The sequence below is a fragment of the Rattus rattus genome, chromosome 10 (genome assembly GCF_011064425.1).
Source record: "Rattus rattus isolate New Zealand chromosome 10, Rrattus_CSIRO_v1, whole genome shotgun sequence".
NCBI lineage: Eukaryota > Metazoa > Chordata > Mammalia > Rodentia > Muridae > Rattus > Rattus rattus.
Window position 1 is genome coordinate 3,378,865 of NC_046163.1, and position 72,089 is coordinate 3,450,953.

General features: G+C 44.5%; 1 protein-coding gene and 1 pseudogene across 2 annotated transcripts; both read right to left on the minus strand.

The window, feature by feature from the left end:
* Positions 1–224: 224 nt before the first annotated feature.
* On the minus strand, positions 225–47,923 carry Dstyk (dual serine/threonine and tyrosine protein kinase). 2 transcript variants are annotated; one of them, XM_032914758.1, is made up of 13 exons: positions 47,589–47,923; positions 32,092–32,480; positions 17,282–17,945; positions 13,696–13,928; positions 12,956–13,039; positions 11,929–12,105; positions 11,215–11,344; positions 10,725–10,881; positions 10,201–10,333; positions 8,702–8,815; positions 7,442–7,556; positions 4,016–4,150; positions 225–3,679 (listed from the first exon to the last, which is right to left on the minus strand). In XM_032914758.1, exons 1-13 carry the CDS (start codon positions 47,851–47,853, stop codon positions 3,492–3,494), a joined length of 2,784 nt encoding a protein of 927 aa, XP_032770649.1. In that variant the 5' UTR covers positions 47,854–47,923; the 3' UTR covers positions 225–3,491. The 2 variants fall into 2 exon arrangements, with proteins under 2 accessions (XP_032770649.1, XP_032770651.1); XM_032914760.1 differs by lacking the exon at positions 47,589–47,923 and adding an exon at positions 47,449–47,538 and having other exon boundaries at positions 3,339–3,679.
* A 16,365-nt stretch (positions 47,924–64,288) lies between these two features.
* On the minus strand, positions 64,289–64,793 carry LOC116911246 (annotated as a pseudogene).
* Between the last annotated feature and the right edge of the window lie 7,296 nt (positions 64,794–72,089).

The window sequence follows — 72,089 nt, forward strand, 5'->3', positions numbered from 1 at the left end:
GTGAAGGAAAGCGGGGAGTGGGGGAGGGGGAGGTTACACTGAAACATGAATGTGGTCTTTATTATGCAGCACACTTGGTATCTATCATATCCTAACACCTTACAGAAGACTCCACAAAACCTAGTGCAGCCATTCCCTTAAAACAAACAAACTGGTCCTAGTGAAACAATGCCGTGGGAAGAGCCACGCTGCACGAGAAAGGAGGGTACAGAGGCTGTGTGTATCGAGTAAATTTTTGTTATTGCACTTTATTCTATACACTTAATATGTTATACTTTTATATAACACTGTAATAAACATTAGTTCTTTAAAACAAATAAAAACATTACATAAAGACAAAAAAAAAAAATAAACCCAACCAAAAAAACACCCACAAAACCCAAAAACCAGCAGGTCATCCAGACTAATTTCCTCGTGAGCTCTCAGGGCTACTTGGTGTCTCTGATGATGTCAGGTATGTGTACATTCTCCACCACTATGACAATCACACTAGAGGCTAGTAAAGCAGATGGAGTTAAAAATAAAACTCTTAAGAACAACAGTACTATCTGAAACTTGTAGGGGAGTTTGCGGTCCAGGCGTCTTTTAAGGCCAGCCCTTCCCGATGCTCTCGAATATTACACCAGCGCTATTTCACATACCCCAACATTTAGAAAACTAAATCCTCATTTTCTTTTAAGGAATATGTGGGCTGTTTGACCCAACAAATACAAAATGCAAGTTCCAAACATTTAAAGCAGCTCCTTCTTTGGGATGCACTTTTCCAAGGCGATTACTTACTCCCTCCTGACAGAACATGGTCTTGGGAGGTCTCCCCGTAAGTTTGATCAAACAAACAGGGCACCCCTAGAACAAGAACAAAGGGTGCCTCAGTTTCCCTAAGTGTGACTGTCCTCACCCAGGCCCTGGGTGTCTCAGTGCTAAATAAGACAACAGTAACAATAAAGTGTCATTTAGTGCAGTTGTCACTGTGCAGCCCTACTACCCCAGGCCACTGCTGTCAGGAAAAACATTCTAACCTCCCTTTGACCTTTGTGTTTTTTTTTTTTTTTTTTTTGGTACTAGACACTGAACCCACGGCCATGTGCAGGCTAAGCACATTCTACCACTGAACTACACATACCCTGAGTGCTCTAACCTGTTTGACAGCTTAAGTAAATACAGAAGTGCATTTGGGGAGCTGACCGGTGTTCAGTTTACCATTCTCCTGCTCTGGCTGTAACAGCAGTGCAGCCTTTCCTCGGTTTTCTTGAGCATTAGTGTTACACTTAGAACCAGGCTGCCTAGCCCTGCCCCTTAAACTTGATCGAGTCAGAAGTGACTCTCTTTGGTCTGGCGACAACCAGGACAGTCCTCTTCCTGAGAACAGTGAAAGATTGCTCAGTCAAGAAGCCAGTCGTCTGTGCTGCACATGCAGCTCTGGGGCGCAGGTGAGCGCCCTGACTTGGCCGGCATTTCTTCTGATTGCTCTGCTGAAAAGTCTGTCACTCCATTCCCAGGCAAAATGAGTCGCCAGACGTTCAGCTCCCAAGAAGTAGGTGGGTGTCCCTGTTGGGCTGGAGTAAACTGCCCTTATGGAAACGTTCTGAAGGATGACACACAATACAGGTAACTCTAAATGTCACCTTTCTTCCTCCCTCAGCCCAGAGGTTGGCCCTTCAAAACGTTGGCCCTGTGGAGCTCTGGACTACCCAAGTGCCGCCACACTTCTCTGACCAGGCAGCGTCCTCCCAAGTGATAAACAGTACAGTACATTTCATGGCATTTTATCTCTGAAATAATGATGCCGAAAAACATAGAATCCAAAATTAGCTTACAATGTTATAAAGTAATATACACACAAATTAGACATGCGTGTTCACATACTCAGCCCGCTGAGCATTGAAATACCAACACCAAAGACCCCCAACATGGGCTTTGGCTTGCCCAGACACCTTCAGGAAAACCGAGGGGCTTCCTTGGATGCCCTTTAATGAGAGGCAATAAGCCTCTCTGCTCCCCCCACTGGGCAGAAATTGATGGGAAATTACTTAAAACTAAAAGAAGGAACCTGTAACCTGACAGGAGACTGAAAAGAGATTCTGGATGAAGGGAAAAAAAAATCTAACCTCCCACTTAGAGTCTGAGAATGGGCTAAGTGGTCCAAGGAACGTTAGGAATAGAATTTCATACTGCAGCTACTGCCTCCGTACTACGGCGAGCCTCAGGAACAAGGGTCAGCAGTCTCCTAACTCCCCAAGACCTCACGTTTCCCACACCACGGGTCTAACTAGCAGAGATGACTCATTTCTTCTTTCTTGACTCCTTGTCTTCCTTACATCCTACTGTCTCCAGAGGACAACGTGTTGACCCTCAGGTAGAGTAAGTACAGTTGAGTAGGTATTAAAATTTTAAAAGCTAGACTAAGCATTCTGCCAAAATGAGCCAGAGCCAAGGAACCCAAAGACACTGGCCCATCACTTGTCCATTACAGTCTGCATGTAGAAAGTATTACATGGCATTTCTGAAGAGCTGTGAGTGTTTAGACCACCATGTGCCATTGCACAGTTACCAGGGCTCATGGTGCCGCGTGTTCAAAGTGAACTTTAAAAGCTATATGAAGCTGGAGCATAGCTCATGGGGGAGTGCTTACCAGCAAATCTGAGCAGTGGGACTGATTCCTAGACAGAAGAAAGGAGTGAGTTATATAGTTAGAAGCTATTCATGGTAGCACATGCCTATAATCCCAGCACTATGGAGGCCAAGGAATAAGGATGGACTTAAGGCTAGCCTGGGCTACATCCCATTAAAAACAACAAAATTAAAGTCTATTTCTGATTAGATGCTTAAGTCTAAGTACCATGTTATCTGGCTTATTCCCTCCTTTCTGAGGAAAAAGAAGGGTAGAGGGTGGGGAAAGACACAAGAATCAAACAGATTCTGTTCTGGGTTAGCTCTGCCCCACAGAAACCAGGGCTTCCTGGCCCTGGCAATGTAAACACACTGGGTTGTGGGGACAGACAGCTTCATGTCCAGCTGCCTCCTGGGCTCTGACTGTAACAACAACCTGAGATCCTGGCTATAAGGAACAAGAACCAGACAACCACAAGGTATATTTGGCTAGGCTGGTTTTGCCTTTGTGACCTTACAATCCTGAACTACGGTCATGTTTCTAAGTGGTCTCTACCGTTGGACGGATGCCCTGCACTGCAGGCTCGCTTGTTTCAGAGACACACAGTGAACAGACAGTGGTAACAGTTGCCTCCTTGTCAGTTCTCAGCCAGAACATCACATTCTCGAGCGACAATCTTTTGCTCAGTGTAAGGCAGCACGAATACTAAACAGCCACTGAATTCTTCGCTGCCCAGGAGCCGTCTCTACCCAAGAAGGCCTCAAGCTGCCAACAAGCACCAGTTCCCTTGGGAGCTCCCTTAGTGAACAAATGACAAATTCTCCCCAAGGCCAAAAGGTGAGGGAAGGAAGGAACAGAGTGGAAGAGACGGGTGTTGTCTTCATGTAGAGTCATCTAGTCCTCTGCTAGGCCGCTCAGAATCGCACTTGCAGAGCCGGTCCATAATGCTTCGGAGGATAGGCTGGACAATGCCCAAGAGAGGCCTCTTGGAGGGGTCACCATCCCAACAGGCCTCCATCAACTGCCAGCACTCCTCATCAAACACAGGAAGACGCTCCGGACGGGTCCCTAGAGAGAAGAGCAAGGAAGTGAAGCCAGTCAGGGGGAGCAAAGGGTTTGGGTTTCCATCGCAGACACCTCAGCTATAATGTAGCATGAATGGTGGAAACTGGAACACATTGGTTAGAAAACTGAACACTAAAAATTGTAGCAAACAGTATTTTGAGATAGTTCAGTATAGTGCTTTCCAGTAGCAAAGGTCTGGTTTAGAGTGCCCTTTCAGCATTATATTAAGGTCTGTGTGATGTGGCCGTGCTGTGGAATGGCCAGAAGATGAGGGCCTGCTGCAGGGCCTGGGCTGTCTGTCCTCAGAGAGTTAAAGCAAAATGGCTTGGCAAGTCTTACCTCTGCGCACATTATTCCAGAGATGGTCTTTGCTAGCACACCTCTCAAATGCCTCGGGGAGCTTGATAGAGCCGGAGCAGATATACCAGAAAAGGATCCCAAAAGCATAGACGTCCACAGAATTATCATACTTTCCTACAGTAAGGACAGACGAGCATCAGTGAGCCACCACCTTGCTTCTATGGGTCCTTCACAATTTTGAAAAGCTTTAGTATCTACTGTTCTTCACAACTTTCCTGGACGGCAGGGCACACCTGTGGTGCTCTTTTTATACTATGCAAAGCTAGATGCTAAGTCATCCAAGACGGAAATTTATCAAAACAGAAGGAAAAGCAGGCCTTTCCTTGACTGGGACAGTCTGCAAGGTCAATTCTATAAGGGGCCATTCATATTAGAGAAGTATGGGTGGGAACCAGACAATAAAGATCATAAAGAGTAGCAGGTGTGGTGGTCACACCTGTAACCCAGCACCCAAGAGCCGAGTGCACACCTGTAACCCCGCACCCAAGGGCCGAGTGCACACCTATAACCCAGCACTCAAGGGCCGAGTGCACACCTGTAACCCAGCACTCAAGGGCCAGTGCACTCAAGGGCCGAGTGCACACCTGTAACCCCACACTCAAGGGCCGAGTGCACACCTGTAACCCAGCACTCAAGGGCCGAGTGCACACCTGTAACCCCACACTCAAGGGCCGAGTGCACACCTGTAACCCTGCACCCAAGGGCCAAGTGCACACCTGTAACCCCGCACCCGAGGGCTGTGTGCACACCTGTAACCCAGCACTCAAGGGCCGAGTGCACACCTGTAACCCAGCACTCAAGGGCCGAGTGCACACCTGTAACCCAGGACTCAAGGGCTGAGGCAGAGGATCATCTAAGGCCAGTTTAAGACACACAGGAAGATCCCATCTCATACAAAGATCTTAAAGGCAGAGAAGAGTCTAGAGTTGTTGGGCAGCAGGTCTTAGCAGGGGTACAGAAAGGAGAACAACATATTGTAGAAATATTATTCTGACAGCAGTAGGGTAGATTCAGTAAGAGGAATTTAAAGGGGTTGGGGATTTAGCTCAGTGGTAGAGCGCTTGCCTAGGAAGCGCAAGGCCCTGGGTTCGGTCCCCAGCTCCGAAAAAAAAAAAGAAAAAAAAAAAAAAAGAGGAATTTAAATAAGCAACCAGAACAAAGTAAACCTAGAAAAAGAAAACAGCTCTCCTAATCTACTCTAATGAGGGTTGGACAGCAGCTGTGTACTCATCCCTACTCTTTCTGCTTATCGAACGATGAAGAGCCAGGTGACAGCTTCTATGAAATGAATGAAGTTCACGGGCTGGAGAGATGATGGCTCAGTGGATTAGAGCACCTGGAGCTCTTCCAGAGGACCAGGGTTTGATTCCCGGTATCCACATGGTTCACAAACACTGGCAACAGGGGATTCAATACCCTCTTCTGACCTTGGGCACTATGCACACTTGTGGTACACACACATACATGCAGATAAAATATTAATACACATAAATAAAATAAACCTAAAAAACCCACAGCAATTGAAATGCATTGCAAGTTTTTCCTCATGTGAACGCTAGTGACCGTGGGTTCCTCCCGTGCTCCTTGGCACGAGGCCATCTCTCCCCTCCATTGTAGCTCAGTTTCACTCTTCATGCAGCCATGCTTCTCTGTTCAACACCCACATCAAGACAGTGCAAAAAGCTTTCCTATTGTCTCCCAATACATCTCAAATCTGGAGCCCTGTCTGTGTCAGCTGTGTACGAACCCTTGCTTCATCAGCCACTTCACTGATTCTTCTCCTCGTGCCCCTCTACCAATGGCTTCAAAGCTGGTCCAGGCACATGACCCTGCCACTCTCCCATGTTTAAAAGCTCGGCACCTCCTTACTTGCACAGGAACCCTAACCCTCCACAAGGTTTTCAATGTCTGGATCTCTCTGGCCTTATCGTTCACTATTTGCTGTTTTGCAGTTTTCCTTAGTATTTCCCCTTCTTCAGGGTTCAGATATTTCTGTTCTCATGAGATATGGTTGGACAGTAGAGAAAGGAAGGTCTATGTCCAAATTACAGGTCCATTTCCTTCTACTTCAGTGTTTTGGGGGTCAATTGCTTCATCAATCTGGCCTCAATTTTATCTACTAATCTGACTTAAAAATATAGCAACACAATCAGGATTGCTATAAAAATCAAGTATACTGAGAATTCTGGAATTTTGATATTTGATTTTTTTTAAGACTTATTTATTTTATGTATGAATGCTCTCTCTGCATGTATGCCTGCTTTACAGATGTTTATGAGCCCATGTGGTTGCTGGGATTTGAACTCAGGACTTCTGGAAGAGCAGCCAGTGCTCTTAACCACTGAGCCATCTTTCCAGTCCAAGAATTTTTTTTTAAAAAAAAAAAAACAAACACAAATATTTTAAGTTTGTGCTTTCATTTTGATCCCAGGTTATGGATATGGAGCTGCTTTGTACTGTTGGAAGCGGCTAACTGTGATTTGCCTCATGCTCTAACAGAGGCATGATTTTGCCAGCTGCAGATCGTTTCAGCAACTGTGTGGTGTTTGGAATCTTGGGAACTTTACAGAGGGTCTATAAATGCCATGGTCCCTGAGAGGCAGGGTCGGTGGCTGTTGGCTGTTTATGAGGGTTGGTTGAGTTTATTAGTAATAGAGCTCAAATAAACAAAAGGAAAGAACTTAGACTCAAGGATCTCTCTCTCTCTCCTCTCTCCTCCTTTCACTCTTACCTAGAGATAGGAGTGAAACCAGGGGGATAAGGGGATGGGATAACAGAGAACCCACAAAGTAGCAAAGACCAGCTACAGTTAAGACAGGATCACCAGAAATGAACCATCCTGCCTACTGCAGAGTGCATATTTAAACCTGAGTTCCCTTTCCACTACCAATCTTTCCAGATAGGCCTCAAGTGTTACCCCAAATCTCACTTCATCTGTCCAGCATTTCGACCTTAATTTTTCTTTCACTCTGTATCAACAGTACGTAACACCTGTAATTTATCATTTAGTGCTGCCTTACAGCACTTCCAAATTATCTTACCTCTTGATATACCTCCATGTTGATAGGTTCTTTAATGACAGGTTCCATCATTTAGAAGTTATTCAACCAATACTTTGGGATTAAGTAAGTCTAAGTATGGCAGATGGAGTGTTAATGACCCAGAAACATCCAAAGACTACTCGCTAACTCCCATCACGTTCACACCTTTTTCTTTCTTCCCTCCTTCCCTCCCTTTTCCTTCCTTCCTTCCTTTCTTCTTTCCCTCTTTACTCTCCCTCTGTTCTGGTTTCTTTGTTGTCAGACTTGCCAGCAGTACTTGAACTCATTTTTTACCCTGAGGGAAAGCATTCCACGTCAGACTTCTGGAATCTGCCTAAATCCACTCTTTGCCCTCTAACTTTACCTGTGAAAAGTTCAGGGGCCATATGAATCGGTGTCCCCACAATGCTGCCTGACATCATAGCTTCTGGTTTGCAGAATCCTAAGTCAGTGATCTTGGCACGGTTTTGTTTGTCCAGCTGCCAAAAAAGCAGATCAGAGTCACCTTTTGTCTGCATACCCAGCCTCAAAGCAATACTTAGAAAGTCCTGCCTCCAACCTCACCAGCCAAGAATCTCTCCTCTTACTGTCCTCTTCCCCATATTTTCTCTTTATATCCCTGACATATACTGGGATCACTATAATCTTGGAAGAATGAGTAATGAAGGTAAAATGAGGAAAACATGATGGCACCTGATTTCCCTCTTCATCAGCCAAAGCAATTCTTTAATACTTAGAGTGATAATAAAGGGTTATGGTGTGGGAGACCTGGACCAGCATATAAGACCTTGGCTCTACCCTAATACAGTAGAAAGAACAAGAGTGATACAAAAACAAACATGCAAAAGTGGATCCTAGAGAATAAATATGTCCCTTCTGGTTCCTGATGGTCTATTATCTTTCTATCTACAATTTCCAGGCTATCTTTCTCTTCCCCAAACTGTAATTTCATGGAGTGTTACCATGTGATATTGGAAGGTTTTTTTTCCCTAAATTATTCATTTTATTTATTTCCTTTGTGTGTGTTTATAGGTCAGAGAGCAACTTGTAGAAGTCTGTTCTCTCCTTCCACTGTGTAATAACAGGTACCATAGCCTGTTACGTTATCATAGTTGAGCCATGTCACTGACCCTAATAGATGTTTTCAAGACGTCTCTGTCAAACAATGATTTATGATTGGTGTGATGTGACTTTGTAAGGTGCATTTATGCATGTCAGCTCTCAACAGAATATATGTTGATAACACTACTGTATCAGTGTCAGCCTTCTTGAGTGTGGTAGTGGCATTCTCATTATATAGGAGACTTCTTTTCTTAGGAGACACTCACTGACATATTTAACTTCATATGATGCATGAAAATAAATAGAAAATATGACTGAGTGGGCACCCTTGCAGGAACATAGGATACAATGTGCCACCCTTAACCTTTCCGTGAAGTTAGAATTTCTCAACAGTGGAGGGAAAAGTATCTGACACTAGTCTATTGAAATTGGTCCTTAAGTCCAGAGCTCCATGCACTCACCATGGTGTTAACTCTCCTACTTTCCATGTAGACATTTCATAGAATCAAAGTGCTTTTCCACAAACCCTCCAGGGAGCCTCCTCTCTACAGCTCTATCTTACCAGCACATTTTTCAGTTTGATATCCCGATGAACAAGCCCCTGGCTGTGCAGAAAGCGGATTCCCTCCACCACGTCCAGAGCTATTTGCAAACGTGTCTCCAGGGAAAGCCCAGCCTGAAAAGACAAGAGCGCCTAGGTGTCATAAGAGCCCAGCTCCGGATCCCAACAGAGATGTCCAATTGTGACCAACTACATGACTTATGGTGGCACCAGAGGGGAGAACAGTGAGTGGGAGGTGCAGGGAAGAACACGCTACACAGGACACAAAGCAGAAGGAAGCCTTTGGCAGGCTGCAGTGGTCAGCAGGACCACACCCAGACCCAAGCAGAAGAGGTCTGGGGACTAACAGCACCTCACTCCCAGCATCAGAGCGACTCTGGCCCAGCCTTGTGAGGGATTTGCAGTCACTGCTTTTATAGGCTTGGTTAGCCAGGTTCAAGTTTATGGGTTCCAATTCCAAAGTCATTCTGATTACTCAAGGGTCTTTGGGGTTCTGAAAAATACCCTATCAATTTCTCCCCAAAACTCAAATGGTATTTTCTCGTCCACTTACAGAAAACCTCTGGTGTGCTCCTGAGGTAAAGAGGGAACTACTTGGAATCTCTTTTTCATGTCACTAGTTCTTGTGACTCCTGAAACGTTTCTAAGTTTTCTCTACCTCACTTCTGAAAGTCTCCACGTATGCTCATACACGGGAGGCCAGCACTCTGAGGTCAGCCTCACTCTCTTCCTACTCAGATCCAATGCAGGGGACAGACAAGAGAAACCTAACTCCCTATTGGTGATTTTTTTAGATGACAGCTTAAACTCAGTAGTCAATTGAGAGTTTCACCTTTCCTCAAACAAAATTCTTCAGTGGCACACCCCAATTTATTTTTAAAAGTCAAGACCACATAACAAGATCTAATAACTGACTTTTGTGCCTGCCCCTACTGCACACCTCTCCCTCTCCTCCTCCCCCGCCCCTCCCTTTCTCCCTGTGTCTATGGGGGCTATGGGGTCTTAACTCAAGACCACACATGCCAAGCAAGTTCTTTTTTTTCAGGGCTGGGGACCGTACCCAGGACCTTGCGCTTCCTAGGCAAGTGCTCTACCACTGAGCCAAATCCCCAACCCCTAAGCAAGTTCTTTTTACCACTAAGCTACATCTCCAGTCCCATATAAATGATTTCACTTTAAGTCTTACGGGGACTTGTGTTAGATTGTTAGGATGCAGAGCCTCTGAGTATTTACAACTAATTCCATCTGAATTCCTTTAAAATCTTTAAATGTTGTGCATGTTGTGTTATGGATGATGTAAGTACATTTATGTGGGTATAGGATCTCTCCAGATTTATTATATATATGTATACTATATATAATATATATAATGCAGTAAAGCCCGGTTACTCCAATTTCTAAGAAAGTGAGAAGTTCTGAATAAACAGGAAAGGACGAAGTCCAGGAAGGGAGGGTTGAGCCTGGCTCCAGCTTGCCCTCAACCCCGTCGCCTCAGTCACCTTCAGCCCTGTGTAGAGGTCCCGGTGCAGCCGTTCCATAATCAGCAGCACAGCAACGCTGGAGCCGCCACCGTAGTTGTAGTCAATGACTGAGCCATGGAGATCTACCAGCCGCTCATGCTTTGGCAAAGACCTATGAGAAAAAGAGGTTTTGGAAACTACGCTTGGACTCTGATTCTGTGTGAGATACCAGGATGCAGAAAGAAAGAATCTCAGGGCCACACTTAGTCCAACTCCAGACAGAAGGAGAGGAGAACTGCTTCTCCACTAAAGCCAAAAAGCCCACGGACTATCAATACTGACAGTCCTTAGTGACTAAGAAAGATAACAGCACCAAAAATTGAGAATTATGATGGGAAAAGACTAAGGAAAGATAGCATGTCTGGGCCAAATCACTAGTCAGTTAGAACATTTTGGAATCTGCGTCTAGAGGGACAGGACGCTGCAGCTTGTGTAGGAAACTTGTCCCAGGCTTTCAGCTTCTCTGGGTCTTCCCCAGAGAGATTAATGAAACCAAGGCCTACCTCATGTAGTGAAACTCCAATGCCAGATCGTTCCAGTGCTTCTCGTCTGGAGGAACAACTGACTTGAGGGCACAAGGGAAGTGTCCCCCCCAGTTGTCACACAGGTACACCACACCATATTGGCCCCGGCCTAGTTCCTGTCCTAATTTAGGTTTACCTATAAGATAGAAAGACAGGTGGAATAAGGACTTAAAGCATTCTCTTTAAATTCTTAGATGCAGCCCTGTCAAGAGGCCAGAGTTGTAACCCTGCAGTCATGCAATGGGAAGAATTCAAGTGTATTTTGAGTTGGATGACTTGGGATAAACTGTGATCGTGCTGTTCACGTTACAGAAGCAGCAGCACCAAGCAGGACTCACAGACATCACTAAGTGCTGAGGGAGCTGTGCGAGGAAGTAGTAGCCTGAGACACTGCGATTCTTGGAGGCCAGGCAAAAAAATGCCAGAGGATCCTGAACTTCCAATCTACTTTAAAGAAGCAAGAACTCACGGTGAAGCAAGACGTCCTGTAAAGACCGGCTCTCTAGTGAAAGGCGTGCCAGACGGGGGGCGTGGTCTTTTCGAACCTTAAGCCACAGATCTTCAGTTTTCTCCAGACGGCCAGAATGGCCAGCTTCCAGCTAGGAGGGAAGCAGAAAAAGACAACACTAAGACTTCTCCCATCCCTCACCTCAGCCCCTCATCTGTTACACAGAAATAATAGGATCTCTCGTGCTGACAACTGTGAGAGCTGAGCACATGGACATGACATGCTTAGGACAATGACAGTGAGTCATCGATAGTCATGTTCCTCTTAGATGCCTAATATTTATATTTATCTCTCTCTCTCTCTCTCTCTCTCTCTCTCTCTCTCTCTCTCTCCCCCCTCCCCCTCCCTCTCCCCACACAAATATGGGGCCCATAACTGTGAACTAGAGTAGAGTTAGCAAGTCATTCTTCTCATTCACTCTTAAACTACTGTATAAACCTATATAAAGTTGCACTCCTCCATACTCCTTTCTCACTCAGTTATATGGACAAAAATTAACTGCCCTCCCTCTAACTTTCCTAGAGTTAGAAAAAGATCCACATGAAAAATATGTTGATGAAACTTACTGTAACAAATTATTCTTTAACAGAGTAAAGAAGTAATTTTTAAAACTACAAGGATGGCAGAGAGCACACCATTTTTCTCTAGAGGATTGCTCCTTTCCTGCATACGCACCTGCCTCAAGGAGGCCGCAAAAGCCTCGTGCGAACTATTGAGCCGAGTACGGAACTGGCTGCAAATGCTCTTGGCCAGTTTGGAGGCGCTGAGGCTGTCGATGGCTTCCTGGGCCACCTTCCTCTTCCACTCTAGAGTGATGGTGGGTGGATTCACCCATGTGATACGCTGGATGATCTGCCAAGATGAGGACAGTGTGATCATTGAAGGAAGGAGAAGAAGCTCCCAGGCAGCTCCGACAGTGCCCTTCCTTCTCTGAGTTCTCTCTCACCAGAGCAGCTCTAAACCCAGGAGTCTATGAAATCCAATCTCAACTCTAATGCTGCCTACCTCAGACCCAGGGTTCAGGCAGAGGTAGGCACCAAAGGGCAGTAAGCCTGGTCTAAGTGCTCACAGCCCTCAATGTATTATCCTCAGGGACAGGGCAGGGCAGGACCCACACTCTTGGCCCCTAACAGCAATGTTTAGTTCTCTGTGTGTTTGTTTTGTTTCAAACAGGGTCTCTCTCTGCATCGCCCTGGCTGTCCTGGAGCTCTCTATGTAGACCAGTCTGGCCTTGAATTCACAGAGATCTGCCTGCCTCTGCCTCCCCAATGCTGGGATTAAGGGCTGCATGTGCCACTATCATCGACTCAGTGTCTGTTTGTTCACTTTTGTGGTACTGGGGAATCAAACCTATGGCCTTGCATACGTGAGGTAAACCATCTACACCCAAGCTACATCCCCAGCCCCAACAATACCTAGTTTTGAGGAAACATTTAGGCTGAATATAAGACAGATGAAGAAATCTAATAATGTAGAATTTTATGGCTTCACCAAGTGTTATATAAATGTATGGCTTTTTAAAGAGTTAAAGGAACGTTAGTAGTAATTAAGACGAGGCATATGACAGCATTCTCTCAGAGAGACACACCAGAAAGAGGACCACCCTGCTTTAACCGCCCGTTCTAAGAGTCTGTTCTGTTGGCGAGTCTGCACTGTAAGGGAGCCACGCATGAACTGGAGTGATTCCTCTGGGGACACTCACCTGCTTGATTTGTTCCCAAAGCATCCGTGTAACTGAGGACCCCGAGTGAAAAGTGACTTCAACATGGTAAGCGGCATTTAAGATCTGGAAGAGAACACATGAAGGAGCGTATGCAGACAGCCATCTCTGAACAACTCCAAGAGCGAGTCCAAGCTGGGTGTGGCTGTGCACACCTTTACTCCTGCACGCTGAGGCCAGCCTGATCTCTATAGCAAGTTTCTAGCCAGCCAGGTCTACAGAGTGAAACCCTGTCTCAAAAAACAAAGAACCACGATCTAACCAGACACAGCGCATGTCAGTAATTACATCACTTCAGAGGTGGAAGCAGGAGAATTAGTTCAAGTCCAGCCTTGAATAAAACAAGCAAGTTCAAGGGCAGCCTAGTCTTGGCTACCATGTGCCCCATTCCTTCCTTCTGCCTGCCCAAAGAACTGCAATACAGTCCAAATGTTTCCACATTTATTATATATTTAATATATGTGTGTGTTACATATATGTATGTAAATGAACAATACACACACCACACACGCATATGTATATATACTCAAGTTCATCACCCCCATTTTGTACTAAATAGGTTCTTTTACTTTCTATTCATTTTTATCTCCTATAAGTTTACAACTCATTATAACTAGACTGTCTCAAAGGGAAATCCTTGGCTAATTTGAAGTTGGGGTTGTCTATGAATTGTCCCAGATGTTACCTGTGTTACAGCATCATAACAACTACTCTTCTCATACCTGTTTGAGATAATTGCTGGTAATGTGCACTGAGACATCCTGTGACTTTTCAAGGCTCTGTAGACACCGCTCCAGGGTCCCCACGAAGCTTTCCCGTAGGTAATCCACAGAGCTGATGAGCTTGTTGGCCACCGCCTGGTTAAGTCTGGAGATGATGAGCTCCTGGATCTGCCGGATGCAGGATTTGATCTCTCTGGTCCCGACTGTCTCTCCATTCTCAGGGACAATGACATCTACAGAGGTAGAGACTATGCTAGTTAGCTAGGAAAGAAAGGGGCAGACATACTAAGTAAGGGCACCTCCCAAGTCATCGCCAGTGACCAGTGACCCACCATGATGGTGGCTATCAAAAGACATGGTTGGTTGCCAAATTCTGAATCTTAGGATGGTCAAGGGCCAGGCAGTGCCCAGCTACTTAAGTTAAATAAGGTCTTGAAAAAGGGCAGTTACATCTAAAACAAGTCTGTTGATCTTAGCTTTCAGGTCACAGTTACGGGAGGGGAAGAACACCATCCCTTGAGTGGAAACTACTTGAAAGGCATACTAGTAAGCATTACATAGTAATGTAACTTCATCTTTATGATACCTTTATAGTGGCTGTTAATGGATCTAGTCTGTACATCAGGAACAGCCTTGGGGATAAGACAAAGTGGACACTGGGAGAGAAGGTGTGCAGTCAGGAAGCAATACAGCTAGAATTCAAGCACAAGCCTTACTGGTTTCAGATCTAGGATCTTTGTTAAATTTCACACTGCTGGCATATTAAACCAACCAACAATGACAACTATGTACACCCTCTGAATAGCTATGCCTCTGGAAATTCTTTTTCTAGAACTCTGACCTCAAAAATATCAGACTGTGTGCACAATGGTACCAATTCAGTCATTTGTAACAATAAAAAGAAAATCACAAAAGATTTACATATGTATCAACAGGCTGAAAGTGATTCAAGGTTTGTCCATTAGGAGACAGATTTAATGCACATTTGCAAAAGGCTCTCTGAGCAAAACATTAGAAAAGCGGAAAGGGGAAATGCAAAGGAACCTCCAGAGAAGAACTAGATATTTAAGAAACAGCACTTTGGGGTTGGGGATTTAGCTCAGTGGTAGAGCACTTGCCTAGCAAGCGCAAGGCCCTGGGTTCGGTCCCCAGCTCCGAAAAAAAGAAAAGAAAAAAAGAAAGAAAAAAAGAAACAGCACTTTCATATGTTTGAATTAAGGAGCATATATATGCTTTTACCTTATTTGGGGGGAGGGAGCTTAATGGTAGGAGGCTTGCCTAGCATGCATAAGTCCTAAGCTCAATTCCCACTACTATAAAACGAGAAAAGAAGTTTTTTGATATGTAACTCCCTACATAGCCCAGGCTGACCTCACACTTACGATTCTTCTGTCTCTGTCCCCTGAGAGCTGGGAATGCGGGCATATGCCACCACACCTAGATTAAAACATAGATATTTCTAAAGTATGTTACCCAGCATACATGCACGGCCTTTATTTACAAAGACAAATAATAATAGAAATCTGGTTCTACCAGATTATGTGCAAGTTCTCTTTTAAATCAATTATTGCTTCAAAGATGCCCCAAAAGGACTGTGAACATGACAAGAGTCAGACATTAAACTGCACCTAATACACAGCTATCTAAGGGTGTAGATCCACAAACCTGCAGGGTAGCAGCAGTCAGACATCCATCTGCCTGCTCCAGTCACTCCCTTGTCTGTTTAAGCTAAACATCGTAGCAAAGGCTCTAAACGTGGTTCACCTGCCACAGGACTATCCAACCTTGCACTGTCTCCCTGAGCCTGCCTGTCATGTACGATGCCGGCACGGACGCTTAGGGTGCTCAGCGACATGTCAGAGGACTTCCTAGAACTTCCAAGTAATGAGCATTTCTCAGCCACTGAAGAGGTTTCCATTCATTTTTACTAAGAAGGGAGAGAAGAGAGGGAAGAGGCAGGAAGATGGAGGGAGATTCTTCGGGGTTTTGCTGTAAGGTATAAAATGATGAATAACCCCAAGTTCATAGTCTTCAACTCCGGCATTTCAGAGCACGACAGACACTAAAGGAAAGTGAGAAGTGACAGGGTTACAGGTAAAATGTGTGTGGGGGGAGGCCTGGAAGGACATCAACGAGTACAGCTGACAGATGGCAGCACTTAACCAAAAGTGGCAGTTGGAGGGTAGGTAGGATTTGGAAAAATTCACAGAAAAATAAAAGATATTTCAGATTTGAGGCATGACTCATGCAAAGAAAAAATGGGGAGTGTATGAAGGACAAGAAACAAGACCAAGTCAATTAAAACTACTGGGTAATGATGCTGGCTGGGGGTGGTACATATCTTTAATTCCAGCACTTAGGAGGCAGAGGCAGGTGAATCTCTGTGAGTTTGAGGCTAGCCGGTCTACAGAGGAAGCTCCAGGACAGCCAGGGCTACTCAAAAAGAAACCCTCTCTCAAACAAAACAAAACCCACAAAAAACAAAAACTGCAGGAAGATGAAGAATGGAAAATAAGGTTGGCAAAGTTGAAATAGACTTTGGAAGCTCTGATACCAGACTGACGGAGGTACTCAGCGCTAGTTATAGAACAGGAAGCCAACAAAGATGAAGCAGAGACAGAAAGGAAACAAGTCAGGTAGACTGATTAGGTCAACATACTTTAGAGCCTAGAGAAGTCAGACTAGAGCCGGGAGTGTCTGAGACAGGTAGATTGTAAATTCAAAGCCAGCCTGGGTTACACAATGAAATCCTGTCTCAAAAACTGTACAGAAAACAAAAGAATGGGCAGATATAACATTGTAGAGGACTCATGGGTACTTGGCAACTATTGTTAAACAAGGAAATCCCAGCGAGAAGACAATAAAGGATCTGCTGAGGCTTAGAAGTTGGGTCCTAGGAAGAAGGGGGCACAGTACCTAAGAACAAAGGTTCTCAACCTTCCTATGCTCTGACCCTTAAATACAGCGCTGACAAAGTTAAAGAGGCCTGTCATAGTTGCGAGCACCCTGAGATGATGTGCATGTGTTCTCATGACTGAAAGTCTGAAGTGTCATTTTAGTTACTGTGAATTAGAACTCATGCACGGAGAGTCCAACAGTCCTTAGCGTAAAAGTCAGCAGCATGGTAACGTCAGAGGCCCACAGCCCCAACTAATGGCTTCCCCAGCTGTGTTAGGAGTCATCTGTGATGAATGAGATTGCCAAGAAAGTTAACCATGCTTTGGGTTCAGGAGCAGCCAGAAGATAAAAATAAGACCATGGGACAAAAAGTAACACAGTGAGGCACCCTGGGCTGTGCTGACAGAGCAAAGGTAAAAAAGTCCAAGTGCTCTTCTCTGAAAGCAGGGATACAGTCAGGCAGTGAAGTATGGACAGCCAGAAGGATGAATTTACCAAAAGCTAAACTAATGGTCCAGGAAGGAAGGAAAGTGAATCTTAAGATCTATGAAATTGAAAGAGGCCACCTCATCTAAGTGACTGAAGATGCCCTCTTGCTGGACCTGAAGAATCAGTGCATTCAACTTCTAGCCCAAAGAACCAGCGAGCTCTCTCAGTCCCAGCACTCCAGAAGCTTGCTAGCGCCTACCTTTAAACTCCATGTTGGCAGCATCATCCAGAAGCTCCTCTTTCATGGTGTTAAGTGTCTCAACAATCATATCCTTCATTTCCTCTTGCTTTCGGTTGGCGATATTCATCAATGATTCATACAACTCATTCTCCTTTTTTCTAGTATATTCTAGGCGTTTGGGAGTGATCTGCAGGTCCCGCTGCATGTCAAAAGCCTGGTTAATAAAGATGTCAAGGCAGTGGCTGTGCACCGCATTCAGGGCCTTGGCTGCATCCACAAGGCGGGTCTGTAGCAGCTGGTGAGAAAATGTACTCAGCTGCCTCAGTTTCTCACTTTGCTCCACCAACATGCTCTGAGCTTTGCAGTCCTGGTCAGAGGCCACACAGTTCCTGTGACTGCTGCTCAGGTAGCCCAGGTCCATTAGCTGTCCATACAGTGGTGATCGTTCACTGTCTGCTCGCCCACTGGAAGAGCTGATTATCTCCAGCGTAGGTACTCTGAAGAAGAACACAGGAAGCGAGAAATACTTTCTAATTTCCTGAAGTTCTTGCTCATCCCGTTCAGAGAGTTCATCTTTGTGAAGTGCGTAGGTTATCACAGGCAAGAAATCATTTGCCAAGTCACTCAGAACATCTACTGCAGGCCGGTGGCTGTGGCATGGTGCCACCACGATGTCCACTTCCTAGAAGGAGAAGGAGTCAAATCAGCACTTCATGGTCGAACCCATCTTGGCCTTCCTTACGTCTCACCTACATTGAGACCAGACGCATAATGGAGCAACTGGACTTAAGCATACCCCAGTCACTTGTCCACCTTGGTTCCCAATACTCACTTCAGTGACAAACAAAGGCAAGCATTCATCTAGCTATCAAAAAAAAAAAAAAAAAAAAAAAAAAAGTCAGTAGAAAGGATTACAGTCCCTTCAGCCATTTCAGATGAAAAGAATCCCTGCCTTTGATGCTCGTAAATTCCTATTGACTTGCCTATGAAAAGGAGAGAAACAGTGGAAGAAAATGGATTCCTAGGGCGACTAGCAGCAGGGGGGGTCATCCTATACCCTTCCTCTTGCCTTCCTCTCACATCTCCATTCCCACCGTCCTTTCACTGTTCACATGTAAAGCACCTGTCAAACCCTACAGCCTTTCCTGTCACAGAATCGCTGGTACTCTATTTCTCCTTATCTACATTCAACACATTCATAGTTGACTTATTTAAGCCCCGTCTTGTTCAGACAGGCATGGGGGTGGGGTACATGCCTGTAGTATTAGCACTTGGGAGCCAGAGAGAGATCAAAAGTTTTAGGCTGGCCTGGGACACACAGTGAATTCCACCCAGGCCATCCTGGGCTAGAACTTAGAGAGTTCCTGTCTCAAAAGGGAAAGGGAAGAAAGGGGAAAGGAAAGAGAAGTAAAAAGGAAAAATGATGAGGAGAGGAAGAAACAGAGAGGAAAGGAGAGGATGAAGAGAGATTCTGTTCCCCGTTAGTCCTGCCTCTGAAGGCAGAGCCCATGTTTACTCACTATTAGAATCCAATGTCTAACACAACTCAGTCCTCAATAAAATGTTGTCAAACCAAGAAATCAATCTGCAAATTAAAAGTCAAGGTCATCCAACACTTCCATCCTATTCCAAGATTCTGCAGATATCTCAAAAGCTCAGACAAGTTAAATTGTGGTGATACAATTAACAATATGATCACGTAGGGGCTGGGGATGTGGATCACTATTTAAGAGTGCTTATTGTACAAGCGTGGTATCTGAATTCCAATCCCTAGTGTCTACATAAAGATCCAGTAGTGGCCTCAAGAGTCCCCTGGATCAGCGAACTTCAAGTTCAGTGACAGACCCTGTCTCAAGGCAATAAGGTTAAGAGCTATAGCAAAAGTCCCATTCTGGCTCCTGCACATGTGTGAACTTGCATGCTCACATGTATGCCACCTCAATGTGTGTGTGTGTGTGTGTGTGTGTGTGTGTGTGTGTGTGTGTGTGTGTGTGTGCTGGTTTAGCTCTGGCACTCAGGAAGTAGAGGCAGGGAGAGCTCTGTGAGCTCAAGGTCAGCCTGATCTACAGAAGGAGATCAGAGCCAGAGCTGTGAAGAGAGACCCTGTCTCAAAAGCAAAAGCAGAAGAATAAGAAGGAGGGAAGCCTGGTTCTCAGCTGCCTACCTGAAGTTTGCTCTCATATGAGAGGAGGCAATCGCCCTGCCTCCCTAAGTATTGGTGTTGGTGGTGGTCTGTTACATGAAACAGAACTTCATCTTAATGATATTCCCAAATTGTAAAAACAAGTGTGAGAATGACTTTTTGAAATAAATCTTCCACAGGTCTTTTTCCGCAGAGCGGGGGATATATTTCTATCCAGTGTACAGTTGCTCCTCGTCTCTCGAAATCCTGAGTCACAGAGGTGTGAGTGGAGACTAGCCAACTGTCACTCGGTACAAAATTCCTGTTGCCTTCAGATCTACAAACTCAAAACCAACCTTACTGCTGAGTTACCCTACAGAATTCATCCTACAAAGTTCTAAAAGAATCCATCCAACATCTGCTCAGGTTAAAGTCCTTAACAGTTGCCAGACTGCATATTTATTTGAAACCTAAGACAAGTTTGTGTTTCTGCTTGCTATGTGGACAATGGTTTGCCTTGAGCTCCTGATCATCCTCCCACCTCCCAAGTGCCTGGTTTATAGGCTTGTACGACTATTCTGGCCTGGAAGCAACTTTCTTCTGTTTACATTTTACTGTGTGTGTGATCAAACGACAACTAACAGGAGTTCTTCATTTTACTATAGGTCAAGTGGTCAGGTCCGGAGGCACACACACTAAGCCATCTTGCCTGCCCCTGAGGTATCTATATTTAACAAAATATATTTTAACATGAAATCCTGAGTCTTTTCCTTCTTTGACAGCCTTCTCTAGATATGAAAGCCCGGGAAAGCTCGCCTGTTTATTTCTCTAGTACCGTCTTCTAGTGACACCAATGAATTTGAGCTGTATTTTTGTTTTGTTCACCTTTTCCATTCTATGCAAAGCACAAAGGTCTCACCTTCTTACCAACAAAGAACTAAATTTTATTTCCAAGTAAATCACAAGAAGCTCATCTAGTTATTCACTTGAACTCCAAGAAATCTAAGAGCCTTTTTAGCTTCTCTTCATTTGAATTTGAGCAAACTACATAAACCCATAACTCCTTACCCAAACCCAGGCCAAGAGGAATCCTGTTTCATCTCTGCCTCCAAAGCAGGGAATGTGTTCCAGCTGGAAAGGTGCCTGGCTGTCATCTTGCAGTCCAGAACAGCCCTTACTACCCTGACATACTCATGCTGGAATGAGAGTGTTCACCTCGGGAAGCATTTTCAGAAATGCTAATAGATAAGAAATTTCAGGGTTTAGATTGGAACACACAACTGCAAAAATACCAGCAGAAAAAACAAAAAAACCCAAACAAACAAAAACCTAAAAAGAATCCTAAGGATACTGGGGGGAGGGGATACCAGTACACCAGGATGTTTGTATGATGGGGTCAGAGGGCTCTGCAGGAGTTAGTTTCTCCCTCATTATCCTGAGGTAAGATCTCTAGTTTCTGATGCTGTGCTGCATACTCCAGACTAAATGATCTGCTCAATTCTGTCTCTGTCTCCCATCTCACTATGGGAGCGCTGGGATTATGAATGCTTGCTAGCCCATCTGGCTTGTCACATGGGCTCCAAAATTGAATTTAGGCTTGCTTCCCACCCACTGAGAAATCTCTCCGGATCATAAGCTAGATAAATTATGTGTAGTGGGTTTTTTGTTTGTTTTGTTTTTAAACCACAGCTCCTCTAAGTATATGCCTTCCCCCAGCTTTTGAGACAGGGTCTCATGTATCCCAGTCTGGCCTCAAACTTGCTATGTTGTCAGGGATGGTTTTGAACTCCTGATCCTCTGGCTTCCGCCTCCTGAGTGCTGCAACACAGGCATGGATTGCCATGCTTTCCCACTGCAGTGCTGAGGAGTGAACCCAGGGATCCTATGTGATAGGCAAGCACTCTACCAACTGAACTACATTCCAGCCCCAGATATACTGTAAAAAGATATAAGTCAATCAAGTTTATTATAGGAAAAAGGCAAAAATTCAAAATCAAAGATTATTTACAAATTTTCACTTGAAGGAGTTTATAGCTGGTACAATAAGCCTGACAAAAGCCCAGCCCTGGGAGGTCATAGGCTCTAGGAGAGAAACAACTATTGCCGCCTTGGTGACTGATCATGTTGTCAAACTGCGGACCTCAGCCTTAGCAGACAAGCACCTCTGTAATGACCAGCAATTAACTAAGTAACTCCTTACTGGTCAAAGTGCTGAGAATGTGTGACTGCATCCCAAATGTGTAGGGGTACATTGTGTGAAGTTGTGCCTGGACATCTATATAAGCCCCCACACATATTAAGGCTCAGGAAACATTGTGGAAAAGGGGGCAGAAAGAATTTAAGAGCCAAAGGATGGGAAAGGGGTGCTGAGAAACGCCATCTTCTGGAAAAGACATGGCAGTGTACTCATGAACTCACTCAAGATATGGTGAGGTGCCCAGGACCAGGCAACATTCCAACAGGCAGCACTGATGGGTCTAAACGGGTTACAAAAGGGGAGGCATGAAGTGGGGATGTGGACACGTTAGCTGCATAGGAAGAGTGAGAGGGGAGGGAGAATTAGGAATAGATACGATGAAGAGACATTGTTTACATTATGAAATTGTCAAAGAATGAGTAAAAGATATATCTCATCAAATTAATTTTTCTGAAGAATTTTATTAGGTTAAATTTTCTAAAATAAAACTTCAGGTTTTCCTTAAAGGATCACGTTATGTATTACAAAACCATTAGTCAAAACTGCCAAGTCCACGTATAAGACCAACAGCATCCTTTAAGAGAAAAGAAAGAGCCAGGCAGTGGGGGCAGAGGCCTCTCATCTCTGCACCCAGGTGGCAGAGGCAGGTAGACCTCTGTGAGTTTAAGGCCAGCCTGGTCTACAGAGTGAGTTCCAGGATACTGAAGGATACGCAGAAAAACCCTGTCAAAAAAAACAAAGAGAGGAGGGAGGGAGGAAGAGAGAGGAAAGAGAGCACAAGGGAAGAACAGTTAGCTGACTTCATTTATTCATAGGTACAAACTCATTATAAGAAAATTTTTGAGTAAGGGTTTCTTTCTTTCTTCCTTCCTTCCTTCCTTCCTTCCTTCCTTCCTTCCTTCCTTCCAAGACTGTGTCTGTGTCTTAAGTGGCAGGGAATGTGTTCTGGTTAGACTGTGTCTGTGTCTTAAGTGGCAGGGAATGTGTTCTGGTTAGACTGTGTCTGTGTCTTAAGTGGCAGGGAATGTGTTCTGGTTAGGAAACTAGTCTGACTCCCACCTTGCTCTACAAGACACCGTTTGCTACCCTGACTTATATGTGCTGGAGAGTGAGCAACTTTAGGGGAGCATTTTCTAACAGTTAGCACAGTACATTCTCTGAGCTCTCTCTCAGGACTTGCTATATAGCCTTGGCTGGGGTGATGGTTTAAATATGCTTGGCCCAAGGAGTGGCACTATTTGGAGGTGTGGCCTTCCTGGAGTAGGTGTGGCTTTGTTAGAAGAAGTGTGCCACTGTGGGCATGGGCTTTAAGACCCTCATCCTAGCTGCCTGGAAACCAGTATTCTGCTAGCAGCCTTCAAATGAAGATGTAGAACTCTCAGCTCCTCCCACACCATGCCTGCCTGGATGCTGACATGTATCCACCTTGATGATAATGGACTGAACCGCTGAACCTGTAAGCCAGCCCCAATTAAATGATGTCCTTATAAGAGTTGCCTTGGTCATGGTGTCTGTTCACAGCAGTAAAACTCTAACTAAGACAGGTGGCCTGAAACTTGCTACATATTACATGTTGGCTGCAAACTTGTGTCAATCCTCCTGCCTCACATCTGAAGTGCTGGAATTGTAGGCATGCACCATCACACCTGGCAGATTAAAGGTTTTGTGATGATAGACTGGCACCTTTGAGAAAAACTGTATATTCCTTCCTAAACCTCTGTGGTGTTGTTTTGTGGTACTGGTTGTTTCATTTTAGGGGAGGTGTTTTGTTTCCTTTTAGGGGATGTGTTTTGTTCTGAGGCAGATTTCCACATATGCTCTGTATAGGCCTTCAACTCACTAGGTAGCACAAAGTAGGCTCAAACTTTTCAATCTTCCTGCCTTGACTTCCTCAGTGTTAAAAGTACTACTATGTCTGGATATTTGTAAATATACATTGTACTAAACAAAACTGGACAGAAAACAAAAATAGTTCTCTCTTCTCCCATGCCCAGTCAGGTCACTGTGCAGCTGGTCTCAGCTCTCCTACACCTTGTGTCAGAAGCCACAAGGAGCTGCAGGCTGTCACTCAAGCAATGATCAATAAACCTAGATTGCAATGTGCTTTGCGATTCTGTAATATGACTAAGGTTAAGGGATGACTCATATTTTACAGGTATAAACAAAAGGGGAAGCCAGTGCTGGCCTCTCAAGGCAGAGTAAGAAATAATAATTAATACTGAGTTGGCTGAACTAGAGCTGTCCCGTGTCCAAAGTGTAACCTCAACTGTCTATTTCATGAAGGTTATATACCTTCCTAGCACCCAGAACAGGGCCTGTAACTTAGAAGGCACATAATATGTAACTGTGATGAATTGACAAACACATGCCTTGCTCAAAACCACATGCCACCATCATATAAAATCGTCCTCCTTCCAGGTCACAGTTATCTGAAACAGCTGTTTGAAGCAATAAGAAAACACTTTACTCTTTAATCAAGGAAAGGAACTCAGGGAATGATAGAAGCCCTTAATTTCCACTTGAATCACAATAGGAGAGTTCTCTTGTACATACATACATTCTGCACAAAGTCATGGATCCCATAGAAATGAAAAGAAGGGTGCTTGTTACTCTCAAACACCAGAATCACAGCTCTTGGTTTTGTCTTCCATATAAGGTGGCAAATGACAAGCAGCCATCTCTCAACCACTGAAGAAGGCCGACTGCATACTAAAAATCCCTCTTCTTCTTGGAAGGAACACTTGCTCACAGCACACTGCTAAAGCTCGGTCACATAAAGGACGATGTCCTGGTTGCCTTTCCTTGTTTGTTCTTGTCAACCTGACACAAGCTAGAGTTATGTACGAGGAGGGGACAACACTTGAAGACATGTCTCCTTAAGATGGGGCTGAAGGGAAGCCTGTGAGGCATGTTCATATTAGTGACTGATGTGAGGGGCCCAGCCAACTGCGCGTGGTGTCACTCCTGTCAGGTGGCCTAGGTGCGATAAGACAACAGTCTGGGCAAGCCATGAGGAGCAAGCCAGTGAGCAGCACTTCCCCATGGTCTCAGCTCGGCTCCTACCTTCCGGTTCCTGCCTGGTGATCCTGCCCTGACTTCACTCTGATGGAGTGTGACCCGAGAACTGTAAACTGAGATACACCCTTTCCTCCCCGAGTTGCTTTTGGTCATGGTGTTTATCACAGCAACAGAAACCCTGACTAAGACAGGTGATTATTCTGTGACTCAACCAGCAAACAATTGTGTATTGAGGGTGAGGTTGGGAAGTGGCAGGTGACTTGGGTTTGGAAAACGACATACGCTGATCTAGTAATAGTCCCACCTCCCAGAGCCACTTACACAGTGTGGCTTGGGGAAGGACTGGAGAAGCCCACCCTGTCTGGTGTCCTCCGCAGGGCAGATCTTCAAGGTCTCTCTGTCACGAAGAGAATCCTACCTATCTTTACCTCCATTTTCCTCCTTTTCCCTCTCATTGGCACTTGAAAAGTTTTCTTATTATTTTTCAGGATTGACACTGAATTCACTTCCACTTTCTTAAAACTTAGCCTTATTTATTATTATATTTGTCTGATGTGTGAGAGAGTGCAGGTGGCCATGTCATTGCTCATAGATAGAGGTCAGAGGACAACTTGGGGAACTGGTTCTCTGCTTCCACCATGGGCGCTGGGAGCAAACTCGGGTCTTCAGCTTGCTTACCTTCCCCCATCTTACCACTGAGCCGTCTTACCTGCCCTCCACTTTGACTGCTAACTCCATACTGAAGAAAATGCTGCACACTCTTGTCGCTTGTACACAATATATTGGTTCTGGTTGGTACAGACATTCTACAAGAGGGGAGCTTCAAGTAAATGGTTTTGAGGCCATGAGGTGCCTCCTAGGAAACGGGCTAATGTGAGGCTACCCCAGACTTTGTCCCAGAAGCACACAGAATGGACAGAAGCTCGTCTCAGCAGGATCTGGAGCTTTATTCTACCACTTATGAGGAAAAACAGAAGGAAAAGAAAAAGATGGGAATTAAATTTTTATATGCCTCTTACTATTTACTTTCTTAATCAACTTTCTTCTTTAATTTTATTATAAAAGCAAGTAATAATGAATTATGAAGAAGTTTATCTCTAATAAAGCTGGATAACTAGAAGTTAGGTGGCACGAGGATTTCAGGTTGAAAAAAGTTAAAGTCGGGCTGGAGAGATGGCTCAGTGGTTAAGAGCACTGACTGCTCTTCCAGAGGTCCTGAGTTCAATTCCCAGCAACCACATGGTGGCTCACAACCATCTGTAATGGGATCCGATGCCCTCTTCTGGTGTGACTGAAGACAATGACAGTGTACTCATATATAATTAATAAATAAATAAATAAATAAATAAATAAATAAATAAATAAAAAGTTAAAGTCCATATTTGGCTGATTATCAGGGAAGAGACAAATGACTGAGAAAATAGGAACTCTGTTCTTTCCAAAAAAAACAAAACAAAAAAATTAAAGTGTCCGCGCGCGCGTGTGTGTGTGTGTGTGTGTGTGTGTGTATGTGTGTGTGTGTGTCCACAGAAGCGGTAGATCTCTGTGAGTCTGAGGGCAACCTGGTTTACACAGGGCTACACAGAGAAACCCTGTCTTAAAAGAAAAAAAAAAACAAAAACAAAACTGAAAAGCCCCAAACCATCAATTTATACACCCAAATGGAAGAAGGATGTGGTTTATTATATGCCAGACACTGTTGGGTTCTCCATACAATTTGTCTCATTTTAGTGTCAATCCCACGGGACAGCCCAATTTTCACAGTCACACAGCTAAGTGACAAACTCAGATTGCTACTTAGCAACAAAGGCTGTGTTTAATCAGTTACTGATGACCTACTATGTATCAGGAACTGTCCGATTTGATGTGAGGGAAGTTCTGAAAGAGTTACAGAAGGCACGATATGCCAAGCAGAGATCTTACGCTATGCTTAGAAAGTATGCTGGCTGCAAAGTTAAAAAAAAAAATTATGGCTGAGTATCACTAAAGAATCACAGAGAAAATACTTTCACGAAGCTTAGCAATCAAGTTTCTGCCTACTGACAGGACTTTCCATCTCCTGAGGCTCTGAGGCTGACTAGAGGAAGACTCCCTTCCCACACCAGCTGTTCCTCAGAGGGAGACATAACTGAGGTTCTGAAAGGAAAAAGAAAAAAGTATGCTGCAAGATAGTGGTGGTAGCAAAGGGGGACGATGAAAGAGGAAGATTATGACTTCAAACTGTCAGAAAACCCCCAAGAGCCTACGTGAACTGAGAAAAGACGGCCTCAGTAGCAAGTGCTCTTTTAAGAGATAACAAGGCCACTGCGGTACCAATAAAACTTTATGATTCTTTTTTCTTTTCTTTTTTTAGATAGAGTCTCTACATAGCTATAGATATCCTGAAACTCACTCCATAAACTAGGCTGGCTTTAAACTCACAAAGATCCACCTGCCTCTGCCTCCCAATGCTGGAGTGAGTACGTACCACCACGCCTGGCCCAGGATTGTTTTCTTGAGGCAGGATTTCAGATAACCCAGGTGGCCCCAAACTCTGTGCAGCCAAAGGCAGCCCTGTATGAGTGATCTTCCTGCCTCTACCTTCTGATTGCTAAAATTACAGGTAAGCCTTATTTATGCTGTGTTGGGGCAGAACCCAGGGCTTTGTGCATACTAGACAAGTGTTTCACTGTCTTAGGATTACGATTGCTGTGATAAAATACCATGACCAAAAGCAAGTTGGAGAGGAAAGGGTTTATTTGGCTGACACTTCCATATCACTGTTCATCATCAAAGAAGTCAGAACAAGAGCTCAAAATGGGACAGGAACCTGGAGGCAGGAGCTGATGCAGAGGCCTTGAAGGGAGGCTGCTTACTGGTTTGTTCAGCCAGCTTTCTAGACCCCAGGCCCACCGGCCCAAGAATCGCCCCACCCACAATGGGCTGGGCCTCCCCCACTGATCACTAATTAAGAAATGGGCTTGCCTAGAGCAGACCTCATGGAGGCATTTCCTCAACTGAGGCTCTCTCCTCTCTGATGACTCTAGCTTGTGTGAAGTTGACAAAAACTTGCTAGGACATCTACTAAACAACTTTGCTGGATAGGGATTTTAAAAACTAAAAATATTGCTGGAGTTTTACTGATAGGACTCACGCTTGGTATATACAAGGCATTGGGTTCAATCGCCAGTACCAAAAATAAAACAAGCAAACAAACAAAACCAAAACCACCCATTGTCCTTTAAACCACTCATCTTCTCAGTGTGTGCATTAACCTAGAACAGGTGTTCCTGGTTTTCTTGGCACATGGTGTAAGCAGGATGGCTGCATTTCATTGTCTATGTGCTATGTACTGGGGGGGGGGAGGTAAGAATGTTAAGAAAAAGCACAGCTTATGTCTCCAAGGTATTCATGATTTAATGTTGGTCTGAACTTCCTATATCCTATCTGACACATCATTTCAGTTTCTCCTTTGTTGACCCATAAAGTAATTTTTTTTCAATTATGTAAAGTCTCACTCTTTACTTCTTTGCTTTGAAGAGTCTAACTACCTTCCCCTCCTCTCTCTTAGAACAACCATCTGGACCTAATTCCATGCACTCCTTCCTCCCAACAGCATCTCACCACAGTCTTCTAGTCTACTTCTTACCCACCAACACTTATCTTTTCATCTATCTACTACAGTCTGCAGACAAAGCAGCATTTAATTAAAGGCCCTGTGCTGGCGGTCCTGGGTCCTGAAAGAGCAGGCTGATCAAGCCATGAGGAACAAGCCCATAAGCAGCACCCTCCATGGCCTCTGCATCAGCTCGTGCTTCTAGGTTTCTGCCCTGTTTTTGAATTCCAGTCCTGATTTTCTTCTCCAATGAACATCAATATGGAAGTATAAACCAAATAACCTTTCCCTCCCCAACCTGCCTTTTTGGTCATGGTGTTTCATCACAACAAAGGAAGCCCTAACTAAGAAAGGTAACATACAATATTTGTTTTATTAGGCACAAGAATAAATGCTAATAACTAGCTAGAACCTGAGAAAAGCTAGTCTCCTAGCAAAAATCTTAAGAAATTTCAGAGTTAAATTTTGTATAAAATTTTTGTTCTCTTATGATTCTTTGGGGTAACTGGATTTTGAAAGCATTAACTGCTAAAATATAATAAAAAATTAGTGTATGTATTAAAAACAAGTTATTCCCACTAACAGTTGAGGCTTATAAAGAGAAGATTTTATCACTATAACTGGTTAGTTACAAATATTTGCAAAGTAAATAAGTAAGACCTTGTCTGGAAGTATTATTCTTCCTCAGTTCCCTCAAATATCTCACTGGACATCATGATGAGCTAATAACCTTGCTACTGGCAGGCTAGCTGCCAGGTGACAACTACAGTTCCCAAAGGTCCAGAAACCTCTGGTGGGACAGTCAAGCCCCTGATAAGGGCAGAACAACACAGTGTCTGTGGTGGCTCATATCTACATCCCAGAGTGTGGGAGGCTGAGGCAGAAGAATTCAAAGTTCGAGGCCAGTTTGTGCAAAATGAATAACAAAGACCTGATGATGATGGAGGAGGACAAGGAGGAGAGAAGAGAGAGGGGAGGAGGAAAAGAAAGAGGAAGAACAACTTCAGAGCAACTGAAATTATGTAACGGCCACAATAAAGGAAGCACTGCCAAGGCTGCAGGAATCGTCCTAGGCTGAGCAAACTGAGTCTTTACAAAAGAAACACACTGGGGTGGGGTCTCTCTCTCTCCCTCTCTCTCTCTCTCTCTCTCTCTCTCTCTCACACACACACACACACACACACACACACACACACACACATGCACACCATCACCACCAGCAGACTATACTGGTGTAAGGCAGACAAGCATTCCATTAGCCCTGTAAGAAATGTTGAAAGGAGGTGGGCAGATGCAGATGCCAGAAAGTAGGTGGGGGTAGGGAAGGGAAAGTGCTTTTGCATATAAAATACTTTGTGTGAGGAATTATGAAATGTGCTGCCAAATGGAGAAAATGCCGGATTTGAACACTAGGTAAGGTCTCAAATACTAATGGCTTAACAATGTTCCTCTTATTGAAATACAAACCATGAGTCTCGAGGGATCCAGAACTAACAAGCTGGCAATACCATGCAGTGTGAGTTGAAGTTGGTCCACTATGGAATATGCTGAAAATAAATGGTGAGGTTATGAGGACTTTAGCACATCAGAAGACTGACCACTGTGTAAGAGGCAGGAGGAAATTCTGCTTTGATAGTTTGGCAGCTCAAAGGGACATCCATTTCCCCTAATTCAATTTTGGTTTCCTTTAGCTAAATGTTTCCTTTCTTTGCTACCCCCTCTCCAAATCAAACAGAAGCATGAACTCACTGATCCTAAATATAGCTGGAGCTGAACAAAATACTTTTCATGGGCATGCACACTCTTCAGGTAGCTGTGCTCTGCTCCAAGAATTGAGCTAAGCATCTTTGATTATTCAACAGATGAAAGTCTGTGGTAAAAGAGTGGTGGCCAAATCCACAGAGGCCACAACCCCTATCCCGCCCCACACCTCCCACCCAGCAGACTTAGCATCATAGGAAGCTAAAGTTAGAATCCCCGGAGTCTGCTCCCAGTGCCCCAGTGCCACATCAAAACCACTGGAGAAGAAAGCAAATCTGGAGAAACTGCTTAAGGGAAGCCTCGGCCACAGGAAAGAGCAGAGAAACCGGAGAATTTCTCAAGAACGAGAGCCTTCATTTTAACCACGCCAAGAAAAGGCTGCTCTGGTATTGTAACCCCAGTACCCTCCTCAATTATGCTCTTGGTGTGTGTGTGTGTGTGCATGTGCGCGTGTGCGCGTGTGTGCATGTGTGCGCGTGTGTGCGTGTGTGCGTGTGTGCACGCACACCCTTCAAATCTATCAGCAGCAAGCCATGGGAGCTCTCAGTAGTAAAACATGTGCTCACATATACATAGAACAACTTGTGCTTTCCTTGTAGTGACTTTATTATATCAATTCAATTCAAGGAAGAAAAAGCAAATTAACATTAGAAGCCAAAACCAAGGGTCTGTGGAGACAGCTCAATAGGTAAAAGTACTTGCTATGAAAGCCATAAGACCTGAGTTCAAATCCCTAGTGTTCCTGTAAAGCCAGGCATGCCGGGGAGGCAGAGACTGTGCATCCCAGGAGCTTGCTGGCTGGCCAGCTCAGCTGGCACGGTAACCTTCAGGTACAGTGAGACCCCGTCTCTAAAACTAAGGAGGAAGGACAGGAAAGATGGCCCAGCAAGTAAGTACACTGGCTGCTTTTCCACAAGACCCAGGCTTGAGTCCCAGCAGCACCTAGCAGCTAACTACCCTATATAACTCCACTCCTATGGATCCAATGCTCTCTTCTGGCCTCCACAGGCTCTGCGCACATGTGAAACACAGCCATACTTACAGGTAAAACATTAATACACACAAAATAAAAGTAGATCTTTGAAAAAATAAGGTGGAAAGTGACTGAGGAAGGCACCTGACATACTGCTCTGGTTTGTACACAGCAAGATAGATAGATGTTAGATGAGACAGACAGACAGACATAGATACATATGCAGACAGAATTAAAACCCTAGAAATATAAACCAAAGAGAGCTGCTGTGTAACTCAGCAGTGGATGCCTGAAAACAGGAAACCCACCACCAAAACTGAACCGAGAGAACATGGAGACTGCTACTATTCCTCTCCAGCACATTATAAAGAGAAAAGAACCGTGAGGAGGAAGTGGGAAGATAGCTCCCACCAAAGACCACTGTCTCAGAGAGAGGCAGAGAGGGACAAAGGCAGAAGCACTCTCCCAAGTTAGCCGGCCAACCATAGCACAGCAGACAAGGTGATGAACCCTTAATTTTGGGCTGTCACACTGGCCCCACCATCACATCCTCTTCAAGCCCAACTCTGCTCTACATGGCCTACTCCAAGGTGGGAATGGTGGAGAAAGCAGGGTAGCTTAGGAGATGCATGGCACCTGTGCTGTCTTTAAGAGTTTACATAAACAAGAAGCCAAGGTATTCTTCAATAAAAGGGCTGCTTTGTTCCCTTACATGAATCAGACTGGGTTCCTTGTCAGGTCGGGAAAATGGGCTGCCCCACGCAGTAAGATAACAGCCAACACTATGAGAAAGCAATACAAAATTTCCCATGGTCTCAGTTCTACGAAAAATATTAACTATTCATCATCTTACTGTCCCTTTAGAAAGAGATGGCTAGAGACAGTTCTAGCAGTCTCTTCTTACCTAAGCCAAAGGGGCCTCCTAACTTTGATACTAACTACCCTGTAAGATCCTGTCAAGATGCAGCAATCACATATCCTCTCCTGTCTGGTGGAGACGGATGTTCCCCAGGGCCCTGAAGTTGATGAGCGGAGGCATGAAACTGCCATCCCGTCCTCATCCAGCTCCATAAATTACAGTCCTCTCATCCTATGTTCCTGTCAGAGCCCAGAATCCATCCGCAGATACTTTTCTAAAAGCCAGGCATGTGTGAGCCGGTACCTGTAGGAGAGCATGGTGCATTGTCACCTCGAGGTCAGCTAACACACGGGCAGTGTCCTCACTGTCTTCTTGAACCTCCAGGTCCTCCTCAGGGATGGTCTCCCAGTTGTCCTGGTGGGAAGCCAGTGTGTGCACCAGCTCATACTGACCGGGCAGCGCCAGGCTGACCTGAGTCCGAGTCCCGTAGGTGAAGCGGAGGCGCCGAAGCTTACAGCTCTCGTCACTGTCCAGCTTGAGGGTGGGAAGCACCCGCACCGCCAACAGCAGGTTCAACAGCTGGCACTTGGCATTACAGTCCTGGCCGAGGATCAGTATACAGGGGAGGTGATCCACGATCTGCTGCAGATACTTCTCTTCCATAGGTGGGAAGGAAATGCAGCTCAGCTGGCCTGGTTGGGGAATGGGGAAAGTGGAGAAAAAAAGAAGTAGATAAAAAGTGAGGGGGGCAGAGACTCGGAGAAAAACTCATCCAGAACGACAGAGCCCTAGAGGGAACACTTCAGGAGACTTTTGGTTAAAGGAGCTATTGGGAAAATTCACTGGTCAGAAAACGTTCTTCAAATGTCAGAGAGAGTCACGAGGCTAGCTCATCATGGAAAACAAGGTGCATACTACAAAAGGTGACAGTGGCTTGGTAGCACCTCTATAGTGGAAGGACATCTTAAGAAGTTTACAAGAATTCCATCGCAAATGCCAGATCATTAACTTGGGCAATAACTAGGATCTGGTCCAAATAGAAATAAATGCATAAAAATTAAAACCTTCGTTCTGATAAAAGGCAGAATGTTTGAATGCATAACACTTTTAAATCCCTACCCTTTGCGGTTTTAGCTTATGCTCCTCATTTAAACTTATTTTATACCCAAATGCTAGTAAATACGCATGGGAGGAGGGGCAGTGGAAACCTCTCCGAGACGGCTTGAGCTCTAACACGGCGCTTTGAGGCTCATTACCCTGGCAGCTGCCGACAGTACCCCAACTGCCAAGTTTTCTCAGGACACTAGATGCTTAATTGAGATCTATACTCCTAATCAAGGCATACTCTTTCTGTTGATGGCTAAAAGACAGAGGGACAAAACTGACCAGCAGGATGAAATCTAGGCAAATCTAAGAGATGCTATCTGAAAAATAATCTCCTTTGAGGATACCACCATTAATCTAAAGGACTCACTTCCTCAAACACATTTCAGTAGTATTACAGAGACCAAACAGCTTGAAAACCTGTTTGAGAAAGACTGTGGCCTGGGCTCCTGGAAAGTGAGTACCCACCACCCTCAACTGCTTCAGGAGTGAGATCTGCCAACATCTAAGGTAAAGGTGGTAACGCCGAGATCCTAACTGCCTTAGTCACCCAACAATATATTATATTGAGCCATTTGTGGACTGTTTCATTCCTGAAGCAACCAGCAAGAGGTCTGACTCATTGAAAAGGTAGTTCTACTTCAGAACATACCTGTCCCATGCTCCCTGACTTCCACAAGTGACAAGCATCACCAGAAAAGAGGTCTGTCCTCCCTAAGTCCCTCTCTACATTTGTCATGGTCTTCTGTTTCATGCCTGTCTATGAATGCAGCACCCTGGCCTCAGGACATCTATCAGCAACACTAAAACAGGAAACCTACTCTCTCGGGAAGGAGATGGGCTCCTCTGGAAGCTTAGAGAGCATTTCCTAGTGCCCATTTCTGTGCAAGGTATTCAGTAAGTATACGAGTGAACACCAAGCTACACGCTGGTCTAATCTCTGGCATAGACTCTAAAGCAGGAAGGCGCGAACGCTCCTCTGAGTGACTACTTGGGAAAGAGCAATGAGCAAGTCCTGCGCCCCATGCACCTCCGCTCACTATGTATCGTAATGTATACCATGCAGAGCAGAGGTTCTTCCGTTACTGTTTCTAAGAATCAAACCATGAAGACATTTCCCAGTTCTCCGCATCCTCAGTGCCTAACACAACTAATGACAGTGTCTGAAGGTTACATATTTGTTCTGTGTCAGAATTCATTGGTCGTGAAGAGCTGTCTACAAAAGTGACTCTACTACACTTGCAAAGTACAGCACGGTGATGACCAGCTTCAAGTGAACCAGCACTCCTAAAGCGCTCCATCTTTCCACAGACATAGCTGTGAAGAAAACAACTGCAGCATTTGGAAAGAGGATGTCAGCTAGCCTGCCTTCACTTTCGCCTACAGATCACAGTCTCCTCTTTTTCTGGCCCTTGCCAGACTCTCACTTAAGTGACAAGTGTCTGTTCCGGCTGATGGCCTTGACGTCCCTATCATGGAAGCTGTTTTATACATAAAGCAAACCAACAGCCCTCAGTGAGTTCTAACACTGCAGCTCCCTCTAGCAGAGTGGATAATAAACCCAACAGAGCCTCTGTCAGGACAACACCTCTGACACAAATGATCAGCAACAGAAAAGCCAATAAAGCCTGCTGCATCAGCCAAAACCACAGAGACACACCCCATTATTCATCTGGCCCAAACCATCACCTTCCTGTGCTCCATCTCGCCTATAAAAATAGTCTGCAGAAACAAACTGCGACAGTCAAAGCAGCCAGGACCAGTGTGCAATGGCAAGGGGGCTGAGGCTGAGCCCAGTTCTGCTTCCCGTTTCCGGGCACTCTGCCAGGATTCCATGTGCAGCCTACTGAGCTGGGAAGGCCTTTGTCGGGGGCACTGCTGTCTCTTGGTTTTCAACATAACACTCCCCAACACTCTCCTTCTCCCATGAAGCTTTCCCACTGCTCTCTGAGATGTCAGTAGGAGTTGAGTAAGTGCATGAGAGAAATGAAGCTGCGAGCAGATGCAGGTAACCTTCCCTGGTTACCTCTGTGACAAAGAGCACAGCTGGCACTGAGAGCAGCCCTGGGGGGTTCCTGATCCTCACACCGCTCATCTATGAACTGAGAGAGAGTTAGACCATCTTTAACACTCTTTCCAGTTTGAAGTTCCAGTTATAACTGGTCTGGTTGTTGTTACTATTACAGTCCCAGAATATGTAGCCCTGGCTAGCCTGGGCACTGAGTAGTTAAGGCTGGCCTGGAACTCAGAGATCCTCCTGCCTCTGATTTCTAAGCCCTGTGTCACCATGCCTGGCTGTTTTTATTTTTAAATTGTATGTTAATTTAATTATGCAAGCTCCTCCTGAACTATTAAATACACATCAAAGGTGACTAGACTAGCCAGGGGCTCTAAGGACCTATAATAAAGTCTTAGCATATCTCCAGGGAACAGATCAAAAGCTGTGCCTGACACTGGAGGGAGGGGGCAACCTGCTTCTGAGCTGCAGCAGCCGCCGGCAGACAGTTACAGGACTTGTGAGCTATCGGGTTTTCTCTGGTAATTAATACAGCAGCATCTGCATATGGGCTGCCAGAAGGTAGCAGCAGGCTTCTCAGCTGGCGCACGTTAACCCTGCCAACTCTGACTGCAGGAAAACTCAAATCAAATTGTCCTAAGTGCAAACCAAGGCTTTAATCTCTCTGCCTTTCTTCATGGTGATCGTTCTTAAATACAGAGTTAGCTTGACTGAATTTCCTTCTAACAAAGGTTGCAAGTTAGGAGGAAGAAGCACAAAGGAGTAAGCTATCCCGTGTATTTGTCCTAGATAGTATTCTTCATCTCTTTCTACACCCATCTATTTGCCTCATCTCAATGTACTTGATTCTACTAGATAATTTTTGTCCACACTTATAAATTAGAAAATAAAGGCTTGAGAGAGAGAGAGAGAGAGAGAGAGAGAGAGAGAGAGAGAGAGAGAGAGAGAGAGAGAGAGCGCGCACGCTCAGGCTTCTGCACTTATCTAAGAAGTAAAGGCCGGGCTGTGCAGAGCTGTCTTGGTCTCGACTGTGACACAAGGCGATGCCCCAACCTTGGCCATTTCCCAAGCCAGGGCTAAACAAACAAGATTTGGTAACTACAGGACTTCAGTTTAAAACAAACTAATATAGACCCTATGAATGCTGCTCCAGACCATGAAGAATAAAGCTGAGGACGTGGTATGGTGGCTCACGCTGCAATCTCAGCACTAGGAAAGTGGAGGCAGTAAGGCAGAGTCTGGGCCATCCTGGGCTGTAATGAGAAGCTATATAAAAACAAACAGGGGCTGGAGAGACGGCTCCGGTGGTCCCTTCAGAGGACATGAGGTCAGGGCCCATCCCTCCTGTCAGACAACTTACAATCTCAGAACCCCTCATGTCACAACACTCACAGCAAACAAAGCAGGAACTCTGGCTCCAGGAGATCCAAGCTCTTCCTTGGCCTCACAGGTACCTGAGACTCACGGCACACACAGAATGTACAGGAATGAAAGTAAATCCTTGAGGGGGCGAGGACAGGATTCAAGACAGGGTCTCACTTTGTAGCCCTCACTGTCCTGGAACTCATTATGTAGACCAGGCTGGCCTCGAATGCACAAAACTCCACCTGCCTCGGTGCTAGGATAAAAGGCATGTGTCACTACACTTGGTAAATCTTATAAATAAATAAACGAATAAGCAGAATTACTTTTGACTGGCGCACACTCAAAAACACTAGTGATTGCTATAGATTCCTGGAATCCCTTTTCTAAAAGGAAGCTGCAGATGCTTTTCTAAGACATTCTGAACGGTCTTCCCACCAGCCAGGGTGTGCTACTGTCTGAATCTGAAGTATAAATCCTCAAAAGAGAAGTGACATTTTATGTCACTAGTGCCCTGTTGAGGTACACTGGGTTATATTTGCAGAAATGGCAAACAGGCTGTACCCACACACAGCCCTTCAATCACTTGTGCTCATGGCGAGCAAAGGACAGGGACCATCAGCTCACGGTACTACCTAGAACAACATGACTCTTGCTATCACCGTTTTACACTACTGCGTCTTGCTGGGACCCAGGGACCCAGAATAGACTGCCGAAAAATATGGCACTTTGCCATGCTGAGTACCTCAATTTAAAGATTGACAGGCCTCTGAAAAAGAGCCCCTCTCCTGATTCTTCTGCCTCCCAGTTTTCTACCCTTCTCCAAAGGAGTTCATAGAATTCACTATTTTCTTCACCCAGGCAGCAATGGAAATTGGGAAATCCTCCATCTGAAGCCAGTCATAAAAGATAGAAAATCATTCCTTTTTTCCTTTTCTTGAGCCAGGTTCTCTCATTGTAGCCCAGGCTGGCCTTAAATTCACAGCAATCTCCCTGCCTTGCCCCTGAGTGTTGTGATTACTGATGTGAGCTGCCATACTTTATTTTTCTCTTGATTTCAGCACTGTCTTGCTTTGTGCTGAGAGTAAACAGGGCTATGTAAAAACTGAATAGACATGCTGTCTCTTCTCTATACTATTACATCATGTCCCATAATGTCCTAACAGCTGTCTCCTCTTCACCAAACCCTGAGCACTACAATCACGTTCCCTAGATTTGGGGCCATCATTTATGAAGCTCCATGCACATAAAACTCCAATTCAAGCCATCATTGCACCGTGACCTTGTTAACCTGGTTTTACTACAGGATACTGGGTTATGACCCTTGAGATAAAGAAGGAAAGGTGTCACTGACAAAGACTTCAGGATCATTCAAGTCTTAATTGGTGCCCAAGCACACTTCTTCCCGCAGTTCATTTGTTTGTTTGTTTGGTTGGTTGGTTGATTAGTTAGTTGGTTGGTTGGTTAGTTGGTTGGTTGGTTGGTTAGTTGTTTAGCTGGTTGAGACATGTCTCATTCTATAACTTAGGCTGGCCTCCAACTTAACAATCCTCCTGCCTCTATGTTCCTACTGTCAGGGTTGTAAGTGTATGCCACCACAACCACACTTCAGGAGTTTTGTTTTGTTTTCTTTTGTCTTTCTATCTATTTATCTCATTTTAACTTAACTTCTATATATAATATGTGCTTTTATGGCAAGGTACCATAAGTTCTGTCTAAGTGCAAATTAAATAGATTATATAATTAACTAAAAGGATCCATGACACAAACACACATTTCCAAAATGAGTAATGACATTTCACATTACATTATGTATGTGCCAAGAGTAGAGAAAAGGATCCTAAGTTGAAAAAGAAATGCTATATAGTCTTTCTGCTCAAGCTTCTAAGTACTGAAACCGGAAACAATTCCCAGGAGCTTAGAGAAAAAAGTTCTAGACAAGAAACACATTATCATTTCTAGGGAACTCTCCCAGTATCCACTAAACACAAAAGACTCTGAATTATACAGCAGACACCCGCCTTACAGAAACACATGTTTAGGTAGCCCAAGTTTTAGAATCTTTGGGACCGAGTGGGAAAAGGAACTGTGATGGAAGGAGTGGTGTTTGGAAAGGAAAAAGCTGAAATGCAAGCACACAGTCAGTGCTCCCACTGAAAGCCCCAGCCCAGCTGCTGGAGAATGAATGGCTGAAGTTATACTACGGGAAGACCTCTGAAATCAGAGGTTGTCCTGGATTGGAAAGAAAAAGGGAGACCTCTTTAGCAGCTGGGACCCAGCGTGGGCCTGTGAAAGGAGTTCCAGGACAGCCAGGGCTGTTACACAGAGAAACCCTGTCTCAAACCAACCAACCAACCAATAAACCAAGTTCCTTCCTTGTTCTCATTCCTGCCCTCTAGATCTTCCTTTGGTTTACTGTTCCCTCTTTGGGGGCACAGAGTGTTTTCGGGGCTCTGATCTAAGTTGTTCAGAATGAAACTTAGAATCCAGATCCATAATAGAAGGCCTACTTACAAGTTCATTAGTGAAGAAGCCCGCAGAGAAGCTGACCTTACAGGGCCTGCAGGTGGTCCCTCTGTTCCCCGAGGAGTAAGGCATCCTCCCTCCACACTCAATAAGGCAGCGTTTCCAGGTTAGACTAGCAGGAATGTCTATGTCTCTCCATGGAATAAGCACCAGAGAGAAGGTCACTTGTTCTTTCAAGAGAAAATGAAATCATTTTCTCAGAGGGGCGTTGGGCCTTGTATGCCAAAAACTAAGACTGACTTTGCCCCTACCAGCTACTGTTCTCCACAGCCTTCCTTGTCCTTCCTGTTCTCACAACATTAAAGCCAAAGTGTATTTTACAGAATAGTCCTAAAGAGAAAGCTCAGAAAAGCCCAGCTATGGTCTCTCTAATCTGAACAGAAATAGTTTTCATAGAAACAAGTCTTGTAACCTAGTTGCATCTGGGCTCTGCAAAGTCGGGGTGGGGGAGGGGTGTGGAGTCAGAGGAAATGAGAGAAAGAGAGGAGAGAAAAAGAGGAGAGGGATGGGGGAATCTTGGGAAATTCTCTCCTTACTCTCTGGACTGGATAAAAGCCACCAAAGTGGAGTCAATCTGATATAAGTAAGGCATTAAAGCTCTTAATCTGATTAATCTAAATTTAGATACTTCACATGAATCCAAGTAAAGAGATAAAAGGCACTTTAAGAAAAGAAATGTATTGTAAAATCAAAGGCTTTTATGAATACATAACCAAGACATTATTCTTCAGAACAATTCCGACCTATCAATTAGTTAGACATGTGAAAAGCAAGGCAGTTCTTACGTCTCACTTCATCTTCCTGCCCAGAGAACAGTGCCCCAGGGAGCAGAAGCACAGCTCCAAATGAGCCTGGACGGAGGATTCTCACAGCCACGTGGCTCAGAGCTGGGGAATACACTCACACCATTCACATTACTCAAGAGCCAGCCGAAAGTGTACTGTGTGAGACTGACCCTACGAATGAGGAGAGGGGATGCCGATGGTCCCCCATGCTGTGGCTGACTTTCCTTCAGTGTTTTGATCTAAATGTCAGAGGCACATTCACAAAAACCATTTTTAATACAGCTCAAAACAAGAAGAGAACAACCACTGCTAGGTCTCTGTCAGGTCTCAATTTCCATGAGCCCAAGACCACCAAAGAACTAAATCTTCAAGTCCAGAAAGGGCCTGTACGGAGCCTAGGTGTCCCCACAAGGGACTACAGCCAGTTCCAGGAGATAAAAAAAGACACCTTACACACACACACACACACACACACACACACACACACACACACACACACACACACAGAGGCAGTACCCACTGTCCTGAATGCTGTTCCCCACATGCAGGGCAAACCCACATTAGGTCTTGTACCCTTATGGGCAGGGAACCCACATTTCCAAAGAAGTCTCACATTTTTCTAAGAAAGATGGAGATGGGAGGCTCCCTAATGGTAATGGGATGGGATGAATTTTGCACTAGACCACACAAGCATAACAGTCGTTACCCACGAGTGTCAGAATACCTCAACTCCTTTTAAAGTGATCCTGGCCCTGCAATCAGGTAAGCGCTCTCTGCTACTGAGCCAACCTCCATCCCTCAAGTCTTTATCAATGTCATTGTGCGTGTGCCTGTGCCTGTGCCTGTGCGTGTGTGTTTGAGAGAGAGAGAGAGAGAGAGAGAGAGAGAGAGAGAGAGAGAGAGAGAGAGAGAGAGAGAGGATGAATTATTTATGTACTGTGCACATACCTGTAAAAGGTCAGGGGACAACTTACAGGAGGAATTGGTTTTGCCTTCTACCATATGGAGTCTGGGTCTTCAGTCTTCTGTTTGCTTTCTTTTGTTTTTGAGGCAGGGTCTCTCTGCATAGCCCTAGCCATTCTGAAGCTCTCTATGAAGACTAGGCTGGCCTCAAACTCACAGAGATCTATTTCCTCTGCCTCCCAAGTACTGGGATTAAAGGTGTGTGCCACCATGCCTGGTTTAGGTCCTCAGGTTTGTATGCTCTACTCCACCCCTTCCGAGGCAGGCGATTGTTATGTAGGCAGCACGTCTGTAGATCCTCTGCAGGTGAAATGTTATTAACTGTCCTTCCTAACTGCAATCTGGAATGCCTAGTCTCAGGCCCCTAGGTCAGATGGCTTCCATAAAGGGTTGCTGAGGGCATGAACATTAAGAACTTACTTCTCATACAGTGATGGCACTCTGGTCTAGTTGGTACTGCATGGAAATCATTCTCTGGGACATGAAAACAATTTGCATAGGACATGAACTCTAACTTCAGCCCAGCTTGATATTGGGACTCATGTCTATAGTCCCAGCCACTCAGGAGACTAAGGTAGCAGGATCACGCAAGCTTAGTTTAAGACCACCCCAGCATGCAACAGAATTAGAATCCACCTCGGACAAAAACAAACAACAAGGAACACTGGAAACATTCTCTGTCAATAGGGACTGGTGGGTCTGCCCCAGAAGCTGCTGCGGCCAGCGGACAGGCCCGCCCGCCCTCTCCACTGCTGCCACAGCTGAGAAAGTGGAAGCAAAGGAAGCAGAAATGCAGGGCCTGGTGATGACACGGTGCTGTCAGGTCTTTTGAATAAAGCTCTTTTGCTAACATGTTCAATAAAAAGTTTTTAAGTTAAAAAAAAAAAAAAGAAGGGGTTGGGGATTTAGTTCAGTGGTAGAGAGCTTGCCTAGGAAGTGCAAGGCCCTGGGTTCGGGCCCCAGCTCTGAAAAAAAAAAAAAAAAAAAAAAAAGAAGAGGGGACCTCAAGCATAACCATCTATCCAAAGCACATAGGATTAAAATAGTAAAACACAGATGATTCTACAAAACTCCAAACTCCACGTGTGTGGGAATGTTCTTCCAAAATGAAAATTAAATTGCATTTGATCTCATGACATCATTCTAGCATCTACCAGAAATGGAAATAATTTAATAGGGATTTGCCCATTATATACAGAGCAATTCCATAAGCACTATCGGACCAGGGACACAGACACAAAGACAGTCTTTCTCCTTAGACACTCACAATCTAGTCAGCAGAGGAAGACGAACATTCTTATAGCTATCATGCAGGAAAGAACTACAACCAAGGTCTGTAGGAATCAAGCAGTGAGCACGATGTGAAACTTCTGTTTTCCTTTACTTCAATACCATAGTTTCGAGGTTTTAGTTTTAAAGGACAGTTGTGCTGTTTTACAGTGCTAAGGCGCCGTCCTGGGGCCCTGCACATACTAAGCAAGTGTCTACTGCTGTATAACGTTCTCAACACCGAAAGATTGCTCCTACAGCGCACTTACCACGCTCTTAGTCTACTGAAACAATATGGGAGAAGAGTGAGCTCACAGGCAAAAATCAATAACCACACTGGATTTTTATTTAACCACACGGTTTCTTTTTAAAGATTTTATTTAATTATAATTTCTATATGAGTGTATGTGTGTGTGTGTGTGTGTATGTATGTATGTATGTATGTATAAATACCACCTGTGTGCAGTACTTGAGGCCAGAAGAGAGCATCAGATCCCATGGAGCCGGAGTTACAGGAGAGCATGAGTCCTTGCATGGGTGCTAGGAATCAGACCTGGGGGCTCTGGAAGAGCAGCCAGCGCTCTAACTGCTGAGCCATCTCTTCAGCCCTTGAATACATATTTTCTTCACAAAGTCCTTGCAGATGCTGGGCATGGTTGCACATGCAAACTCAACAATACGGCTGCCTGCATGAGACCTGCACAAGACCACACCAGTAAACACATCGACATGGGGAAAGGTTTACAAGAACCCAGCCTCACTGCTAAGAGAAAGTCAGTTTTTTCAGAGACAAGCAGGATAGGTTGCCCAAGCCTAGGTGGTCAGTCCTAAACCCACAAACATATATGGAACACTAGCTGCTACAGGAGGTGTGTGTGTGTGTGTGTGTGTGTGTGTGTGTGTGTGTGTGTGTTGCCTAGAAAAGGAAATAGGTTTGAATTTGACGGGAGGATATGGGGGAAGTATAAAAGCATTGGAAGAAGAGGGAGGAGTTGAAATAATGTAAATATAGTGTACTCACATAGGAAATGATTTTTACTACATGGTCCACAGATTTTTAAAAATAGTGTATCCAGAATAATCTTAGGAGATTAAAATAAATACTAAAGCTGGGCATGTCAAGTCTATAATCTCAGCACTCGGGAGACCCGAGGAGGCCGTGCCACATCTTCTTCACTGAATAAGTAAAGCATGGCTCCAAATTAGGGCTCGTTTGCAACCGTCTGGGTGAAGAGTGCATTTGCATTCCCAAGCCAGGTAGGAAAGCACAAGGAGCCACAGCAGCAGAACGGGAACTGAAGCCTGGAGAGCTGGGCCTACCTGCAGTCTCCAGCCACAGCGCTGTCCCACAGTATATCTAATCCAAGATCTAAATCCAAGCGGTAGTGAGCACTTTCTGTAAGTGTCACACCTCTGTAAGATGAGCAGTATGACTACCACATCATGCAGTAAGATAAACCTGATCCTTTTTTGTTTGTTGTTTTGACTTTTGAAACAGGGTCTCACTATGAAGCCCAGGCTAGCTTGGAACTCTATATACAGATCAGACTGATGAACTCAGGATCCTCCTGCCTCAGCCTCCTGAAGTGCTGGGGTCACAGGCACAGTGCCATTGCAGATTAAACTTTGATACAGATTGCCAGGACATCCGTCTCAGTGGAGTGCCTTGCTCCTAAAATTCCATCAACCCATCTATACAAAAGAGTAACCAAAAGAGGCCACAGAATAATGAAAAACACATTTATAGGATAACAAGAAGCAACCAGCTATGAAAATTTGAGGATTAAAGTTCATTTTTAAAGGCCTATAAGCGGGTTGGGGGTTTAGCTCAGTGGTAGAGCGCTTGCCCAGCTCCGAAAAAAAGAAAAAAAAAAAAAAGGCTCTATAAGCAAGAGGGTATGGTGGCACACACCTTTAATCCCAGCACTTGGGAGGCAGAGGCAGGCGGATCTCTATGAGTTCAAGGCTAGCATGGTCTACAGAGAATTTTCCAGGACCGCCAGAGCTGCATAGTGAAGCCCTGTCTTGAAAATAAATAGGCCTATAATCTAGCCACTCTACCTTCCTGTTTCCCTCTCAGCTTTATGTGTTACCTGGGCATAAATCCTGTATGAGATTATTCCTCTTCAGGGGATCAAGTTCAGGCCTCCAACTTCTTTTTACCCACCACCCAAGACACACAAATATGAGCTTTGTATGTTCTCTGTAATGACGACAATTATAACTAGTCTTTCTTAAGAGAAAAGTGCAAGCCAAAGTAAGGCTGCACCCTACGATCTCCGCACTCGGGAGGTGAAGCCGGGTTATAGGTTAGAGGCCAGCCTGAGCTACATTTTGAAACTCTGTTGAAAGGAAGAGAGGGAGAAGGAGGAGAAAGAGGGAAGGACTGGCATCCACTCAGTTTCTTGACTCTTTAACACCCATATGTAGCACACTGAGCGGCACTGGGGACACTCATATGTCTATTTAAGAATGGCTACTGTGAGGCTAGCAATGAACACAGAGGCAGAGGGATCATTTAACAGAGGAACTTAAGACCAGCCCAGAAAGACACAGGGAGACTGTATCAAAAGCAAAAGGCAGCTGTTACTCACTAGCCTTAGCATGGCTGCTCTAAACCTGTGCAACATTATCTCCAACAATCCTAGAGGTGAGGAGGATTACAGCCTCCAACTCCAGAGGAGGAAGCTGTGACACAACATGGTTATGATCAGTTAAGACCAAAGGGAGGCAACACAAGCAACAGCGTTCCTACCAGACACATATGAGTCATTGCAACGTCTTAAAATGGAGAAGATTAAGACAAACTGCAATAGCGAGGACCTCCACTGGATCATAAAGTTAAGACAGATACTTTTCCTTCTTCTATTTTGTAAGACTCTACCCTTCCTCTCCCAAAAGGGTTCAAAGCCTTTATCTCACTGCTTCTGAATGCTCTAGCAGGAGAAGAAAAAAAACAAATAACAAAGCAAAAAAAAAAAAAAAAAAAAAAAAAAAAAAAAAACAAAAAACAAAAAAAAAAAAAAAAAACCCCAACAGATTGAGAGGTTTCTCCCCCTACAGCTACATAAAATGACTTGGACAACAAAGGGAGAACCAAATCAACGAATCTTCTTTTATGTTTCAGTTTTCTTTGTACAAACAAAATTCTTCTCAAAAACAACAGATAACCACTACCATCACCTACACAGCCCAAGCTGGAACAGGAAACCTACCCATCTCAGGCACTCACTTGAGTGAATATCAACCTATCAAACTAAGAAAGAAGTTTGCAGCTCTTCCCAGGTCTCTGTGGTTGAAACTGAAACATTTTTAAAATGGCATTATACATTATGACGAATGGTATACAAAGAAATGTAATAAATTGCTTTCTAAGGCTGCCATCTTTTTAGTCCAGTGACTTCAAATTATAGTCTCCGATCTTCAGTTGCCCAAATACTACACTGCACTAAGCAGGGGAGGGCTTGTGAGGTTAAGGACTGAGTGCCCCATTCTGTCATGTTCTGAGTCCTATTAATCAGAAACCAACACTCACAAAAGAAAGTTGAGACACCCTCCAAGTGACTTTGACCTTACCAAAAAGCTCCAGCCAGCACAAAGAACTAATTGTCCTCTAAGGACTGGCTCTACATTCTAACACCTTTACGGAAATAACCAGGACAACAGCATCCTTCAACCAGACGCAGAGAGAGATACTAAAACTCTGGTGCAGCCTTGCCCCCAAACCCAAAACCCTCTGCGCTGACTGGAAAGCCTGGTGTGGAACAAAACCAAATTGTTCCCTGCCCTCTCGTCGGTGCCCTCCTGGGATTTTATAGATGGGCACATTCCAAAGGGCGAAGAAAGTTTAAATATGCAAAAATTAGATCACGATGCAGTCAACCAGAAAAGCCAATTAAGCAAAATACAAAGGTGTTTTTGTATGCCTTAGGTTTGCCTTTAAAAGAAAGCAAAAGCCGACCAAGATGCTTCAAATTTTGAAAACCTCCATCTCTCTAAATTAAATCTATACTGAGTTGGGTGTTGTTGTTGTTGTTGTTTTTAAGAGTAACTCTGAAATAGTCATTTTAAAGAGAGGGCAGAAGCAGAGGGATTTTAAAGCAAAGCTTCTTCAGATGGAAGAAGCTGCTTCCAAACACTGCTAGGCATACCCTGTGTCCATCTAGAAGTAAGAGCTGCCTTGCTAACTGCTCTCCGATAGCCTCGCAGGCCAGTCCCCTCCAGCTCACCTCTAGACAGCAATCTCTGCAAGTGTCAAAAGCACAACTTCAGAAAAGGTAGTTGTCACCCTAGTGCTTTTTATCTCCTGACCTTTTTGCCTGGTGGTGGTAGCACACACCTGTAATCCCAGCACTCAGGAGGCAAAGGCAAGCAGATCTCTGAGTTCAAAGCCAGCCTGGTCTAAAAGAACTAGTTCCGGGAGAGCCAAGGCTACACAGAGAAACCTTGTCTCCAAAAATTAAAAAAAAATAAATAAATAAAAATATTTTCAAAATACCTATACTGTGTGTGCGCCCGCATGCCCACGTGCATGCATAGTGGCTATGTGTGGAGGTTCTCGCCTGATCAACTCAGGGTATCAGGCTTGGCAGCAGGTACATGTACCAGCTAAGCTACCATGCTGGCCCAAAACAAGGGCTCTTTAAATTGCTACCCTGCGCAAAGGAACAGTATCATTGAGGGCCCTATCAGGACTTACCAGCATGTCTTTAAACTCGCCCTTCTGTATTCTCAGATAAAGTTAAGATATTAAACATGTAGCAAAGAGTATAGGGTTCAACTGACAAGTTCACCTTAAGTGATAATATAACTTAAGTGATAATATAACTCCAGCATCTTTGACTGCTAAATTAGACTCTTAGGACCCACCCACCACGGTTAAACAACCGGAATCCATGAGACAGAGTCTGGGACATGGCATTTCTAATACACTCCTGAGGTTATTTTAATCTATACTGCAGCCTGAGAATCACGAAATAAAAACCTGCTGTTAGGTTGTCTCCCATACAGCTATCCATAAGGAATGTCAGTGGCTTCTCCCATCAACTTCCTAAAAGTTAAACCCTCTAGTTCCCCACCAATTGCAGTTTAAAAGTCATGGAGGAGGACCACAGATCTTACAGTATTTAAAGTGATCTGGGGCCTCTGACACATGGGCGGTGGCGGGAGGGGGGGATCAAGTCAAGAAGGGCAAGTTCTTCAAGGGCTCAGGGCAGCTCCACTCCACCCCCAACAACAACAACAACAACAACAACAACAACAACAACAACAGAGCATTCCTTAACTCCTTCATCATAAGTATAAGTAACATCTCTGACCAATTAATTTCTGACACCCATTAGATATCCTTTTCTTTGGCAACTCCAAATCCTATTTACAGGACATCTTCGCAGGGCTGCCTCTTGACAGGATTGCAAGCACTTTACACACCCAAACCGTGCACGCTCACACACACATACCAGTGCAGTCCTAAGGGACTCCAGGAACACCCAGCCTAATGCCTAACTGGGAGGGCTTGGTCCCCAAACTAAGCACCCCAATTCAAAGCAACTTTCCCACTCTCCGCTTAGCTTTTTCGAATTCTGCCTCCCGGTCGCGATCCCTTGCCACCTCTCCCAGAAGGTATCCTCCCACCTCATCTCAGATCCCGGAGGCCCAGGCCCCGCGCCGCGCCGCCCCGCGGCCCTCTCCCACTGGCCGCCTCCTCCTGGGGTTGTTTTGCTGACGGAGATGCCACCCTCCAATTTTCCTTTCTCCTTCGGGCCTGTCCTTACCCGCTGGCAGCGGGGCTTCGGCGACGTCGCCGGCAGGGCCAAGCTCGGCCGCGCCGCCGCCCGCGGGGGAGGAGGGACAACTGTGACTGTGGGAGCACTTGATGTCGCGGAAGAACTTCTGGGTCTCACGCAGGTTCTGCCGCAGCCGTCCCAGGTAGCGGCGGTAGCGGCCGAAGCCCCGGCACAGCTCGCGGATCATTCCGCCGCCCCCCGGGCCCGGGCCCGACACGGACTCGCCGGCCCAAGACTGCCCGTCGGCCTCCATCGCTCAGCCCGCTGTCTTTGGGGCTGGCTGCGCCGCTGGCCCGGCCCCCTCCTCCCGCCCCCTAGCGCTCAGAGAAGGCGGAATCCGCCTCCCGACGCCCCTGCAGGCACTTCGCGCGGCCTCCAGCCTCCGTCACTGCCGCGGCAGAGCAGCTAGAGCTCGCGGCTCCGGCCAGAACCTTTCTCCGCTCCCCTGCGGAGCGAGGGAAGAACTCACCGAGGCACCGTCGCTGCGCGGACTCCTGGGATTTGTAGTCTGGGCTGGGTGGAATGCCCCAACGCCCACGGGGAAGCGCGCGAGCGGGTGGCCCCGACTGATCTCTGTGCTTACACTCGCCTTGTTTAAAATGTATTTTTGTTCTGTACACGAATTCCTAAGGGAAGACAGAACCCGCGGAGTTTGAACGCTGGCAGAAATGGGGTACCTCAAATCTAGGAGAAAGATTTTAATAGTAGAAGGAGAAAAGCCGAGGTCAGAATATCTCTGTGGTTACCACAAATGGATACAACAGATAATAGAAACTTGGTTGAAAGTAACCAGAGAATAGTGAAAACTCTCCTGATTGTGGTGCAGTCTACTTTTTTTTTTTTTTTTTTTAATCTGCTCTAGATGTGGAAAGGGCGAAAGGGTGGGTGAGACCTAAAAGAAAGGGCAGTTGGTTTCTTGTAGAGCCAGCAGAGTTGAGGGGAAGTTCACCTTAAGTGAACTTCTAAAGCTGATTGTCTTTAACTAGGCTTCTACCAGTGTGCCAAACTTCCATCGACTCAGACCATCACGGACTCCATGACACACAAATCACAAGCAGGACAGAACTTGACATCAGTCACCTCTTCACCTTATACCTGTTTTACAAACACAAACACACACACACATACACACACATACACACACACACACACACACACACACACACACTGATGGTATCTTGGGCTCTTAACTAAATGATGTCAATTTAGGATTAGTTCAATGTGAAATGTGAAGGCTTTAACTTGTAACTTGTTGCACTTTAAAAAAAGTTCACCCATTCAAACGAGCCTGCACTTCAAGGCAGGCCAGCTGCTAAGGAGCCTCACATTCCCTCCCTTTTTCACCTTCATTTATGCATTCTCCACTGGCCATTCCTCTTCCTCACAAACTTGTATTCCAAAAGGCTTGCTAAACAGAAGTGAAAACACAAAATGGAAATTTAAAAAAAAGAAAGAAAGAAAAAGGTTGACAGTGTAAGAGCACAATTAAAATAGAACATGGGCTGGGTGTGGCAGCACACAGCTTTAGACCCAGCACTCAGGAGGCAGAGGCATGAGGGTCTCTGTGAGTTCAAAGCCAGCCTAATCTTCAGAGTGAGTTTCAGGATGGACAAGGCACAAGGAGTGAGACCCTGTCTCTAGTCTATCAAAGCAATGCGTGATGAGTCATCACACTCAAAAATTTCTAGTTAGGGGATCAGTGGAGAGAAACCTTAGGTTGGAGGAAGAATCCATCTGCACGAGATACACATGGGAAGACACACTCACAATCCCATCGCCAGGAATCAGAGGAAGGGTAATCCCAAGTGTATGGTTAGCCAAGCTACATAGCTAGATCTCATCTCAACATCACGAAATTAGTCTTCATAAGTACTTTATATTTTAGAAATAAAGGAAAGGGACTGGAGAAATGATCAGCGCTTAAGCGTTCTGACTGTTCTTCTGAGGGCCCCAGGTTCAGTTCCCATCACCCACATGGTGGTCAAAACCAAAGATGCCCTTTTCTGGTCTCTTGTGAGCACTGCACACATGGTGTACAGATACATAAGCAAAACAGCCATACACCAAAATAAAACTAAATCTTAAAAAAAAATCAAGTTAGCAGCTGACACAGGAGGATGGTGAGGTTCAAAATCTGCCTGGGCTACATATCACGTTCCGGGCCAGACTTAGCTACATAGTAAGACCTGGGGGCTGGGGTGGAGGGGAGGAAGGGAAGAGGAGGAGAAGGAGAAGGAGGAAGGGAAGAGGAAGAAGTTTCAGAAGATACACATGGTATGAGGAAAACTAAATCTTAGTTTTTCTATCCTTGTTTCCTAGTCACCTAGTTCCCTTCAGGGTACAGCTGCCATTGAAAAACCTACATGTGCTTTAAACATAAATGAACACCATACACATAAAGACTGTCACATCAGAACAGAAAAATCTACTCCATTTGAACCGTATAGTGTCTGGCCATATGGATGGCATGTTTTGAGCGAGTCCTTTACTGACAGAAGCCATGTCTTGTTACTTGAAATTTTTAAGGTTAGGCTGATGGAGTCACTCTTTAACATGCAGAAACACTGGGTTCAATCACCAACACTGCATATACCCAACCTTTGGGAGGTAGAGGAGGGAGCATGTGTGAGTGGGCATGTGCCTAAGTGTGTGTGGTGTGTGTGTATGTGATGTATGTGGTGTGTGTGTGGTGTGTGATGTGTGTGTAATGTGTGTGTGTGGTGTGTGATGTGTGTGTGTGATGTGGGTGTGGTGTGTGATGTATGTGTAATGTGTGTGTGTGTGGTGTGTTATGTGTGTGTATGTGTGTGTATGTAATGTGTGTGTGGTGTGTGATGTGTGTGTAATGTGTGTGTGTGTGTGTGTGAGTGTGTGATGTGTGTGTGATGTGTGTGTGATGTGGGTGTGGTGTGTGATGTATGTGTAATGTGTGTGTGTGTGTGTAGTGTGTTATGTGTGGGTATGTAATGTGTGTGTGGTGTGTTATGTGTGGGTATGTAATGTGTGTGTAGTGTGTGATGTGTGTGTAATGTGTGTGTGGTGTGTGATGTGTGTGTGTGATGTGTGGTGTGTGTGTATGTGGTGTGTGTGGTATGTGAATGTGTATGTGATGTTTGATGTGTGTGTATGTGATGTGTGTGTATGTAATGTGTGATGTGTGTGTGTGTGTGTGTGTGTGTGTGTGTGTGTATTGGGGTTGAAGAGATCTTATGGCCTCCTTGTGCACCAGGCACACACATGACACACATGCATGCAAACATAAGTTTTTTTAAAAAAAAATTAAGCCATAAAGGCTGCAACAGTGAACCCTTCTTAAATACAATGACCGTGATGACTTTTCTCAGCTGTCAACTTGACTCCATCTGGAATGAACTGCAATCCGGAAATGGAGGGCACACCTGTGATCCAGATCTTGAGGCCATATGACACAGGCCTTTAATCCAGATCATTCTTTGTCTGCTTGTACTCACTTTGCCAGCACATCCACTGGAGCCTACTTCTTTGGGATTCAAGATTATACAGATGATCAGCTAAGACACACAGTTTCATGGAAACTGCATGCATGAGTGTGTATGTACCTAAGTGTGTGTGTGTGTGTGCTGCGCGAGATTGTGGTATGTGCAATGTGTGTGTGATATGTGTGTGATTGTGTGTGTGTGAGATGTGTGATGTGTGCAATGTATGTATGTGATATGTGTGTGATGTGTGTGTGTGTGTGCAAATACTAGATGCTTGAAATTTCCATTCACAGCTGCCCATTGTAAACTAGTTGGAGTGCAGCCTATACATTATTCAAATAAATTCTCTTTATATGTAGATATAAATAAACATAGATAGATATTCCTTTACACACACACACACACACACACACACAGAGAGAGAGAGAGAGAGAGAGAGAGAGAGAGAGAGATTCATTCCATAAGTTCTGTGATTCTAGAGAACGCTGACTAATACAATAACTTACCAGTGAAAATACAAATTATATTCAAATACTTAATTCAAAGGACAAATGAGGAAAACGAGGGTTTGGATGAGAAGAACAAAGAATCTGCATTAATACACAGAACAGATGAATTAAATGGTTAGTGAAGGTGAACTCAGGTCTACTTGTATCTCCTCCTAGAATGCCATTAAAAGAAAAAGTGGGATTTTTTTTTTCAATATCTTGAAGCAAGCTCTCAACATAGTTTCTGAGATATTCCAAGCTGGCCTGGAATTCAGTCTGAACCACTCTGCCCCCCAAGTGTCAGAAGTTGGTAGAGGTTGGTACCTTCATGTCAGTTCTGGATGTGTCAGCTGTTCAGAGACCAGAAACAGAAATTAAACAAGGGTTTGGATGGCTTGGTTTAAGATCACTGCCTGCTCTTTCAGAGGACCCCACACCCACATGGTGATTCACAACTGTAAGCCCAGTCCCAGGAGATCTGATACCCTCTCTATGCAGTGCACAGACACACGCACAGGCAAAATGCCCATACATATGAAATAAACAAGGTTGAGAAAAATAAAAATGTGTCAAGGGATCAACGAGGTGGCTCAGCGGGTAAAGACACCTGTCTGCAAGGTTGAAAACCTAGGTTCAACCCCTGGAACCCACATAATAGGAGAAAACAGACTCCCACAAGTTGTCTTATGGCTCCTACACACTAACTGTGGCACTCACGTAAGCATGCACACGCATTCACAGAGGCACACAGACACATGAATGTAAATTTTATTTAAAAGTCTTCTGAAAGTTGTGTGAGAACCGTCAAAGATTTGGATCGTCTTAAAGTTTCCAAGCCGAAGAAGATGGAAGGAGTTATCCTCCAGAGAGGACTGCACAGTTCTCTACCTCTGCAGGAAGCATGAGTGAGTGAACGGGAGCCGCACGTCCTCCCCCTAGCCAGTAGCCAGGTCTTTGGCTCCAGGGTATTGACTCAGCAAATAGGAACGTAAAGATGCCTCTTTCAAGGAGTCTGAGACCAGCTCACGAGGAAAGATCCGACGACACAGATAGCGGAGCAGAGATGTGGGGAGGACTGTTTGGCTTGTTCACTGCTATAACTAAAGCGTCTAGAACAACGCTTGCTATCTAGGCAGCCGTTGGATATGTATTTTAAAAGGAGTTTGCTGTAGACATCTCTGTATATTCAGGAAATCAGAAAGAGGCGAAGCAAACAGACAAATGAAACCGTTAAGATTCTTACAGCCTAGAAAGAGCCAGTAGGTTGTATTGATAGATTTGGGGTTTTGTTTATTTGGGGTACTAGAATTTGAACCTACCACCCTACTCATGCAAAACAAGCACTCTACCGCTGAGCCGTATCCCTAGTCCTCTTCTTACTGTTTGTCTTGAACTCGAAATCCTTTTGTATCAACATTCTGAGTAGCTGAAAGTACAGGCCAGTGCTACCAAGCCTGGCCATTTGTTTTTTGAGACAAGGTTTTACTACACAGTCAATGCTATTCTTGAACTTGTCCTGGTTCAGTCTCCCCAGAGCTGAGTTTACAGATGTTTACCATCATGCCTGGCTAGTATAGCTTCTTTTTCTAGTGTCTCAGGTAGCCTAGGCTGGCCTCAAACTCAACATGTAACCAAGAATGACACTGAACTCCTGATCTTCTTATCTCTACCTCTCAGGTAGATTAATGGTGTGCAACCCTACTCCTGGCTTTTTGTTGTTTTGAGGCAGAATCTTACTCTGTATTCCAGGCTGGCCTTGAACTCCTGATCTTCCTGCTTCTACCCACCAAGTGCTTAGATTTTAGACATGTACTCCTACAATTGACTTAGAAATACATCTTTCTAGCTTTAGTTTTCTAATACAAGTTTTTGCTTAGATGCTATTTTTAATTAAAATAATTATTTTATGCATATGAGTGTTTTGCCTGCATGTATGTCTGTGAACGATATGCATCTGGGGTGCCCCAGAAGGCCAGGAGAAAACATCAGATCCAGTGGAACTAGAGTTATAGCTGGTTGTGTATGTGTAGATCAGAGGGCAACCTGCAAGAAACTGTTCTTTCCTTCTACCAGGAGGGCCCAGGGATTGAACTCAGGCCATCAGGCTTGGTGGCACTGCCTTTACCCATTGAATCACCTCACCAGCCTCCATATGGAGATTTCTAACTCAGTGAGCATTCTAGTTTGCTTTCCGTGGCTGTGATAATCCCCATGACCAAGATCAACTTAGAAGAAGAAAGGGTTCCTTCAGGTTACATGTCCAGGTCACACTCCAACACGAGGAAGGTCAGAGTAGAAACTCACCAGAAACTCGAAACAGAAACCATGGAGGAACTCTCTGGCTTGCTCAGCTAACTTTCTTATATAGCCTAGGCCCAACTACCTATGGATGGGGCCGCCCATAGTGGGCTGGGTCCTCCCCTGTCAATCATCAGTCAAGACAATCCCTCAGAGACATGGCCACAGGCCAGCTTGTTCTGGGCAATCTCCCAACTGAGAATTTCTCAAATGACTCTAGGCTATGACAAGTTGTCAGCTGAAGCTAACTAGGACCATAGCCTATGAGATGCTTTAGATTTTGCAATTATAACAACCTGCCAGGTGGTGCCAGTATCACTGACCTAAGGACCATAGCTTGGGCAACCAGGATGCAAAGGTATTTTATAGGACGCAGGATTAGGGATGAGTCTGACAGAGACATTCACATTAAAATCCTAGTTCCCCACTCCTCCAATTTATATTCCCCCCAAGATATCACTTACTCTTTGGTCCTAGTTCTTAGATGTAAATGGGAATGAGAGCACTTCATTTACAGAATATTTGTACTTAAAAGGGCAACAAATGCCTCAACATAGGTCCAGGTAGTTGCAGCCAGGTAGGGGTGGGGTACACCTTTAATCCCAACTATTGGGAGGCAAAGGCAGGCAGATCTCTGTGAATTTAAGGTCGGCCTGGTCTACAAGGAAAAACTAGAATAGCTAGGGCTATCCAGAGAAACCCTATCCTGAGAAAAACAAACAAACAAACAAACAAACAAACAAACAAACAAACACAGTTGATTTTTTTTTCCTCTAGAGACGGGATCTCACTAAGTAACTGGCTGGCCTGAGCTAGGTAGACCTGGCTGGCTGGCTGGCTGGCTGGAACTCACAGAGATTCAACTGCTTTCTGCCTCCAGAATGCTGGAGCTAAAGGCATACGCCACAACTCCCAGGAAGGATAGCTGCTCTTATCAACTGGTGCTTTAGTCAACGCTCTATTGCTGTGAAGAGAAGAGACCCCATGACCATGGCAACCCTTATAAAGGAAAACAATTCATTGGGGCTGGCTTACAGTTTCAGAGGTTTAGTCCTTTTTTGTCATCATGGGAAGCATGGTAGAACACAGGCAGACATGGTGTTACAGAAGTAGCTGAGAGTTCTTCTTCTGGATTGGCAGGCAGAAGGAAGAGAGAGACACTGGGCCTAGCTTGAGCATTTGAAACCCCAAAGCCCCAGTGATACATTTCCTCCTGCAAGGCCACACCTCCTAATCCTTGTCAAGTAGCGTCACTCCCTAATGACTAAGCATTCAAATATTTGAGTGTATGGGGGGCTATTCCTAGTCGGACCATCACACATGGGTTCTCATTTGTCTTGCTACTGTAAAATCTCAATCAGTCTTTGACCCTTCTGAGTCTTGGTTTTCTTTCTCACCAAATGGGATAATAAAAGTGCTCATTTGAGAAGTTGTATAGATGAAAATAATGGGAATACATACATATACATATACCTATACCTATACATACACATACACACACATATATATGTATATGTGTATATATATGTATATGTGTATATATATATGTATATGTGTATATATATGTGTATATGTATGTGTGTGTGTGTATATATATATATATATATATATATATATATATATATATATATATTGCCTTCAAAGCCTTACATGTCGGAGGGAGGCACTCAACAAAGGTAACCGCTCTTTAAGGGAACAAAACCTGTGTGTGTGTGTGTGTGTGTGTGTGTGTATGTGTGTGTGATTTGTGTGTGTATTTATAATTTATTGAATCAGCTCACCCTAAAATAGTGGCAAAAGCTGTCTCACACCTGAAGGGCTAAAAACCCAGAAGTCCTTCTGTCTGGGAGACTGAGTGACTCAGCAGTCCCAATCTGGCGCCAAAAGCCTGGAGGCTCCTGGGAAATCACCGGTGTCAATAGATGCCTGGAAATGCTGGTTCTGATATCAGTGGAGGAATCAGCAGCTGCCGCCGCCAAGTAATTTAGCTCAGTGTCAAAAGAGAAGGTAGAGGAAGCAAAAGACAGACCGTTCCTCTGCTTTGACCTATTTATTTGGGCTGCCACCTGAAGATGCCACCCACAGCATGGAGGATTATCCCACATCTTTTTTAGGCAATCAGGACAATTCCCCTGGTGATGCTCCCTACAAGACTCCAATTTGTGGCAAACAGACTTTCAAACCAACTACCACAGCAGTTGGGATGATGATGACGATAAACCTAGGGACTATTGCTAGTTCTGTGATAACTGCCATTGAAAGGGGAGACCTAAGGCCTTAGGGGAGATGACCCAGTGGTTAAGGGCACTGGCTGCTCACGTAGAAGACCTGGGTTTGATTCCCAGCACCCACACAGCAGCTGACAATTGCTTATAACTCCAGTTAGACTAAACACTCTCTGACCTCCCTGGGCAGTCACATGGTGCACATACATACATGGAGGCAAAACATCCATACACATACAAAAGTAAAAAAAAAAAAAAGACAGAAGAAAGGATCTCCTCTTTCTGTCTACCATGAGTAGCCTCTGCCTCAGGCTTTTGCCTGTTCTGATGCTGTACCTCACTAAGTGGCCAGAGTCATCTGAGCTAGGGCTGTCAACTGAAACCTTTGAAACCTCTTACGGATTTCAGAAATAAGTCTTCCCTTGACTATGTTTAGCATGGCTGAAAATATCAACAGAAAATTAGTGCCAGAGAAGTACGGTCATTACTGTGCCTAGATTTGAACACTGTAGAAGGAACTTGTGGGTGAGACTTGCAAAAGGTTTGGAGAAGTGGGCTAAAGAAAGCCTAAAATACTTCAGCTCAGTGTGGTGGCTTGAACGAGAATGGCTCCCACAGGCTGATACATTTGAGTGTTTGGATTCCAATTGACTGATGATCTGTGTAGAAAGGATTAGGGGGGTCCGTCTGGTTGGAGGAGGTGTGTCACCAGGGGTGAGCTTTGTGGTGGCAAGAGCCCAACCAGGTCTCTCTCTTTCTCACTCCATCCCCTTCCTCTCCCTCCTTCTCTTCACCCCTCCCTGTCTACTTGCTGCTGCCTGCCGTTCAGTGTGTAAGCTTTTAGTTGCTATTCCACCTTGCCTGCCTCCCTGTCACCATGTTCTCCACCGTGACGACCACAGACTAAGCAAGTGCTCCAATTAAATGCTTCCTTTTATAAGTTGCCTTGCTCGAGGTGTCCCTTCACAGCAACAGAACGGTAACTACCACACTGAGCTTAAAGACGATTTGGGTCCAACCTCAGAAAATCAGAATCCTGATAGGAATTTGGGCAACCAAGACTTGCTTATGAGGTACCTGGCAGAGATGAGGACTAGAAACTACTAATAGTTACATTCTAGAAAAGGGCATATTTGGGAGAGCCTGGGTTTTAAGGTGATTGGTTAATTAACCTGGCAGAGAAAACGACAAGGCAGTCCAGCCTTTAACATGCACGTTATTATTACCGATGGCTTCTCTTTGATGATTTACAGTAAGCATCAGAGTGATGGGCAGCGCAGCAGCTTGGAGATGTAGTTTAGTTGAAGAGATGCTTGCCTAGCATGCATGAAGCTCATGTTCCATGCTCAGTACTGCTCTAAAAACCTGCATGGCGGTACATGCCTGTAATTCTAGAACACAGGAGGTGGAGGCAGGTGTATCGGAAGTTTAAGGTCATTCACAGCCACATAGAGGCTTCAGTGACGTGGGATACATGTGATCCTATTTGAAAGAAAAAAGGCAGAAAAACTTATACCTTGGCCATAAAGCCTACAAGAAGTTAAGGAAGGCATGCTTTCTAAAAGAAAAAAAAATAATGCCATGAGAAGAAAAGCCACAAACTGCATCAAGAAAGATTCCAGGAAGGCTTCTCAGGAATTGACCTTACCCATTTCAGGCTGAAGGGCAGAAAAAAAGGCAAGTCACTTAAACAACTTGCTAGAGACGACAGTGCCTCCTGAGTGTCCAGCACCAACAGACCCACTCAATATGCTGTTTCTCCAGATTCTTTTCATGATGCTCAGCTGACCAGGCTCTCAAGGCCAACGAAGCTAGGGTCTAAGGAGCCCAGCTACAGTTTGATTCAGTAACAGGCTGAGGCATCGTCCACGTGACGCTGGTTGTGCTGGCACGCAGAATGCAATTATAAGGTCATGGAGGCTTCTGTGGCCCTATAATGACTTCCTTTCTTTTCAAAGGAAGGCTTGGGAGGCTGGGAATAGTGAAAAGGTCAGGATCCCCGCAGGTAGCCTATAGCAGGTGGGCTGTAATGCTGTGAGAGGGAGACCTAAGTTGCAGTGGATACCCAGGGGAGTTGGAGATCCCAGAAACACGCTGAGTGTTTACTAAGGAAAGCTGGAGGCAAGGGGAGCTGGTTGGAGAGGTAGCTCAGTTAGAAGAGTGTCTGCCTCACAAGCATGAAGCCCTGACTGAGACCTCTGACAGTATCAAAGTACATCCTAGCCTCCCTTTAAAAGATCTGGGCTTGGGGAGATGGCTCAGAGATTAAGAGCACTGGCTTCTCTTTCAGAGGTCATGAGTTCAATTCTCAGCAACCACATGGTGGCTCACAACCTCTGTAATGGGATCTGAAGCCACCCTCTTCTAGTGTGTCTGAAGACAGTTACAGTGTACTCAGAAATACATTAAATAAATAAATAAATAAATAAATCTTTAAAAAAAAACAAAAGGGAGGTTGCTTTAGCAGTATTCAACCTCACGGGGTTTTGGGAGGACAAAGTGAGCCATAGTATATTTTATTGCTTGAAAAATAAAAATGCTGTAAAATATTTAGAGAAAAACAATGGAATCAGAGAGACTGACCTGACCTGACTGGGGCACTCACTTATTTCGTATTCTTGAGCAAATCACTTGGCTCTACAGAGCTTTAGGATCCATTGTTTAGAAGGGCCAGGAATATAATGGCAGAATCAAGCCTACCCAGTAAGAAATCACTCCAAGCCCTTCATAGATTAATAAGAACTCTTTAACAAAAGCGCATGTCCTGATCCTGGCTAATGCCCATGGGATTCCGGCCACGAAGAGAAATCTTCCACAGCTTATATAAGTTGAGCTGTAACACATGCTTTCATCTGTACGTGGCTTTTTAGGTTCCTGCCCCACCCCAGGTTACACTTTCTGAGCAATTGGGCGGGTCTTACAGAAACAGAAAGAAACTGCCTGTTCCGTTATCTTCCGATTACACTCGCCGGGCTGAGAAGCACTTGCCGCAGCTTTCTAGTAACAGGTTTACTCTCCGGGTAGCTGGCGGGCAAGGTCATCCTCCGTTTGTTCTTTGCTCTGAAGAGAAGAAGGGATCCTCAGGAGCAAGCAGCCCTGAACAAGCGAGCTCTAAAGAAACGTATACCCAGCGAAGCTAAATTCTAATTATCTCAGAAGTATAACTCTTCACTTTCCTCATCCCCACGGTTCCTAAGAAGCTTGGTTAGTGTGCTGGGGCTTCTTAGAGTTGTGTCTGAGGCAACGCTTCTGCTTCTGTGCAAATTAATACTTTCTGTTTTTTTATTAATTATTTTTAAAGATAGATTTATTTATTTATTTATTTATTCATTTATTCATTTATTTATTTTGTGTTTGCAAGTACACTGTCAATGGCTTCGGACACACAAGAAGAGGGCATCAGATCCCATGACAGATGGCTGTGAACCACCATGTGTTTGCTGGGAATTGAACTCAGGACCTCTGGAAGAGCAGGCAGTGAGTGCTCTTAACCGCTGAGCCATCTCTCCAGCCCCAACTTAATATTTTCTAAGCAAATTTATTGGTAAGTTGTCCGAGACACCTGCTTGTCCTTCGAGATTCTTTTCTTCAGTTGTACACAACCCACAGCATTCCTGAAGTTAAACGGTGTAGCGTGCCAAGCAGGCAGCCCTTTCCTGGCGTGCGTAATGTCTTCTATCATCACGATGCTCATTCAAGATGATATATTCTCTTCAAAGAGGGTAGTATTTCTAAGAATATTTTGGTTTTGCTTATGAAATTGTCTACATGAATATTTATTAGCCTGAGGATTAAAGATCTATATAGCATTGAACTGCTAAATGCACCCCACTTAATTATACATCAAGTTTCATCCCAGCGTTGAATATTTCATCAGTGGCCTCTCTGGCTGTGAGGCTGCAGAGCCTGGGGAAGGAAGGCAATCAATTAAAAGAGAATTTGGGACAACCTTAAACAGAGATCACTTTTATTTTTTCTGCCAAGTGGAAGAACAAGGTTTTCTAAAAGGTTTTTTTTTTTTCTTTTGTTTTGATTAGAATAAATGACTCAAATTTTTTAGAAGAAGTCCTGCACGGAGCTTGGCCATGATTCACTTTCACCCCACCCACCAAGTGGTGCCCAGCATCCATACCAAGTGGCTCACAACTGCCTGTAAATCCGGTTCGAGGATTCCTGTCAACCTTTGGCCTCTGAGGGCAACTACATGTGAACTTGCACAGAGACAAGTTCACATACTCTTTAAAAATAAACGAACGTAAATTGCTATGTCCTTATTTACCATGTTACTTGACAGTTCAGTAGAATCCCTTTGTCTGAATGAAAAATGTTTCCTGTACACTCACGTCTTTGAACACTTGGTTCACCGGTGGTGGTGCTAAGGAGTGGGGCTTTTGCTGGAGCAATCATATCATGGAGGCAGGCTTTGAGGGATTAGAGCTTTCATCCTACCTCCCACTTGATCCCTCTCTGCTTCCCCTGTGTGGATGGAGGTGTGATCCAGAAGCTTCCGACTCTTTCTGCCTGTTGCAATGCCTGCCTACCATTATGAACTCTAACCCTCTGGAACCACAAGCTAAAATAAACTGTTTCTTCCTGGAGTTGCTTTTTGGTCATGGTGTTGTATCACAGCAACAAAAAAGTAGCCAATACACTGTCTTTATTTCTCTACCTAATGTGGTGGTTTAAATATGCTTGACCCAGAGAATGGCACTATTAGGGGGTGTGGCCTTGTTGGAGGAAGTGTGTCACTGTGGGTGTGGGCTTTAACACCCTCATCCCAGCTGCCTGGAAGACAGTCTTCTCCTGTTTGCTTTTGGAACAAAACGTTAAACTCTTAGCTCCTCCTGCGTTATGCTTCCCTGGGTGCTGCCTCGCCCTCTGCTTTGATGATAATGGACTGAACCTCTGAACCTGTAAGCCAGCCTCGATTAAATGTTGTCTTTACAAGAGGTGCATCTGTTCACAGCATTAAAACCGTAACCAAGACATCTAAGGTAAATGCTGTCTAAGTCATATACTCTCAAAGTTACTCCTGTATGGAGAAAGATGGATAAATGAAAACCTAGCAATGTTCCTCCTTCCTTCCTTCCTTTCTTCCTCCCTTCTCTTTAGATTTTTTGTAAAAATATCTTTTATTTGCCAGAAGTAATTGTCTCAAAGGCTTACTGCTGAATAAACTCACCCTTTCTACTTCTTTCTGAATTCTGGCTCAGCTGTTCTGGCCCAACCTCCTCTCCAAGCTGACTGATTCGAACTGGTTTCTCTCAGCTTCTGAGTGAACTGCTCTGCTTGGCCTCAAACTAACTGGAGCAGTCCATTCTAATCTTCTGGCTCCTTCTCATTCTCTGGCTCCTTCTGTCTTCACCTGTGTTTAGCTTGTTCTCTCTGCAACTTGTCTGAACTGCATGAACTCACAAATGAACTCAATTTCACTGCACTCCCTCCTGAGCTAACTGACTGAACTAAACTCAGTTGAGTGAACAGAATTGACCCGCTAGAACTCAGCATGACTATGCCTCCTGAGTGCTGGTATCAAAGGCATGCACCACCACACCTAAGCTGGTCCTAAGCTTTTCTTTACCTGAAACTTGCTCTATAACAGGCTGGCTTTGAACTCAAAGACCTGCTTGCCTCTGTCCCCTGGGATTAAATATATGTTTGTATTCCAGCTGGATCACACAAACCTATAAGGTCTTTGGATATGATCCCTTATCAGAGCAGCCATATTGCTGGATTAAAATTCCTCTACAATTTTTCCTTTAAAAAAAAAAATAGAGCCTTACTATGTTGCCTAAGATGACCTCAAATTCACAATGTCTCAACTTCCTTGGATGTGTGCATTACTGTGCTGGATTTATTAGCAATCTTTTCAAGGTCAATACTATCATGCTGAAAGTTTCTAGGAGATCTTGAAACCAGACTTCTGAAACATATTTCAAATGTATCTATCCATAATTGAGAAACATTGTTGACACAAACAGCATACTAATATAAATTTGATTCAATGTTTTGTTTTATCTCCTAGCTCCCATTTCTTATGACCTTAGTACTGCAAGAAGAGGGTTCAGATTCTGAAGCAAAGGGAGATGAGACACATATGGTCATAAGGACATTCTTTTTTTTAATTACTTTTATTTGTTTATAGTCCAGTCATTATCTCATCCTGGTTCACCCTGTCACAGCTCCTCGTCTCATTCCTCCTCCCCTCTGTCTCCAAGAAGATGTCCCCACATCCCTCCCCCACCCTCACCAGGCCTCCCTCCCTACTCCGTGGGCTCTCAAGTCTCTTGAGGGTTAGGCATATCTTTTCTCACAGATGCTAGACCAGGCAGTCCTATGCTGTATATGTGCTGGGGTCCTCATACCAGCTAGTATATTCTTAACGCTAGACCTCAAGGCAAGAGAGACTGCCAACTGACAAACCACTAAAAGCCAGAACATACTGCCTGAAGCCATGTTCACCTGTGCCTGTATTGAGGCCAGATCGCCCTCAGGACTGATCTAGAACATTCTCAGGACACTACTTACTGATTCCTACAGGGAAGTATCCAGATCATATGAACACGCTTTTAAATAAGGTGTATGAAGATGTCTAATGGTGAAGGAAAAAAGGGAGGGAATATAGTACTACATTTATTACATCAGAGTAAAAACACTACAAATACGTTTTCAACAGCCACATACTTGTGCATAAACCATGATTATTCTTAGAACTCCCTATTCTTATCTATGGTTAACCCAAATACTTTATGTCATCAATTTTTTTTTTTTTTTTTTTTTTTTGGTTCTTTTTTTCGGAGCTGGGGACCGAACCCAGGGCCTTGTGCTTCCTAGGCAAGCGCTCTACCACTGAGCTAAATCCCCAACCCCTATGTTATCAATTCTTACAATGACCCTGGATATTTTTAGGCCTGTTTGAGAAAATTGAGATTCACGTTAAATGATTAGTCTAAACAAACATAACTAATAATACAAGTCTGGTCCCAAAGCCCTTCTTCCAGCTAAACACAATGTTTTATTTTAATGATGCTACTTTACATTACTTAAAGATTACCTGTTTTTATTTTAATTTTATTATTTTTATGCCTGCCTGCTTGGTTTTTGTTTGTTTGTTTAGTTGTTTGGTTGTTTGGTTTTGCTTTTGTTTTAGAGACAGGGCCTCACTATGTAGCTCTGGCTATTCTGGAACTCACTATGTAGACCAAGCTGGTCTCGAACTCATGAGATCTACCTGCCTTTGCTTCCTAAGTGCTGGGAAAAGAAGGTATGTGACACTAGTGCATATGTCTTCCCTGTTTATATGTGCACGATGTATGTTCTTGGTGCCCATAGAGGCCAGAAGAGGGAAGATCTCCTTGGATTGAAGTTACAGGTAATTGTGAGCTACCACGTGGATGCTGGGAACTGAACTTGGATCCTCTTCAAGAGGAGCAAACACTGAAGCATTTTGTGAGCCCCTACAGGTAGAGTTTCCTGCCAAGGACCAGCCTCAGCTTGGAGAGGAGGTCCTGAAGAAGCTGTGTTTGGGAAAGAAATGACTTGAAGTCAAATGATGGGGTGCAAGATGGCAGCCTTGTAGTCTGTCCTAGATGCCTCCGTAGACAGCTTTCTGTAGATAGCTCTTGGTTCTGTAGTCTGCTAGAGATAACTTTCTACTTGAGACAGTTCTCTGATAGACACACTCTCTCATGCTAGAAAAAAAAATTTTTTAAAGCTCTCTGGATAACTCACAGGTTTTCCTACCAAAGTCAGAAAAGATGCTAGAAAAAATTCTTGGATTTTTCTGACCAAAGTCAGAAACATTGCTAGAAATTTTCTAAAGGAGCTGTGTTAGCTCTCAAGCAGTTCTCTCTGGGTAGCTCTCTCTTGCACACCAAAACCCAGTTTTTTATTTACACATCAATTCAGTCATTTACCCCAGGTTCAGAATTAGCCTCTTGATTCTTAAAAAAAGACAGCACGTGCAAAAAAAAAAAAAAAAAGAAAAAACGGGTTCAGAGATCTGCCTGCCTTTGTAAGCACAAACAATAAACTTAACTGGGTGGGATCTTACCCTGTGATCGCCACTCTCCAATTATCTTTATCTCCTTCCTCAATATCTTTCTGACAAACTGTCTCATAGCACAGCTGCCTTTGTTCTCCTAGGTCTATAAAGTCCTTCTTTTAATTAATATTGTCACCTTATATTTTTGCATATTGAGATATTATATATATATATATTTTTTTTTAACAAGTAAGTCAATTTATTTAAACAGTTGACTTAGGCATCTGCAATGGTGACTTCAACCTCCACTCCAGGCTCAATACTGATGGAAGTAATCTGCTTAACAATCTCTGAAGGACTGTGTAAGTCAATGAGTCGCTTGTGGATTCTCATCTGGAAACGATCCACGTCTTGGAACCTTCACCATAAAGGGGTTTTTCTGTAGTGATTCTCAGTGTCTTGGTAGGCATGCGCACTGGTCCTTTCACTTTCAGATTCTTCTCCTTTGCGCCTCTGATCAAGTCCGCACAAACCTTTTCCAGCGACTTCACGTTGCGGCTGGTGGCGTGATTGAATCCGTGAATCGCCACTTCGGGCTCCACGGGAGTCTTCCCGGTATCTTTAAATGCCATGGCTGAGGCGTAGCTTCCTGACCGACTTGTTCCTCAGCAGGAGCGAACAGCGGTGAGTCAGGACAGAGCAGACTTGACAAGGCTCCACAGCACGCACCACAGGTCTCGGAAAGGCGAGATATTATATATTTTTAAACTCATGCTTTCAGAGTTCTTTCCCACAGCCTTAGGCCTATATCATTTTGCTAAGGACATTAGATGTATCCTTGAATCCTGGACTTGTACTGTTTCTAATTATTATGGAGTCATTAACCTTGGCAGAGAAAACATTTCCTAAAGGAGAAACATAAAGTAAATTATGTACATTATTATATAAACAGTCACACACTCATAGCTATGGTTCATGCCCTGCTGGCTCTGCTCCAGGAGCAGGAACTGTGAGCCACCGTCCAGACTGGGCAATTCCCCCACTCCCACACCATCCTTTATACACTTAATATTTTCTCCTTAACAGCAGCAAACCATTCTATCACACCATTGCCATAGCTACTCATCTCTCTGCTCTTTTAGGTTGTTTCAGAATTTTTATTATAATAAATGATGCTTCTATAAATAGTCCTGTTGTTGCTCCCATAGCTGATTTTCTTCCTTTGCATTATTTTCCTGAGATAAATTCCTTGGAGGCATCGCTAGGTGAAAGGTTACAAGGATCAACAAGACTCTAGCTATAATTATCAACCCATCCTCTAAACAGACCATACTGTGTCACTGTATCTGGAAAGAGAGTACTATCTTCCCTCAGCAGCCCTTCCTGGGAGCTGTTAGGCAAGCCAGGGTGGAGTCCCTCTGCTGCATGGGCATGCCCTGGGGCTATAATGTTCCCTGGAGATGGTTTATGACACAAGTATGCATACTCCAGAATAAGATCTCACATGGGATGGTGTGATCCCAATTCCTGAGATGGATTCCTTGATTAAGTCATAAGATCAACAGAAGTTCCTCCTCCCCTTCCCAAAACACTGACGTCATCTTCATCAATCAGATAGCATCTCTACACTATCGGGAAAAAAAAGTGTGGTATCTGTTAGAAATAAAGGCTAGACTTTAGTGTGTGGTTTTTCCCATTCTAAACTGGGTGCAGAGGCGTTAGGATAAGCTATATCAATTAAAGGAAGCCTTGGCAGAGTTAGAAATGGTTTCAGGATCTACAGGAAGATATAAAATGGAGAAAGGCCTTTTTCAAATGGGTGGAAGGTTATTGAAGATTGCATATTAATATCATACAAGGTAAGAGTCCCATTTGAAGTTATGGAAAGGGTTAGATCTGAATCATACAGCACATAGTGGGACTCATAGGATACACACATATCATACATTCTAGGAGACTATACAGTAGGCATTGTGGGAAAGTCTGGACAGGGATAGTAAGCAGGACCAGTTTGGCCATCTCCCCGGCTGGGCAGGTGGCCTTGGGCAAGATTCAGTCTTTCTTAGGCTTCAGCCTTAGATTCTGTGAGATGAAAGCTATAGTTTTCTGCAAACTTGGCTTTACAGTGTGTGCCAGGCATCCAGTAAGTGCTCATTTAACACACAGATGAGTTGCCTAATGGCCAACCAAGTCTTCCCCTGTGTGGGTGCTTCTCAAACTTCGATATGAGTACCCCTTGGGCTATTTCTCTAAGAAAGCAGATTTTCAGATTCTATCACTAGAAATCCCAGTTCTTCGGAATAAATGGATGAAGCCCAGGACTCTACAAATATGACCCAATTCCAACGTGTTTATGCTATTAGTTCATAAGCCATGTATAAGAGAAACACTCTCTCATACAGAGAGTTAAAACGAAGGAAGAAAAACCTTTTCTCACAGCAATAGGATACAAAACCTTGATAGTATCCAAGAGATCCAAATACTGAGTGGTTTTATTTCCAAGACACTGCAGGTAGTTCTTACCTAATGGAATTAGGATTGTCCTATGCAACATCTTATCTTTTTAGCTCTTGCAATGGACAAATGTATCCTTGATCTCTCACAGCAATCTGCTACACTGTGGTACAAACATTGGATCTTTAATGTGTTGTTGTACATTTGATTTGTGCCTCATTTCCCACGACTGGACTTTCAGTATCTTTTATTATTGTGTCCTCCATGAGCATCAGGGAAATCCTTTGCAGTGATAAATAAGCCTTTCATACGTTGAACTGCTGACCAATCATTCATAGGCAAATCCTTTGCCGTGAAGGTGGCTCAGACGCAGTCATGACCATTTGAAGAGTCCTGAGCTTTGGAAAAGGTGAGTAAATGCTACATAGCCTCACGAGCTGCTTCCTCCTGTAGAGCAGGAAGAATTCTTATCTCACAGGACTATGGGGAGGATTAAATAAGAAAATGTTTACAGGGTTTCTAGTAAAATGCCTAACACCATGGTTAGGTTTAAATGACAGACATTGGCTCTTCCTAGTGCTCCTGAAGGGACTACAGAGAGTAGCCAGAGCTGTTTTCAGTATCCATCTCCTGATGCAAAGTCAGTAACTGGTGCAATGGTTTGTAGATACTTGACCCAGGGAGTGACACTATTAGGAGGTGTGACCTTGTTGGAGTAGGTGTGTCACTGTGGGCATGGGCTTTAATACCCTAATCCTAGCTGCCTGGAAATCAGTCTCCTCCTCTTGGCCTTTGGAACGAGATGTAGAACCCTCAGCTCCTCCTGCACCATGTCTTCCTGAATGCTGCCATGCTCCTGCCTTGATGGTAATGGGCTGAATCTCTGAACCTGTAAGCCAGCCCCAATTAAATGTTGACTTTTGTAAGAGTTGCCTTGGTCATGGTATCTCTTCATAGCAGTAAAACCCTAACTAAGACAACTGGTTATTTCTGAGCAAAATAGGTGTTTTCTCTTTTTGTGTGAATTTCATGAGCATACACACTTGGGTACCTGTACGTGTGTGTGTGTGTGTGTGTGTGAGAGAGAGTGTGAGTGAGAGAGAGAGAGAGAGAGAGAGAGAGAGAGGAGAGGGAGAGGGAGAGGGAGAGGGAGAGGGAGAGAGAGAGAGAGAGAGAGAGAGAGAGAGAGAGAGAGAGAGAGAGAGAAAGAGAATTCAAACATGTATGGGGCACATGTATAAAGGTCAGAGGTCAACTTGCAGGAGTTTGTTCTCTCCTACCACCATGTGAGTGCTGGGAATTGAACACAGGTCATCAGGCTTGGCAGCAAGTGTCTTTACCCACTGAGCCTTCTTGCTCATTCAGCTTGCTTCACTCAGGGTTCACCAACACTAGTCATGTGACCAGCATGGGCATTTCACAGGCCCTCTTCACTTGACTCTTCACCTTGTTTTTGAAGCAGGGTCTCTCACTGGATCTGGAGCTCACTGACCTGGCTAGGCTGTCTGGCCAGCAAGCTGCAGGGATCCTCCTGGCTCTAACTCTGGCTCTTCAGCATTTGCTACCATATTTGGCTTTTTATGGGGGTGCCCTCATGCTTATATGAACTCCTCAGCCCCTTCTTCTTTTGTTTTGAGGTCTAGAATTTTAAGCTTTAGGAAACTGGTTGTCCAAAAAACTGTATCTGGGCTCTCTTTAGAGATGAGAAAGCCATTTCCTATCCCAGCTTCTGGAGAGCAGTATAACCAAGGCTTGTGCTTCATGGATCTTCTCTGGTCACGTGATTATCATGACTTTTCTCCCACTGCTGAGGAACATCCAGTTTCCAAAATAAAGATTATGGGTCCCACCTGAAAGGAGACGTGTGAACTTTCAGCTCTGTGCTGTAGATAGGAAATACTCCAGCCCCTAGGAGTGAGGCAGACATTGGGATCTCCGGGCTGCTGTGAGAGTATGGACCTGCCTAGTCCTTGGGAATATAGTCAGTTAACTATAGGAGGGTCTATGCCATGGAGGAAATAGTGTGTGTGTGTGTGTGTGTGTATGTGTGTGTGTGTGTGTGTGTGTGTGTGTATTCAAACATGTATGGGACACATGTGTAAAGGTCAGAGGACAACTCGAGGAACAACACACACACACACACACACACACACACACACGTAGTTTCTATAGGCATTTCAGCTAAAAGCAAGAAAACTGAGACAATTCTTGGTGTCTACGAATAAAGTGGCCAGTGGTTAAAACATGAGACCTTTATTTGATGATGAATTGTGCATGAATTGTTCTAAAGGGCTACACAGACTTACCTGCAAAAGGCTCTGAGTACATTTTACAGAAACCAGAAAAAATGCAAATTTAGATAAGCTCAGGGCTTTCTGCAACTGTGGTGTGATATAGAACCTTCCAAGCACTCCCTGGCTCTTATAAGAGCCAATAAGAACGTTAGGCTTAGGTGGTGGGACTGTGACATCATCAACACCCCAGCCAATCCCTTTGATGGTTATTTGCATAGCTTACTCCTAACCCAAAAGAACTTGATGTCTTTTCATGATAGCACTGAGTGGAAGAGTTATTTTCCAACAGAAAGGGGAGAAGAAAACTGCACTAACAAAGTAACATTTGTAATGACATTGAAATAAAAATACAGGGGCTGGGGATTTAGCTCAGTGGTAGAGCGCTTACCTAGGAAGCGCAGGGCCCTGGGTTCGGTCCCCAGCTCCGAAAAAAAGAACCAAAAAAAAAAAAAAAGAAATAAAAATACAGTGATCAAAATTATAGCTCGTCCCGAAAGTACTTTTCCTTTCTAAATGTTCCACTGGGTATGCTAAACCTTGGAATGGCTCTCCAAACAACTTGATAACTCATTATTCATTTGATGTTTAAATGTTGCTTTAAAATGTATTTCCAGGGAGTTCAGGGGTCAGGGTCCAGGTATCCTTGGCTACAATAGTGAACTGCTGGGGCAATGGTGAAGGGCGCCTTTAATCCCGGCACTAAGGTGGCAGAGGCAGGTGGATCTCTGAGTTCAAAACCAGCCAGTCTGTAGAGCATGTTCTAGGACAGCCAGTGCTACAGAGAGAAACCGAGTCTTGAAAATTCTAAAAGAGAAAAAACAAAGGGAAAGAAGACCTTTTTATTTCTCATACCTATGTGCTTTTATAGAAAGAAGAAAAGCTCATCCACTCTTGACTTATCTGTCCATCTTGGCACTTTTGCCTCTATAGAGAAAAACAAACTGACCTGGGTGTTAACGAGGAGACGGGATACCGTAACACTCTTACCCTTATTTTTATACATATCCACCAGGTTAACACATGTAACACTGGTGAGGGACTGACCTTGTCCATTATTAGAATTGAGATTTCTATTCAAAGAGCATGTTTAGTAGGTCAAGTCTGCCTTTCTCCTACAACATAGGGGAATGAGCTCATCGCTTGCTCCATTCGGATTTACTGACACCAGTCACGTCAGCACAGGCATTTCGTAGACATGTTCACTTGACTCCTCACATAGCTATGTGACAAGCCAGGCACATTCCCATCCCTGTTCACTTACAGTTGAGAATACAGGCCCATTGATTTGGTTGTCCCAAATGGAATCAGAATTCTCACATAAAAATTTTGACATGCCCTTCAGGGAATAGGAACTCCACAGGAAGACCAACAGAGTCAACTAACCTGGACCCTTGGGGCTCTCAAGATTCTGAACCACCAACCAAAGAAGATACACGAATTAGACCTAGGCCTCCCTGCACATATGTAGCAGATGTGCAGCTTGGTCTTTATGTGAGTCCCTAACAGCTGGAGCGGGGGCTATCCCAAAAGTTGTTGCCTATACGTGGGGTATGTTTTTCTAGTTGCATTGCCTTGTCTGGCCTCAGTGGGAGGATGCACCTAGTTTCACAGAGACTTGATGGGCCAGGGTGAGGGGATACCCAGGGAGGCCCTACATGCTCAGAGGAAAAGGGGAGAGCTGGGGGGAAGAATTGTGGGAGGAGGTAACCAGGAAGGGACAGTGAGTGGGATGTAAAGTGAATGTGTAAAATAATAGCAACAACAACAACGATAATAATAATAACAATTATTTGGCATGACTAGCAGTCTTCCCACTATACCATATTTAGTTATAATAAGTAGATGTGTCAACACAGAATGAGACATCCACTCCTACATGCCAAACATAGCGTCTTGCTTTGTAACTGTGCAAAAGTTTGACCTACCTTAAATATAAACATACTATTTGTGCTTCTGTTTTCTCAAAGCAACAGAGAGCAATAGGATATTCGTCAATCCAATCCTTTAAAGCAGAATTTCTATCAGCCAAAATTCTTTCAGGTTGTATAGCTCTCAGGTACTTACTTGTGTCCTATGTCCAATGAGAATCTGCCACTGGCTTCGAGCCAGCAGGTACGGACCATTTAGGTCTCTTTCCATTGATGTCACTCCTAAACGTCCTTTGAAGTAGCATTTTTTTTTAATGCTACTTTGTGAATGTCCCTTTGTGAAACTCAGAAATGGCAGAGACCTATCTGTATCTTGGGGATGACATCTGTGATAGAGGTCATAGCCTATAACCCTGTACAAGGCAGTGTCTAAATACTTTATATATATTACCCAATACTCTAAGAGAGAACTAGCCATTTCCCCAATTTTCAAATAACTAGGAAACTCGGACATGGTTTAGGGATGGAGGTATAGTTCAGTGGTAGAACATATGCTTACTTAGTACGTGGGAGTCTCTGGGTTCAAGTCCCAGTAGCTCACCCTGAAAAGAAGGAAAACAAAGAGGATTTTAATGAAACACACTGAAGACTTCCTGTTGATGTGTTTCACACCTTGGACATGGTGATGGCTATTCCATCTTGTCAACTTGACTGCCTCTGGAGTGAACTGCAATCCAGAATCGGAGGGCACACCTGTGATCCAGATCTTGCGACTGGAAGACATACGATCTTGACATGGGATGGCACGCGCCTTTGATTCAGTACTTGAGGCATAGTGACCATGAAAAGCGTAGGCCCATGCAATGTAGTACATGCCTTTAATCCCACAAGATTGAGAAAGGCAAATCTCTGAGTTCATGGCCAGCCTGGGACAGAGCAAGTTCCAAATCCAGGCGTGGTGTTATGCCACACCTCCTGCTGGAGGCCTACATAAGGACATTGGAAGACTTAAGACTCTTTGCTTGTACTTGCTTGCCAGCACATCCGTTGGATTTCAGGATTTCGGGTTACACAGAAGACCAGCCGGAAACACCCAGCCTCGTGGGACTGAGCAAACAAGTAGATTCTTGGACTTTCCATTCACAGCTGACCACGGTTGGGTTAGTTCGATTGCCGACTGTACGCCATTACAATAAATTCCCCTAAGACAGAGAGACATTCCGTAAGTTCCGCGACTCTAGAGAACCCTGGCTAATACGGGCATAATAAATAGATACTATAAAAATCAAACTCAAGCCAGATGCTTCTAATTTCAATCCTCGGAGGCTGATCCAGGGAGATGACCGTTTAGAAGCTAGCCTGAGCTACACAGGGAAGCACTGCCTCACAATCGAACTTGGATAATCACCCATTTGCTAGA

Coding starts and splice junctions, on each gene's coding strand:
- Dstyk (XM_032914758.1), bottom strand. CDS start 47,853: ATGGAGGCCGACGGGCAGTCTTGGGCCGGCGAGTCCGTGTCGGGCCCG. Junction 10,882..11,214: donor ACAGGACGTCTTGCTTCACC/GTGAGTTCTTGC, acceptor TCTATCTTATAG/GTAAACCTAAATTAGGACAG. Junction 3,680..4,015: donor CTGGAATAATGTGCGCAGAG/GTAAGACTTGCC, acceptor TCTTCTCTCTAG/GGACCCGTCCGGAGCGTCTT.